At 36.3% G+C, this 72089-nt stretch overlaps 1 protein-coding gene across 6 annotated transcripts; it reads left to right on the top strand.

Moving 5' to 3' along the window:
- The first annotated feature begins 29118 nt into the window (after positions 1–29118).
- Positions 29119–67562, top strand: ZWINT (ZW10 interacting kinetochore protein). 6 transcript variants are annotated; one of them, XR_004960024.1, is made up of 10 exons: positions 29119–29186; positions 29997–30087; positions 30254–30377; positions 30529–30695; positions 30846–30902; positions 31298–31440; positions 31525–31702; positions 31793–31874; positions 32107–32154; positions 67523–67562. XR_004960024.1 is itself a non-coding variant. In XM_036265473.1 (9 exons), the coding sequence occupies exons 1-8, from the start codon at positions 29167–29169 to the stop codon at positions 31832–31834; spliced, it is 822 nt and encodes a 273-aa protein (XP_036121366.1). In that variant the 5' UTR covers positions 29119–29166; the 3' UTR covers positions 31835–31869; positions 32465–32531. The 6 variants fall into 6 exon arrangements, 5 of the variants coding, with proteins under 5 accessions (XP_036121366.1, XP_036121365.1, XP_036121364.1 ...); XM_036265473.1 differs by lacking the exons at positions 32107–32154; positions 67523–67562 and adding an exon at positions 32465–32531 and having other exon boundaries at positions 31793–31869; XM_036265472.1 differs by lacking the exon at positions 67523–67562 and having other exon boundaries at positions 31793–31869; positions 32107–32182.
- The last annotated feature ends 4527 nt before the right edge of the window (positions 67563–72089 follow it).

Raw genomic sequence — 72089 nt, 5'->3', positions numbered from 1 at the left:
TGTAGTCAGATAGGTTAGCTCTATTGGGAGCTTTGAGGAATAGTTATGTACTGAATGAACACTTATGAAAGTTGTATTAATCACATTATTTTAAGGTATGCATTTCATCCTTTCTCAAAGGGAATAAAGGTGGTAAATTTTCAACATATCTAAGGAACATGGTTAGTATGAAATTTCCCAGATGCACAGAATCCTTCCTTTTCCTGCATGAGATATTATTTCTTTTTGACAATGCTTATAATGATAGCATCTCTAGAGACAAGCCAACAGCTTAACATGTGAGAAAATAATAATTAAAGATAACTTTACAAATAAAATTCATTAATCCTTATTGTATATTTGTGATAGAGGTAACTATTGGTATAAATTGCATGTAGGGTGAAATTTTGAAAAAAAAAAAATAGAGGAGAAGTTAGGACTCAAATTTATTTTCCCCTTGTCTCTGATTTTTTTAATTTCCCTTTTCTCTGTTTTTCCTTTTAGGAAGAGTAGAAGAAAATAGGATGGAGAAGGGAAAAAAGATAACAAAATTATGTCCCGCATCAGTGTGTATATTTTTTAAAGTGTCCAAAGCATAGTTTACTAACTCACTATCCAAGTTCCTTTATGCTGATGACTTTATGTTTTACACAGTGACTGATAAATCCAGTCATTTAATTGAAGGGCCACTCACTGGTTTCGCCTTGATATAATGGGAATAATTTCTTTTGAACATAAATCATATAATTGCCTCTATAATTCCCCCTTACACAAAGGGGGAAATTAGAGGCCCTAAACATTTATTTGATGTTGCTTTGCTAGAGGACACACTTTTCAGCGGACAATTTTACACTGACTGGTTCCAGTTCTGTAGCAACTCCATTAGAGATTCAGAATGTATGTCTCATTACAATCGCTAGGTACTGCTGAAATTTTAAAGAGGAAACACTACTAGAATGGAAAACTCTAAGGTTCTTTAAAGGTCGTTTATCCTTTTATATTTGAAGGCCTTTCATCCTGTAGATGTGAAGCTCATTCAAAATCATGCAGCTGAGCAAAGGTGGATCCAAGACTAGGCACCAGTCTCCTTTTTTAATATTATTAAATGTATTGAGGTTACATTGGTTAATAAGGTCATATAGGTTTGAAGTGTATTTCGGTGATACATGATCTGTATATTGCATTGTATGCCCACTACCCAAACACAAATTGGTTTCTTAAATATGAATTTAGTTATCTTCCTATAGCATGATCCCCTTGTTAAGAAAAATAATTATTTAATTTAATAAAGCACTAAGAAGCCCGGCCGGTATGGCTCAGAGATTGAGCATCAACCCACGCACCAAGAGGTTGCTGGTTCGACTACTGGTCAGGACACATGCCCAAGTTGCCAGCTTGATGCCTGCCTGGTAGGGGACATGCAAGAGGCAGCTGATCAGTGTTTCTCTTGATGTTCCCATCTATCTGTCCCTCTCCTTTCCCTCTCCCTCACTCTCTAAAAATCGGTAAAAAAATAAAATAAAATAAAGCACTAAGCTCATAAAGGGCATCAGTAGAAGAGTTTCTACTACCATTTCCAATTCCTTACAAGCAAACTTTGATTTGTCCAGAGGTATATGACCCTGTCCTCCTTTGTTATTTAAATTCTAAAATATTTTGCCCTTTTTTTCTCCACTGTAATTATAGTTCCATTAACCCAGATATATACAATTATGGCATGTTAAAATGTGTTCTGCTCTTAAAAATATACAAGATATATGTATCAGGAATATAATTTCTTTAGAGGAAAGTGAACAATTTACACACTGAACTTCAGTTTGAAATTTTGTCAATGAGAAAAATAACCACATGCATTCCTCATTCTACTTCTTCCTTTATTGAAATAATTATGTTAAGGTTGCAAACCTAAAAATATTCTTCATGAGAAACATAGTAGAGTTTCATAAGTATTAAATGTGTCATCACATATATTTTAATTTTAAAATTAAAATATTTTCTGCTTTCTTTTTTTAATTTAAATAAATTCCACACATGTAAAAACACACATTCAATTGCCCTTCCTTCTTTTCTATTTAGTAATTGAGTATTTGTGTGTGTGTGTGTGTGTGTGTGTGTGTGTTTAATAAAAAGAATCAGAGATTAAGTAGAGGGATATTGTTCATTCAAATTAAAGCCTTCCATCTTAAAACACAAAATATTCTTTGTTTATATTATTGTTCACTTTGAACCTTCTTCCATGATCCACTTTTCCAGTCAGGGCAATGAGATAAAAGCATTCCACTTATTCAAAATAAAAAATGCAATTTCATTCCCCAAATAAATACAATGCAGGATACCAAAATATTATATGAAGAATAAAATTTATCTAATTGGACTTCCAGTCAAGATGGCAGAGTAGGTAAATGCTGTGCTCATCTCCTCCCACAACCACATCAAAATTACAACTAAATAACAGAACAAGCATTATTGAGAACCTCCTGAAGACTAGGTGAAAAAATTCCCATAACTAAGGATATAAAGAAGAAGCCCCATGGATACTGGTAGGAAGAGCAGAGATGCAAAACAAGGAGGCCCCAAACCCATGTGTGTTGGTTAAAAATGGTGGGGGATAGCTTGGCTGTGGAGGTTTCCCCCTGAAGAGCAAGAAGTCCAACGCCCATGCTGGACTCCCCGGCCTAGGATTCCAGTGTGGGGAAGAGTCCCCATAATTTCTGGCTGTAAAAAACAGCAGGGATTGTGGCTGAATAAGATGGAGGCTTCTGGAGTCCTAGGTGTTCTTGCTAAAGGACCCATGCGTAGATTTAATCATTGTTGGGCTCACTTGCTTTGAGCTCCAGTGCTGGGGCAACAGTTCAAAAACTGCCATGAACTACAGGGAGGAGTGGAATTGTCTGGCTTCAGGTGAAGGCTGGAAAGGCAGCCTTCTCCCATTGTCCCTTTATTGCATCTTTCTTCCACAAAACCAGTAGGCAGGTGACATTTTTTTCTTTATTTTTTTTTCTTTATTGATTTTTAGAGAAAGAGAGGAATGGAGAGGGAGAGAGATAGAAACATTGATGAGAGAGAACATCAATTAGCTGCCTCCCGCATGCCCCACACTGGGGATTTGGCCCACAACCTGGGTATGTGCTCCAACCGGGAATCAAACCTGTGACCTCTTGGTGCACGGCTCAACACTCAACCACTGAGCTGCACTGGCTGGGTGACATTTTTTTATTTGTTGAGCTCTCCCCCTATCCAGTCTTCAGGCACAGGCAGACACAAAGTCTGAGTCTCCATCAACCTAACTAACACAGTTCGCTCTGCCCTGGTGATTCCCTGAGACCATGCCCTAACCAACTTTGAGACCACCCAAGCCACTTCCAACAGCTTTTCCATACAAGTGGCCTATCTCAGCTCATACTGTAGACTATCCTAAAATCTCTCAAAGGTTCACAAACCACAAGCAAGCAGCATCTCACCTCAGCATAGCCCATACCTCTAGCTAAGAGGCTCTAATCTTAGCACTAGTGGCAGCTGGCCTTGGTTTGCAGTTTAGCCTCTCTCAGGCACCCCCAAGCCCAGCACTAGTGGTAACCATCTGCAGATTATTTTGTAATTTCTACCAGGTGGCCCCAGGCTAGGCACAGGCAGAGGCTGACCTTAGCCTGCACCTGAGGCCCACCCAGGAGGCACTAGATCAAACACACCCAGGGACCAGATTCAGACCACATCAGAGCACCACCCAATCACCTTTCAATGACTCACCCAATGGGAGTACTCAGTAGACATAAGAGCCTAAGAGCCCCACTAAAATAAATCCTGCTCTTTGAGGTCAGCCCCTAAACAACAGCTCTTCTGCTATATTCATGGCCATTTTACACAGCCAATCAACCTGAGAGTAAATTTCTCCCACTGAGGTGCTAACAGCAATTAAGGCTCAACTGCAATAGGAGAGCACATACAACCTACACAAGGGACACACCTGGAGCACCCAGCTCAGTTGACCAGAGAGACTATACCACTGGGCTCTCTATGACATATAACATAAGGGAACTCTACCAACATGTGGAGCATACCAGATCTATCTAATGCATAGAAACAAACATAGGAGTATCCAAAATGAGAAGACAAAGAAACATGTCCCAAATGAAATAACACAAAAAACTCAGAAAAAGAACTAAAAAAAAAAGGGGGGGGGGGGCAGACAAGCAATCTACCAGATGCAGAGTTCAAAATTTTGGTTATATGGATACTCAAGGAACTTAGAGTAAGACTAGATTAACTCAGTGAGAACTTAAACAAAGAGACAGAAAACATAAAAATTGAGATATAAATCATAAAAAATAACCAACCATTCAGGAATGAAGGATACAATAATTGAAATGAAAAATACATTAGAGGAAATCAACATAGATTAGATGAAGCAGAGGATCAAATCAGTGATTTAGAAGACAGGGTAGCAGAAAACACCAAGTCAAAAAAGCAAGAAGAAAAAATAATTTTTAAAAAGTAGGTAATTTATGGGGACTCTGGGACAATATAAAGCATACCAACTTTTATAACATAGAGGCAGTAGAAGGAGACCAAAGAGAACAAGGTATTGAAAACCTATTTGAAGATATAATGACTGAAAACCTTTTTAACCAGATGAAGAAAATAGACATACAATTCTGGGAACTTCAGAGAATCCCAAACAAGATGAACCTAAAGAGGTCCGCATCAAGACACATCACAGTTAAAATGCCAAAGGTGAAAGACAAAGAGAGACTCTTAACAGAAGCAAGAGAAAAGCAGTTAGTTACCTATAAGGGAGCTCCCATAAGAATTTCATCTGATTTCTCAACAGAAACTTTGCAGACCAGAGAAGATTGGCACAAAATATTCAAAATGATGAAAAGCAAGGACCTACAACCAAGATTACTCTATCCAACAGGTTATCATTTAGAATTGAAGAACTGATAAAGAACTTCCCAGACAGGGAAATATTAACATCACCACCAAATCAGTATTACAAGAGATATGAAAGGATCTTCTTTGAGAAGATGAAAAGAAGAAAAATTTTAAAAATATGAGTAATAAAATGGCAATAAATACATATCTATCAATAATTACTTTAAATACAAATAGATTCAATGTTCCACTCAAAAGATATATGGTGGCTAAAAGGAGAAGAAATCAAGACTTATACATATGCTGCCTATAAGAGACCCGCTTCAGATCAAAAGACACACACAGAGCCTGGCCAATGTGGCTCAGTGGTTGAGCATCGACTTATGCACCAAGAGGTCACTGGTTTGATTCCCAGTCAGGGCACATGCCCAGGTTGTGGGCCAAATCCCCAGTGGGGGGTATGCAGGAAGCAGATAATAGATGTTCTCTCTCATCCATGTTTCTATCTCTCTCCTTCTCCGTTCCTCCATCTCTAAAAATCAATAAAGAAAAAAAATTTTTTTAAAGACACACAGAGACTGAAAATGAAAGTATGAAAAAAATATATTTTATGAAAATGGAAACAAAACCAAAAATCTGGGTTAGCAATACTTATATTAGACAAAGCAGACTCTAAAACAAAGCCTATAACAAGAGATAAAGAAAGACTCAGCAATTCCACGTCTGAGTATTCATCTGAAAAAAAAAAAAAACCAAACACACTAGCTCAAAAAAATATATTCACAGCTATTTCTATTGCAGCATTATGTACAATAGCCAAGATATGGAAGCAGCCTAAATGTCCATCAATAGATGAATGGATAAATAAAATATAGTACACATATAAGATGGGATGTTATTTAATCATTAAACAAAGTGAAATCTTGCCATTCGCAAAAACATCAATGAACATAGATGGTATTATGCTAAGTGGAAAAAGTCAGAGAAAGACAAATACCATATGATTTCACTTATCTGTGGAATCTTAAAAACAATTTAAATGAACACACAACAGAAACAAACTCGTAGATACAGAGAACAAACTGACGTTAGCCAAATGGAAAGGTAGGTTGGGAGGATGGGTGAAAAAGGAGAAGGGATTAAGATGTGAAAATTGACAGTTATGAAAACAATCATGACGATGTATAGGACAGCATAGGGAATATTGTAATAACTATGTATGGTATAAAATGGGTACTAGACTTATTGGGGCAATCATTTTGTAAGTTACATAAATGTCTAATTGTTTTGTTGTACACCTAAAACTAACATAACATTGTATGTAAACTGTAATAAAAATTTTAAAAATTATTTAAAAAATTAGATAAAAGTATTCTAAAATAAAAAAAAAATTTAAAAATAAAACTGATCTTATCAATTATAAACTAATTATATGTGATTTTTAGGGCTTCTGTTAGATTCTTGTAGATATTTCAAAGCCATGGAATCACCTGTTTCAAATTGATAAAATGGCCTATTGGTCGATTTAGCCTGTCATAAAAAATACCACAGACTCAGACTTGGGTGAGTTAAACAGCAGACTTTTATTTTCTCATAGTTCTGGAGCCTGGAAATCCCAGACCAAAGTACCAGCACAGTTGCTTTTTGTGAGACCTCTCTCCTTGGCTTGCACATAGCCACCTTCTTGCTGTGTCTTCACATGGCCTTTTCTCTGTATATGACACTCCTGGTATCTCTTCTTATAAGAATAGCAGTCTTAATTTACTCTCAATTACCTCTGTAGAGGCCCTATTTCGAAATATAGTCATATTAGGGGTTAATTCTTCAATTTATAAATTTTGGACAGAAACAATTCTTTTTTTTTTATCCTCAACCGAGGACATTTTTTCCATTTTTTGTTCAGATAGAGCGGGAGGGAGAGAGAGGAAGAGAGAGAGAGAGTAACATCGACGTGAAGGGACACATCGAGTGGCTGCCACCCGCACGACCAACCAGGGCCGGGGACAAACTGCAACCGAGGTACGTGCCCTTAGCGGGAACCGAACCCAGGTCTCTCTGTACCGCAGGCCGACGCTCTAACCGCTGAGCCAAACCAGCCAGGGCAGAAACAATTCTGTCCATAACAGTAAGGACTTTAAAAAATCAGTATATACAAAATGACCGTAATCAAAACAGCCTGGTACTGGCACAAGAACAGGCATATAGACCAGTGTAACAGAACTGAAAACCCAGAAATGGACCCAAGGCAATATCCTCAATTAATATTTGACAAAGGTGGCAAGAGCATACAGTGGAGTAAAGACAGCCTCTTTAATAAATGGTATTGGGCCCTGGCCGGTTTGGCTCAGCGGTTAGAGCGTCGGCCTGTGGTCCTGAGAGACCCGGGTTCGGTTCCCGCTAAGGGCGCGTACCTCGGTTGCAGTTTGTCCCCGGCCCTGGTTGGTCGTGCGGGTGGCAGCCACTTGATGTGTTCCTTTCACATCGATGTTTCTCTCTTGCTCTCTGTTCCTCTCTCTCCCTCCCACTCTACCTGAACAACAAAAAAAAAGAAATGCTCAACGTCACTAAGTATCAGAGAGATGCAAATTAAAAGAACTATGAGGTATCACCTCACACCTGTCAGAATGGCCGCCATCAACAAATCATCAAACAACAAGTGTTGGCAAGGGTGTGGAGAAAAAGGGACTCTAATACACTGCTGGTGGGAATGCAGACTGGTGCAACCACTATGAAAAACAATATGGTGTTACCTCAAAAAATTAAAAATGGAACTTCCATTTGACCCAGTGATCCCACTTCTAGGAATATACCCTAAGAAGCCTTAAACACCAATCAGGAAGAATATATGTACCCCCATGGTAATAGCAGCACTATTTACAATAGCTAACATCTGGAAACAGCCCTAGTCTCCATCAGTAGACGAATGAATAAAAAAACAGTGGTACATATACACAATGGAGTACTATGCAGCGGTAAGAAAGAAAGATCTCTTGTCCTTTGAGACGACATGGAGGGACCTGGAAAGTATTATCCTAAGCGAAATAAGCCAAGCAGAAAAAGACAAATACCACATGATCTCACTTATATACGGAATATAATGAACACAACAGTCTAAGGAATACGGTAGACCCAGAAACATGGAAGTAGGGCACAGACTGACATCCCTCAGAAGAGGGGGTAGGGAGGTGGGAGGAGCTAAACCACAGAACTTATATGCATGTATGCATGACCAATGGACATGGACAACAAAGCTGGGGACGGGGTAGGGATGGGGTGGGGACGGGGTAGGGATGGGGTGGGGAGGGGGATGCCAATGGGGTAAAAAAGGAGAAACATCTGTAACAAAAAAATAAATAAAATTTTTTTTAAAAAAATCAGTACAAAGCATTGTATACTCTGGATCAATAGCCATGATTACAATTAGCACTTGGAACCAGTACTCTTGGACAATCCAGATGCATGTTATTGTTATTGTTCATCCTCTCACCTATTTTAATGGATATATTTCTGTCCAGATTTGCCCTAGCATTCTGAGGATATGAACAGTATAATGTGAAGTAATCTGAACTGTTCTTATTGTGTAATTGACATGCAGATAATATCACTAGTATCTAATATTAAAAATTCACTATGTGCCAGGCACACTGCTAATTTATTTAAATTTATTATCTTATTTAATCCTCCTAACAAGTCTATGAATTCTGTGAAGTAGAATTATTTTTAGTAATGTACATAAGAAGAACTAATGCTTAGAGAAGTTAAATCCCTTGCCCAAAAGAAAGTACCATCTCTGCCTCTTTATGCCCTGTGCACCAGTTAGTATTTTCCCAGCCCCTAGAACTTTGCTGAGGCACTTGACCCCTATATAATTAAGACCCAATATGTACAGCTCAGTTTCTACAGGATGAGCCATCACTTGTCAAAGAATTCATAAGCCAAAGTATTGCAGTTAAATTCTCTTGCTCAGACCCAGCAGCTAAATGTCAAATACACATAGTGGAACATATCCCCTTTACAAGCATTCCCAGTTCCCTGCTCACCCACTAAGATCCAGGACCCAGGCATCAAGTCCTAGACAACTGACTCCTCAAGAAATACATGTATTCTGGATCTGCAAATGTGGTTTTTATTTCTTAAAACTACAGACCTCCCTATTTTGCTGGAGTAGAGCCTGGAACCATAAACCAGATGTCATGGAGGACACTCCATGAGCAAATTTATTCTTAATGGGAGTAATTGGGAGGAAGGGAAAAGGCCAAATTTCCTGGTTTTCTTTCTTTCTTTCTTTCTTTCTTTCTTTCTTTCTTTCTTTCTTTCTTTCTTTCTTCCTTCCTTCCTTCCTTCCTTCCTTCCTTCCTTCCTTCCTTCCTTCCAAATGCACCAAATCGATGTACCCCTATCTCCTCTAGAGTGAAATATGTGAGGAGGCAGGAGGAAACCAGTAGTGCTCATAAGAAAGGGAACATCAGGGGTAGATAATAGGCATTTTCTCCTCAAACTCCTATCTTAGTAATGAGCACAATTTATACAGATTATTTATATATACACTGAAATTCAATGTAACCAAAATTATGATATAATTACATTAGAACAATGAGAAAAGGGAAATGCATGTGTGTGTGGCATATGTCTGTGTGTATGTGCTGGTCACTTTTCATCTGCCATACTGTACGTAGGACAATAATTATCATTAAAAATCAAATTTAAGCACATTTTATATATATGAGAAGCAACAGCTGCAAGAATTTAAAGCAGTTGCTCCAAAGGTGCACAACTGAGAAGTGGGGCAAAGTAGTTGCTAGGAAGGTAACTCATTTATTTTTTAAGCTTTGAGGTATTATTTTATCTAAATAAGTTATTGCTTTGATATAAATTTTTAAATAATATAAAATAACAACAGAAATATAAAATCTTTGCCAGTTTTTCTGGTGGTTATATATAGCCTGGAAAAAAGAAAGAAAGAAAGAAAGAAAAAAGGAGAAGGGAGAAAACAGAACGAACACTTGGGTCTGGTACAGGTAGAAAGTTATGGTAAAAACAAAAAAAAAGACAATGACATTTCATCTTTGTAGGTTCTCTTTTATAAGGGAAAAAGAAAGAATGTCATAGCATAAGCATTTTTAAATTACATTTTTAGAAACTCATGGCAAGTTTTCAAGACCTCTAGAGTTGAGTATGATAACAGCCACATGTGGCTATTTAATATTAAATTTTAATAGGTGCTCCTCTACTTACAATAAAGTTCACCTCAATAAACCCATCATAAGTTGAATATATTCTAAATCAAAAAACACATTTAGCCGTGGCTGGTTTGGCTCAGCAGTTAGAGCATTGGCCTGCAGTCCAGAGAGACCCGGGTTTGGTTCCTGCTAAGGGCATGTACCTCGGTTGCAGTTTGCCCCTGGTCCTGATTGGGTCATGTGGGTAGCAGCCACTCAATGTGTCCCTTTCACGTCGATGTTTCTCTCTCTCTCTCTCCCCCCGCTCTCACCCTCCCACTCTATCTGAACAAAAAATCGAAAAATGTCCTCAGATGAGGATAAAAAATATATATATACATTTAGTGCATCTAAACTACTTAACATCTGCCTTAAAGCAGTCATGTACTTGGGCAGAATCATGTCTCAGAAGAAATACAGAGTATCAGTTGTTTACCCTCGTGATCAGGTGGTGGACTAGTTTCCGTGGCTCACTGATGCTGCACAGCCCCAGGAGAGAGCATTGTACTGCATTTCACCAGCCTGAGAAAATACCAAATTTCAAATTTTGAAATATGATTCCTATTGAATGCATCATCACTTTTGCACCATTGTAATGTTTAAACATCGTAAGTGGAATCATTGTAAGTTGGGGACCTTCCATAATTAAATGTAAATAAAAATTTTAATTCCATCAATCACATTAGCCATGGCTTCTGGCCATATAGCAGAAATGAATGTGCCAATGATTGTAGAAATTTCTATTGGAAAGCACTGCTCTAGGTTTTGTTGTTTGTGCATTAATTTGCACTGAAACTGTGCCCTGAAATCCACTATTTTGAAGCGAAATAAAACCACGTGCCAAGGTATAGTCAGCGTCTTCATAAGTATTTTTATATCGTTTAGAAACAAGGTTGCTATTCTGAGCCTAAATTGAGACTACTTCATTCAGATTTGGCAGATACCTGTTGAGCACCAACTGTGTGCCTGGAAGTGTTCTGGATATTAAGAAAACAATGTTGTTAAAGATGCTCAAAATTCAATGGAGTAATGTCAGCTACATGATGAAATGGGAAACCCACACCCTGGTCCAATGCAGAGACATCAACTTAATGACAATATACAGCCCAAAAAGCCTTTAGAAGAAATCGGGAAGAGGGCGCACCCCAGGCAAGCTCAAATCCAAGAACAGCCACAATGAAAGAAGTAGAAAAAGCTGTTTCATTTCAATCACGTCAGCTGCTGCCCCAACTGCAACTGGGAAGAAAAGCCTAATTTGTGAATTCTTTTTTGGAGAGAAAAAAGAATGGGTTGTACATTCAATGTTCTATATTTTTCTCAGAAGGGGCGGGGGGCGCTGCTGAGGTACCGCTTTCTGTCTCATTGAACTCAGAGCCCTGACAGGGAACTGGCGGCATAACTTGGGGGCCTGGGGGCCGCAAGCAACAGAAGTGCGCTCAGCAGATTGTGGCAGCACTAGAAAACTTGTACCAGGACAGAGAGCAACCACCCCCGTTCGGGAGCCTCATTCATGTCTTCCCCCTGGTGAGAGAAGGACTGGAGCATGAGTCCAATGCTCTGGCCTCTGCCGATGCTGCTGGAGGGACTGGCTTCTGTCTCGTCTCACGTGGAGCACACAGAACGGAGAGCTGGACCCCTGGGAGATGCAGAAAGCTTAGCGGCTTGAGGCAGAGCCAGCAAAAGACAGTAGACCTCTCTAAATAGAAAATGACATGCACCTGACCAGAGAAGATGCATCCGCAGAAAAGATTTGAAAGGTCCCCTGTCTCCAGCTGGGCTGATTAGTACGAGGCACTCCCCGGAACTGGGAGAGGCGCTGTGGCTTTGAAAGGGGTGCACTCCAATACAAAGTTACAGGCACGTGAGGAAACTGGGAAGCAGAGCTCAATCACAGGAACCAAAGAAATCTCCAGAACCTGACCCTCAAGGAGGTAGTACAGTACAGTAACGTTAACTGTATGCACATAATTGTTAAGACAGATCTCTAGAACTTATTAACCTCTCTTAACTAAAACTTTATAACCATTGAACAACTCCCAATTTCCTCCTCACTCCAGTCCCTGGCAAACACCATTTTATGTTTTGTTTCTAGGAGATCGACTATTTTAGATACCTCATATAAGGTACCTACAGGTAGGTTTTATGTTATATGTTTTTTACCATAATTTTTTTAAAAATGTTAAAAATTTATCTGGGCTTTGGAAATTTAAGACTGCACAGTATTGTTTTTAAAAATGTGATTGGAACTATTTACAAGACACTATAGATATGGGAGAATAGAGAATGAACACTTACCTAACATCCAGTGGGAGTCAACATCAACAGGAAAGGCTTTCCAGAACCGATATCAAAGCTAGTGATGAAATATTAGTGGTACTTTCCTCATAAACGTATAGGTTCAGAAGATGAAGTAATATTTTAATCAAAAGGAAGAACATGTGAGAAAAATTAAGTGGAAAGAAAGCATGTTTTACTTTGCAGTGGGGAGGTATGGGGCGAGGAAAATGAGCAAGTGAGAAGGAGAGAATAAAGAGAACACATTTGTAAAAGTTGTATCATATAGGGACTAGTAACATACTTAAAGTGTTTGGTTTCACAAGCAATCATTCACCTAATAGACAGTAACTTTTATATTTTTTTTTATTCTCACCCTGAATGATACTCTTCACATCATATACAGTGTATTACATACTTAATAAATATGCATTGGAAGTCTTAATAAAGTATAGGCATACCTTGGAGATATTGCAGGCTCAGATCCAGACAACCACAATAAAACAAAGATTGTAATATTTTTTTTTTGTTTACTAGTATATATAAAAGTTATGTTTACAGTATACTGTAGTCTATTAAGTTTGCAATAGCATTATATCTGTAAACACAACATACCTATCTTAAATGAAAACATTTTATTACTAATATGCTAACAAGTGAGTCATGATCTTTTTGCTGGTGGAGGGTCTTGCCTTGATGTTGATGGCTGCTGACTGATAAGGGTGATGGTTGCTGAAGATTGAGGTGGCTGTGGCAATTTCTTAAAATAAGATAACAATAAAGTTTGCCACACTGATTGACTCTTCCTTTCCAGAAGGATTTCTCTATAATATGCAATGCCATTTGATGGCATTTTTGCTAAAGTAGAACTTCTTTCAAAACTGGAATCAGTTATCTCAAACCCTGCTGCTGCATTATTAACTAAGTTTAAGTAATATTCTAAGTCCTTTGTTGTCATTTCAACAATCTTTACAGCTCCTACACCAGGAGTATATTTTATCCCAAGAAATCACTATTTTTGCTCATTCGTAAGAAATAAACTCCTCATTCCTGAAAGTTTTACCATAAGATTGCAAGCAATTCAATCATATCTTCAATCTCCACTTCTAATTTTACTTTCCTTGCTATTTCTACCAAACCTGCAGTAACTTCTCCTGCTGAATATTTGAACCCCTCAAGGTCACCTATTAGGGTTGGAATCAGTATCTTCCTAATACTGTTAATGTTGATATTTTGACATCTTTCCATGAATCACAAATGTTCTTACTGTCATATTAGAATGGTAAAACCTTTCCAGAATATTTTCAATATTAATTCCTCATATCATTCAGAGGACTCAATATCTATGGCAGCTATAACCTTATGAAATGTATTTCTTAAATAAGACTTGAAAGTCAAAATTACTCCTTGATGAATGAGCTGCGGAATGGGTGTTTTGTTAGCAGGGTGTTTTGTAATGTTGAAAACAACATTAATTTCACTGTATATCTCCAACAGAGTTCTTCGATAACCAGGTGCATTGTCAATAAACAGTAATATTTTGAAAGAAATTTTGTTTTTCTGAGCAGCAGGTGTCAATGGTGGGCTTAAACCATATTACAAATAGATATACTGTCATTCAGGCTTTGTTGTTCCAATTATAGAACATAGCCAGAGTAGATTTAGCATAATTTTTATGGGCCCTAGGATTTTTTAAATGATAAATGAGCACTGAATTCAACTTAAAGGCACCAGCTACATTAGCCCCTAACAAGAGAGTCAGCCTGTCTTTGGAAACTTTGAAGCCAGGCATTAACTTCTCTTCTCTGGCTATGATAAGTCTCAGATGGCATCTTCTTTCAATACAGGCTGTCTAGTCTATGTTGAAAATCCATTGTTTAGTGTAGACACCTTCATTAATTATCTTAGCTATATCTTCTGGATAACTTCCTGCAACTTCAACATCAGCACTTGCTGCTTCACTTTGTACTTTTCTGTTATGGAGACGGCTTCTCTCCACAACCTCATCAACCAGCCTCTGCTGGCTTTAAACTTTTCTTCTACAGCTTTTTCACCTCTCTCGGCCTTTATAGAATTGAAGAGACTTAAAGCCTTGCTCTGAATTAGGCTGTGGATTAAAGGAATGTTGTGACTGGTTTAAGCTTTTATACTTAAGGTTTAGGTTTTACACCTAAAACTTCCTGCATATTAGCAATAAGACTGTTCCACTTATCATTTCTGTGTTCACAGGAGTAGCATTTTTAATTTTATTCATGAATTCTTCCTTTGAAATGAACAGCTTAACATAAGAAGCCCATCTTTTGGCCTGTTTCAGCTTTCAACATGCCTTTAACACTAAGCTTAATCATTTCTAGCTTTTGAATTACACTGAGATATGGTACTCTTCCTTTCATTTGAACACTTAGGGACCATTAGATGGTTACTACTTGGCTTAATTTTAATATTGTTGTGTCTCGGGGAATAGGGAAGCCCAGGGAGGGAGAGATGGGAAAATGGCCAGTCAGTAGTATAGTCAAAACACACACATTTCTCAATTAAGTTTATTGTCTGATATGGGCAGGGTTCCTGGTGCCCTGAAACAATTGTAATAATAACATCAAACATCACCGATCACTGATCACCACAACAAATACAATCATAAATGAGTTTGAAATATTATGAGAATCACCACAATGTGACACAGAGATACAGTGTGATTAAATGCTTTTGTGTGTGTGTGTGTATATATATATATAATTTATTATTGTTGTTGTTGTTAATCCTCACCTGATGATATTTTTTCCATTGATTTTTAGAGAGAGTGGAAGGGAGGGATGGGGGAAGAGAGAGAGAGAGAGAGACACATCAATTGTTTGCCTTATGCATGTGCTTTGACTGGGACCAGGGATGGAACCTGAAACCCAGGTATGTGCCCTTGATTGGGAATTAAACCCAAGGCCCTTTGGCATGAAGGCTGAGGCACTAACCACTGAGACATACCGGCCAGGGCAGCATATGCTTTTAGAAAAATGTCCCCTACAGACTTGCTCAATGCACCTTTGCCATATATCTTGAATTTGTAAAATATGCAATATCTGTGAAGTGTAATAAAATGAGGCATTTAGTTTTAGAAAGTTCTACTTCTATTTGGGGAAAGCGATTATAAAAGATGATCATAACATTAACTCTGAACTGTCTGTATTTGCATCTGAAAAGAGCAATCAAAATGCCATTTTATTATGAAGCATACTACATACCTAGGTTAGTGTACATGTCTGTAACTATAGATAAATGTGTGCATGCATGTTTGTGATATAAACATATAATAAAAATATATAATATATATAAAATATATTTACGATATTACAATGACAGCAGTTTAATGATGCACTTTTATATTTCTCTGCTGTTGACATTTTTATTTTCACTTCCAAGATATGTATAACACTCTTTATATAAGACCATTAGTGAGTTGGGATTAAAAGAGTAACAATATGCATCTTCAGCCAGTGACTTGTTACATAAATTCTTAGGTGCTAATAGTATATCAATAAGGCAGAGTTATCAGTTAAGTGAAATATCCATTAGACCGGGAACACAATTCCAACAAAGGCACAGACTGCATTAACAGTTGGATAAGCATTAGTCATGACACGTTTGTTTGTCCTTGATGTTCAAAGATAATAGCCAGTGGGTGGTTTCTCTCAATATGTGAACATATTTGGAAAAATCAAAGTGTTTGACCAGGTGAGAGCTCTACTGAGCCTTTCATTTTTGGCAGTTCAACCTCTTTGACTCATGCTCTGCATATGCTATTGATTGGGAAAATGTACAGAATCCCGTATTATTTTACACCAAGTCGATTGACTTGCTGCTGCTTCCCACTGCTGTACAGCTGTGTCAAAGGGTTTCCATGCTGCCTCAAGGGTCACAACTATAAGCTTAACAGCAGACCACTTTTAAATAGAGCATCAATTGTAACTTTCAGAACTGTTTGAGAACCACAGTGTACATGACTGGAAGGGATAACAAGTTTTAAGCAAAGCCTTTTATTTTATAAATGAGAAAACATAAGTTACAGAATTTAAATTGATAGCCAATAATTCTACATTGGCTAGTAACACATGTGAGGTGGTGTTATTTCCAATATATAATGTTATTATTAGAATAGTCCACTGACAATAGTATCTTTCTTTCCCTTGTTTTTCTTCTGTTATTATTTCTTTCCTTCTAACCCTTCCCCTTAGCTTTTATTTGGGCAACCATTAATTTGTTGATTCATTTACTCACAATTTTTTTTGCCATGCACCTAGCATGTCCTAGGACCACTAGTAGTTGCTAAGCATATCAAAATGTAAATTATAACAACAGCTATAAAAATAATAGCTGAGGCTTCAGGAAAAAGATGGTGTAGACCCACTTTTTCCTTTTCCGTCTCTCTAAGTATAAATATAGTCCCTGGAAATTACTTAACAGACTCTAAAAGCTAAAAAGAAGAATGTGAACAGGATTTGAGGAATAACATGGTGAGTACCCTGGTTGTTTTGTTTGTTTGTTTGTCTGTCTTTTATCTTCCACATACCCTGGACAGGATGGATAAATAGAGAAGACTGCCACAAGTAATGGCCAATAGGTATAGAAATAAAAAGTAAAGGAGAATACAAAAAGGAGAAACCTACTCTGTCTGACCAAAGGACTGGAAAAGTAGAAGCCCAACAGAGACCTGGTGGGGAACCCCAAGCACTTCTCCACAAGTAAGGCCTCTGGCGATGATCCAGTTCACCAGTGACAGCGGCAGCAGCAGAGCTCGGCCATCCCGCCCCTGCTCCATAACCCAGGACAGGTGAGTGTATGATCTCCCAGCAGCTGCAGAAGCAATCTTAGCTATCCTCTCCCCTAATCCAGAACCAGTGGGCCCATCCTCTCACAGACAGCACAGCAACAGAGCCCTATGACTTCCAGGCTTCTACACAGTGGCATAAAGGGACTAAGTCCAGTGGCTTCTTACCTCATCCCATGAGATTGCCATTGATCCCATACATGGCACCACTAGGACTTGAGCAGGAGTCTTAGCAGTACCAGAAAACAAAGTGGACATAAATACCATTGCAAGGGCTCAGAAACTAACCTTTCATGAAAATTAAACCTCAGAAAAGCAGACTATAACGTACATAATAAACTTAAACAGGGCAACTGCCTGCTAAAATAGGTTACTTTGTCCCCTAACAAAATAAACAAAATGTTCACGATACAATAAAAAAAATCATTCGTTATACGAAGAAATATGAGAACCACATTTTAATGAGAAAAAAGCAATCAACAAATGCCAATATGGAATTATTTGCTAATATTGGAATTATTTGATAAGATTTTAAAAGCAACTTTCTGAAAAATGCTTTGGAAATCAATGACAAAATCTCTTAAAACACATGAAAACAGAAAATCTCAGCAAATAAATAGAAGTTGTAGAAAAGAACTAACAGGAAATCATAGCATTGAAAACTATAATAAATAAAATTGAAAAAAAAATTTCACTGGATGTATTCAATAAAGTATTGATGAAAAGGACTGAATCACTAGACTTGGGGACAGATTTATAGAATTTATTCATTCTGACCAACATAGAGAAAAGATTAACAGAGCCTCAAGTTTCTGTGAAAAATTTTAAAACAGAACAAAAGTTCATATTATCAGAATACAGGATAGCCAGGTCATTTTTATAAAAGGAGAAAAGGTTTTAAGACATACACACCCCAATTTCTATATGTACTATAAAGGTCCAATAATCAAAACAAGTGGTGCTCTGTAAGAATAAGAATACTGATCAATGAAACAGAATTGAGAATTCAGGAAGCACAGTACATTTATGGCCTACTGATTTTTGACAAAAGGTGCCAAGACAATTAATTGTGGGAAAAATAGTTTGTTTGCTTCTTTTTTTTTTTTTTTTGGCAAGAAGTGCTCTAACAATTGGATGTTATATGAAGATGATGAATTCAGACTCTTATCTCCTACACTATGCACAAAAAATTAACTCAAAATAAATAATATATGTAGATGTGAGAATTAAAACTAAAACAAATCTTTGAGAAGAACATATAGAAAAAAAACACTCCATAACTTAAACTAGGCAAAGTGTTCTTATTTAAAAGACATGTTAAGAAAATAAAAGACAAGTCAAAGGCTGGAAAAAAAATATTTTCAAATCATGCATCTGATAAGAAATAAATAGTTCTATACAGAACAAAATTATTTCTCTTACAACTCAATATAAAAAAAACCCCGCAAATAACAGATTTTGAAAATGAGCAGAATATTTGAATAGATATTTCACCCAAGAAGATATACAGACAGATAACAAACATGAAAAGAGGCCATTAAAACCACAATGATATACCACTTTATGCCCACAAGAATAATTATAATTAAAACTACTGAGCATACTCTGTGAAGACATGGAGAAATTGAAACAGTCATATATTGCAGATAAGAATGTGAAATGGTAGCACAACTTCAGAAAATACCTTGTTACTTCCTTAAAAAGTTAAACATACTTAACATGTGCCTCAGCAATTCCATTACTTTGGGTCTACTTAAGAGAAATGTTAACATATGTTCACACAAAATCTTCTAAGGGGATGTTCACAGAAGCGTTATTCATAAAAATCAATAACTAGAGACATTCCAGTTTCCATTAATGGCTGAATAGATAAACTGTAATTGGTAATATACATACAATGGAATATATTCATCAAAAAAAGGAACAAATTACTAATACATGCTACAGCAGGGATACTCCTCAAAATACTGTGTAAAGGCAAAGAAGCAGATGCAAAATAAAAATAAAAACCTTACATATTACATGTTTCTGAAATGCCCAGAAAAGGCTAATCTATTATAGATTGGTCTGGGTCTAGGGGTAGGAACAGGGATTCACTTGCAAACTGGTTAAATGGAGCTCTTAGGGATGATGGAAATGTCTTAAAACTGATTTACAACTCTATAAATATCACAAAGTCATTGAATTTTACATTTAAAACTGATAATTGTAACTCATATATAGTTCATACTTCAATAAAGCTATTTTAAAAAGTAAGAAAACAATAAAAATTTCCTATTCCCAGAGGAACACTGAAAACACACACACACACACAATTAAAATAAAATAATACATTAATTGATTGATAACTGCAAAAATATTTTCCTTTAGAGTTTGAGTCCTTACGAGAACTTTTTGATTAACTCTTTGCATTGTCTGTCATATGATTAGCTTACTACATAGATGTTCCAATCAGACATACAATTTGCCTTAAGTCATTAAAACACCTACACCAAAGTAATAATTATTTATCAACTATTAAAATAAAATTTTCATGATATATTTTGTGATGCTATTGAAAAATAACCTAAAATGTTTATCTAAAATCAATCAATAAAAAACTTTTATAAAAATTCAGCAGGGCCCAGCTGTTGTGGCTCAGTGGTTGAGCATCGACCCATGCACCAAGAGGTTGCCAGTTCGATTCCCGGTCAGGGCACAGGTTGTGTGCCAAATCCACAGTGGGAAGCATGCAGGAGGCGGCCAATCAATGTTCTCTCTCATTGATGTTTCTATCTCTCTCTCTCCCTAAAATCAATAAAGATAAAAACAATTTTTAAAAATTCAGTAGGCTAAATTATGTAAATTCTAAGGTCTTGCCTGGAGAATATTTTAAATATAGAAAAAATATCCATCAATTAATGGTCTAAAGTGATATAAACATAGAAGCATTCCTATGTTTAGGAAGGTAGAAAAGAGATATTTTTGACAATTGTGTTTTTAAGCATCCTTTGAAAATGTCCTGGCATATGTATTTTATTTACTTGAATCACGATTACTTTAGCCTCCAAATTTATAAGTATCACAATAGAATTACATTTTAATAATCTGTGAATGAATGTGTTATTGAAAGCAAAAAAAAAAAAAATCAGTGATTCTAGGCCCTGGCCAGGTCACTCAGTTGGTTAGAGCATTATCCCCAAACCAAAGCCACAGATTCAATCCCCGGTCAGAGAACATACAAGAGTCAATCAATGAATATATAAATAAGTGGAACAACAAATCAATGTTTCTCTCTCTCTCTCTTTCTCTCTCTTCCTTCCTTTCTCTCTCAAATCAATCAATAAATTTTTTTAAATCAGTGATTTTATAGAGAAAAAAGGCTGGTTTGTTAACATTCTAGGAGAAAATTAAATAAATTTTTAAATTATTACTTTTTAACTAATGTTTATGGTGTAAGATATATAAATATTTATGAAAATATATAGAGATAAATGCAAGATGTGTGTGTGTGTATATATATATACATGTACATATATATATGTGTGTGTATATATATGAATATGCATACTTGTTGATATATAATTATTTTTGCTTTGGTTTCAGTACATAAGCCAATCCATATGTGGCTAAATATATTTTTTATTAAAACATAGTTAATATACAATATTATGTTAGTTTCAGGTTTACAACATATTAGTGATTCATCATTAATATACCTAATAAAGTGAGGTATAAATTTCCAATTATAAAATAGATGTCATGGGAATTAATGTACAGCATAGGGAATATAGTCAATAATACCATAATAACCTTGTATGATGATAGATGGTTACTAGACTTAACATGGTGATCACTTACTTAGGCACATATAATGTTTTATTTATTGGATTTTCTAAGAGTCATTTACATGACCTTCCCACTGGGCAGAAAAGATTTGGATATACAATCTAAATCCTAACACAATGCTGAGAGAGCTGGACATACAAAACAAATTTTTATGCAAATGGAAATCAGTTCTCAACACATGATATGTTGTTTTTAATGTTTTATAAAGTACTGGAGACAGTTTTTTGTTTTGTTTTTTCTATAAACAATTGTGAAAATGTCTTTATCTCATTACTTATATTTACTTACTGCTCTATGAATCTCAGATGAACCTGCACCCATGAGCACTTCTTGCATCCCAATAAAACAGTTGATGTTCCATTTGAGTGCTAATGTAAGTACTATTTTTAGAACAATTTCACATGCACTGCACAATAAAGGCTTCAAAATGAGTGGGGGAAATTGTCTATTTCCAGAAACATATGCTTAATTTTTTTTTAACTTGTTCAATGACTGAACAGATGTTCCCATCTTAATAATGAAAATATAATCCCCATATCAATTATATGCTTAAAGAAATTTGCCTTACTTCCTAGCTGGTTGTGCTATTATTTTCTGCAACAAAAGATGATTGAGCAACTACAATACTTCTATAGACAATTTATGGAGGGCATTAGAATTTGATGAGCAGCAAACAAGCACTCTTTACATCTACAAACACATACAATTTATACATTTGTGAATTCTTTAAGGAAAATATGACTTTTTTTAAACTGGAGTTTTTTTACCCTATTGGTTATGTTAAAATTAATGTAAATGTAAACTTTTGGTAAATAAAGTACAGGATTTACCTAAATACCTAAAAATTTACTTGAATCATGTCTGTCCAACTAAACTTTCTATCCATGGAAAAGTTCTAAGATTTGCATTGTCCAATATGGTAGTCATTAGCAATATATTTCTACTAAGATTTAAAATGTGGCTAATGTAACTTAAAAACTAAATTTTTAATTTTGCTTAACTGCAATAATTTAACTTATCACATGCCCCTGGTGACTACTGCGGTGGACAACACAGAAATAGGGAAAACTTAGAATCATACTTTTTATGTTGACCTATAATAATTAGGTCAGATCTCTGTGAATCTATGCCAGGTAGAGGGTTAAACAAAGTTGGCAAATTTATGTGGTGTGATGTTTAAAGTCCCAGCATTCAAGTTCAATGTGTAGCATGTCATTTTGATTTACAGTTTATTGGATGATCCTTTAATGATCTGGTTTACCCTTATAATATTTACATTTAGATCTAAAGTAAGGAGCCTGGCCCATGTGGCTCAGTGGATTTAGTTGTTTCAGTTCAATTCCTGGTCAGGGCAAGTGCCTGGGTTGTGGGCTCGATGCCCAGTAGGGGGTGTGCAGGAGGCAGCCAATTGATGTATCTCTCTCACATTGATGTTTCTATCACTCCGTTCCTCTCTCTGGAAAAAATCAATAAAAACATATTTTTAAAAAAAAGATGTAAAGTGAGGTAATTTAGTACATTTAGAAATAATTTATTCAAAAGGCAATATTTCCATGTAAATTTGTGATGAATAGATCAACGGGACCTAAATTCTCAAACATAAAGAGATTGATAAAGTCAATCCTTGTTACTTTAATCAAATGTGTCTATTAGAAAGCATTACTTATTTTCTCCATTGTATTATGTATGTAAATATTGAGAAAGTGTTAAAAATAAAGTCAATGGGAGAAGAAGAAATATTTGTAACACAAATTAATTAAGTAATTAAAATAAATGAAGAAAGAAAATAGATTCATCAAGCAGGAAGGATTGTTACTAGTCAAACAAGGAGATCATTTATGGAAAACATTTTTCATTACATTAGAAGTATGTACATAATACAAATGACAGTGAAGCTTATTAAAAGTTTAATTAGTGAAAAATTAATGATTTGAGAATTAGTATGAGTGTATTCTAGTGAATCCTGCCAAAATTCTCCTAAGAACTTTCTGTATTACACATGTTCATTTATTTGCTTTATGCTTCTATATAGTCTGCATTAGATTTGCTCTTCATATTCTGCTTTCTATGTTCTAAAAATTTTAACAAACATCTCTCAAAGTGGACACTAATAATCACCATGTTGCTGAATCCACTCATTTCCATCCCATCTTACTTGACATCTCACTATGATTTAGTGTGTGTGTCTCTCTCTCTCTCTTTCTGGACTTCTTGTCCTTTGTCTACAGCATACCACACCTGATTGCTTTTTCTCTTATCATTGTAGACTTTCTCTCTTATTAAAAGTCCATCCTTTCTTCATAAATACATAAGATGCCGAGTTACTCAACTCTATTCGTTCCACCAATCTTTCTTTTACACTCTATGTTATCAACCTAGGAAATGGCATCCATCTCCAAGCTTTCAATTGCCTAAATGTTTATACCATTCAAATGTATATATCCAGTTCTTACCTTCTTCCAAGCTCTGAACCCCATTGTTCTTGTATTTTTTTTAAATATTTTTTATTTATTGGTATCAGAGAGAGAGGAAGGGAGAGGGAGAGAGAGAGAGAGAAACATCGATGAGAGAGAACATCAATCAGCCACCTCCTGCATGACCCACACTGGGAATCGGGCCTACAACCTGGGCATGTGCCCTAACTGGGAATCAAACCAGCGACCTCCTGGTGCATGGGTTGATGCTCAACCACTGAGCCACACTGGCCAGGCCATGTATCTTTTTTAAATGTCCATTTGGATACCCGAAACATCTCTAACTAGTAGATCAACAGAAATAAGTTATTTCCTGTCATTCCCAAATAAGATTTTTTCCCCCAGGAATCACTATTTGAATTTACTGAAGCACAATGCATCCAAGTTGCACAGTCAGAAACCTAACTATCATATTTGATACACAGTTTAGCAGCCCTACCATATCCAGATTCACTCACTCATATAGATTCCTTCACCTCAATACATTGAGTTATCTCTATCTCTGTTGCCACTTCACCAAAGTCATGTATTCAAAAAATGTCTCATCCTTCACTAAAACTACTGAAATAATATCATTTCCCAGTGTTTTTTTTTCACCCAGAATTCACATTTAATTTTACTGTACTTAACTCTGACTTGCATTTATTTACTGAGAAATTTTCAATAACTTTCTATTACCTTTATGATAAAACCAGCATCCTTCAAAATGGTCTTCTAAGACCTTGCGTAAACTATCACTCATATAGTATGCACATAACAAATTATTAGTATTTGCTTACTATTAGTTATGAGCAAATTATATCCAAATCCTGCCCTCAATATGCTTGCTAATTAGAAAGGAGAAATGCAATCAATCAAATAATTCTACAATCAATTGTAAAAATGTAACTATGACCAGTATTAAAAAGGCAATAGAGCTTTGTTAACCTGTCATAAAGGAATTTGATCTAGGCATAGAAGTGAATGAAGGCTTGATTAACGTAAAATGTTTGAGCAGAATCTAAAGAAAGATTAAGAAATAACTTGAGTAAAAAAATTTTAAAGATTACTCAGAGTATATCATCATGTTCAAAGCATATAAAAAAGATTATTTAGATCCTTTACAGACAGAAAACATACTTTGTATGGTTCTATTCATTTATATATGTTAACAATCATTTTGTTTGGTGTGCACTGAAAAGGTGAATATTCTGCTGTTAGGTGCACTGCAAAAAATATTGTAAACGGCTTAGTGAAATCGCAACTATAACTGTGGATTTTTTAATTTCTCAATGTGGCCACTTTTTGGTTCATGTATTTAGGTGGTCTTTTAGTAGGTATACATACATTTTTTTTTTATTATGAAATTCACATGATGAATTGAACTCTATCATTATGAAATTTCCTTCTAATATTTTTCCTCTGAATATAAGTACACCTCTTTTTATTGTGTTTTGCAGATACTGTGTTTTCATCAACCTAAAGACTATATCCTCTATACCAGCAAAAAGGCTATGAGTTGTTGAAGAATCAGATGATGGTTGGCATTTTTTAACAATAAACTATTTCTAAATTTTAAAAAAATTCTTTTTAATCCTCACTTGAGGATATTTTTTCATTGATTTTTAGAGACAGTGGACAGCATGGAGGGACAGAGAGAAATAGAGAAATAGAGAAACATCAATGTGAGAGAGACACATTAATTGGTTGCCTTCTGCACAGTCAGGGTTGGGGATCAAACCTGCAACTCAGGTTTTCGCCCTTGACTGGAATCAAACCTGTGACCCTTTGGTCCTTGGACTGATGCTTCAATCACTGAGTCAAACCAGCCAGAGTCAATAAACTATTTTTAAATTAAGGTATATACACTGCTTTTTTTTTTTAATCTTAGACAGAATGCTATAGCACACTTACTAGACTACAGTATAGTATAAGCATAACTTTTATATGCACTGGGAAACCAAAAAATGCACATGTCTCCGTGTATTGTGATATTCATTTTAAGGTAGTGGTCTGGAACTGAACCCACAATATCTCTGAGGTTTGCCTGTATGTACATATGTACTAAATTAGCCCCTCCAGAATTCTTTTAATTAACATTGGCATGAGATTTTTTCTATCCTTTTACTTTCAACTCTTTGTGTCTTTATATTTAGTGCATTTCTTAATATAATTGCTTTTCTTTTGTATCCAATCTGACAATCTCTACCTTTTGTGCATCTAAAGCATTTTCATTTAATGTAGTTATCCATATAATTAGGCTTAAAGTCTATTGTTTTGTATTCCTCTCATCACTTCTTTTCCCTTTCTTCCCTTTTTCTTTCTTTTTTTGAATTAGTTGAGTTTTATTTAGATTCTATTTTATCTCTTTGATTGTCTTATTAGCTATAACTCTTTACTTTGTTATTTTAGAAGTTGCTTGTATTATGACCACAATTTAGCATCTTAAAACAACACACATTTGTTATCCCCCAGTTTCCATGGATCAGAGTTTCAGGCAGTTTCCATGGGACAGGATTTTGTATTCTTCACATAAGGTTGCGATCAATGATATTAACTGGATAGTGTTCGTTTTGGAGCCTCAGTTAGGGAGATTCTGTCTGCAAGCTTATTCAGGTTGTTAGAATTCATCCTCTTCTGGCTGAAGAGGGCCCCTGAGGGTCCCACCTTCTTACTAGTTGTCAGCTATTTGCTTCTTTAAGGCCAACGGGAGGATCTCTCTCACATTTGCTATGGAGTATTATATAACAAAATGGTATTATGAGAATAACTTGTCATCACCTTTGCCTAATAAGTAGCCTAATCAACAGAATGATATCTCACTATTACAACATCCGCTCATTTAGAAACAAGTGACAGCGAGTGGCAAGCTCCACCTGCACTCAAAAGATTATGTAAGAGGGTGACTCACTGGTGGCCACCACAGGGTATATGGACACCATTGCTTAAAAGATTGTAGTACACAGCTTTTAACTGCTTCCACATGATATACAACTTCACATAAACTATAAAGATAAATAATTTACTTTCATTTCTTCTCTCCCCCACTTTGTGCTACATTTTACTTTTGCATGTTATAAATCCCACATTACATTATTGCTTTTTCTTTGTTGATACAATTCAGTTATTTTTCTAAAGAAATAGGCATTAAGAAAAGCATATATATTTACTCATAGTTATAATTTCTGGTACTTTTCATTCCTTTGTATACAGTCAGATTTCAATCAAATGCTTTGTTCTTTCTGATAGACTTTCACATTTCTTGTCTTGCAGATGTGCTCATAAATTGCTCCAGGTTTTGTATGCCTGTCTTTAGTTAACCTTCATTTTTGGAAGGGATATGTCCTGTATATAAAAATCAAGGGTGGCTTTTATCATGATTCTAGTAGTACTTTAAACATGTTGTTCCACTGTCCTGTTCCTTGTATTGTTTCCCACAGGAAATTAATTGTAATCCTTGCCTTATTTTTGTTTCTCTACATGTAACATGTCGATAGTTTTGAGACACATATGCTTTGATACAGTTTTCTTCCTGTTTCTTGTGTTTGGGGTTAGTACCATTTCTTAATATGTGAAAGTATAGTTTTTATACATTTCAGTATTTTTGGTAATTATTACCTTTTTTTTTGTCCTCTTCCCTTGCCTCTCCTTCAGGGACTCCACTTGCAAGTACATTAGGCTGTTAGAAATTGCCCCAAAGCTCACTGTTACTTTGTTCATTTTATTTTAAACTTTCTGTGATTCGTGTTAGTTTGCAAGGCTATGTCTTTATTTATCTTCTATTAAACAATGTTTAATATACTATTAATCTAATTACATCTATTACATTGTGATTTTAACCTCTACAGTTTAAGTATTATATGTTTTATATCTCTGATTAACATTTTTAAGAGCTTTATTGAGACCTATTTAAAGTGTAAACTGTATGGCTTTTTGTATAGAATTGTGTAACCTTCCCATAATCTTAGAACATTTTTATTCCCACCTCAAATGAAACCCCACTTCTACTTGCAGCCCCCTTCCCAGTCTCCCCCCAACCCTATCAACCACCAGCTTTGGGCAACCACTAAACTACTTTGTTTCTCTATACTTGCTTAATCCAGACATTCCATATAAATGGGGTCATGCAATATGTGCTCTTTTGTGATTCATTTGTTTTACTTAGCATAATGTTTTCAAGGTTCATCCATGTTGTAGCATGTATCAGTAACTCATTCTCTTTTATTGCTGAAAAATACTCTAGTGAATGGATATAGATTTTGTTTTACCATTCACCAAGCTGATGGGTATTTGGGCTGTTTCTACTTGTGGCCCTTTGAAAAAAATGCTGCCATGGACATGTGTGTACAAGTTTTTGTGCGCACATATTCATTTGCCTAGGAGTAGAATTGTGGTTCATATGGCTACTCCACATTTAACATTTTTAGAAATTATTAAACTGTTTCCCAAAACAGATGTACCATATTACATGCCTACCAGTATCATGAGCATCCCACTTTCTCCACATCCTTTATTCTTTTTATTATAGCTCTGCTTATCTGTTTGAACATATGAAATAAGTATAAAAGTATTTTAATGTCCTTGTCTATTCATTCTAATATCTATTTCCGTTCTAATGTCTAGCAGATTTTTCTCCTCACTTTGGGTTTTCTTTTCTTCCTTTTTTTTTTCCAGCTTGATAATTTTTAATTGGATACCGAGCATTGTTAACTGTACTTTATTGTTTACTGGATATTTTTGCACTTCTACAAATATTGAATTTTGATTTATCATACAGTTAAGTGATTGGTTAACAGTTTGATCTACTTGGCTTTTGCTTTTAAGATTTATTAGGTGGCTCTGGGGCAGTGACCAGCTTAGGGCTGATTATTTCATACTACTAAGGCACCACCTGTTTGTGTACTCTACACAATGCCCCATGGTTACGTTTTCCAACCTGACTGGTGGATACAGTCACTACTTCTGACCCTACATGATCTCTAGAAATATTTAAAACCCTTCTCGAGTAGTGTCCTCAGACACAGGATGCTCAGTTCTGAGCTGAACACTTGGGAAAACTCTGCAGAACTGAGTTCTCGTTCTGGGTAACTCTGTCCTTTCTCCTAAATGTTGCTGAGAACATCTGCTTTGGTCTCCCCAGAATGTCGGATCAATCTTGTCAACGCAGGTAATCCGCTGGGTTCTGCTTGGGTTCTCTCCGCGCACCACATCCTGGAAAATCTTTAAAGGCAGGACGTTTTTGAGCTGGTATCATTGGTTGCCTGTGTCTCCAGGAGCACTGTTCTTTGTAACTGATGCCAGGTGTCTTGGAAAACACACCCAGTCTTCTCTTTCTACCGCATAATTTTTTAAAAATAAAATAAATGCTGAGAGTTTCCCCTAAAACCCAAACAGTGCGACAATTTTCCCTCCCTTACCGTCTAAGTACCCAGCCAGACGCCGCCGCAGTGTTAACTAACCACTTAGTCTCAGCACCGCCTACAGGCTAGCGCGCAAGCGCAGAACTTCTGCGCTCCCGCCTAGATAAGCTTTAACTGCGCCTGCGCCACACAGCGCCGCGCCAACGCGCGAATCCGCACTTGCCAATCAGAGTGCACGATGGTCCTTGATTCCTGCCCACTAACCGGACAACCAATCGCCTGCCCCGGCGCGCAGTCAGCAGTGAATCCAAAAAGGAAAAGGGATTTGCGGGGAACAGAGCGGAAACGCCGCGCGGGGAAGGATGGAGGCTGCAGCCTCAGAGTAAGTGTCTGCCGCTAGGTGCCAGCGGGGGCGGACTCGGGTGGCTCTTGCGGGTCCCCGAGTACAGCTGGCAGTTCCGTGGACCCCAGACTTAGGTTCTTGCGATGCCGTGCCTCTCTCGAGGTGCGGCCTGTCGGGGGCCCCGGTCGCTCCCAGCTTGGACACCCCCCGGGGGTGTGTCCTGGAAGGGGAGGGTCTCACCCGTCTGCCTCCCATCTCTTCGCGGACTGCACCGTCTTAACAGGAGCCGCTCCGCCCCCAGGAGACGTCCTGGAAGGGCCATCTCATTTCTGTCTCACCTGACCCAACAAACTCTCCCACTGGGTTATTTTATCTTGGTCCCGGCCTCCCAGCGGGCAGCTCCAGCCCCTAACGGGAGAACTCGGAGAACCTAGACCTAGGCTTCTAGCCCGCTCCCAGCCCCTCCCCAAGTATTCTGAGGTGCTACCCAAGGTGAGTAGTGCTCTCTGCCTGGAGGGCACCCCACTGCCCATCAGTTTTGGCCTTCCTTTTTCTGTACATTTCCCTTGACTCAGATGTTTTCTCTTCAGTGAGATACTCCCCACTCCACACTCCACACTCTTTATTCCCCTTGCCCTGCGTATTTTTCTTCATGGTATTTATTAGCTATATATGTTCTCCATACACATCCCATTCCTGGTCCCAGGTGGTCCTTTAGGCCTGTGTGTAGGTACTAGTCAGGGCAAGACTCAGCATTGACACATATATCTGTGTATGTGCCTGCGTACAAAGGTTCTCTGGTAAGCACCCTAGGAGTCTGCAGTTACCCTTGTTTCCTCACCCCTTCAGGGCCCTGGCCAAGCTGGTAGACATCCTGGAGCCTAGAGGCCTGCAAGAGGAGGCAGAACTGCCCGGACAGATCCTGGCTGAGTTTGTGATGGTATGTTCAAGATGGCAGCCTGTTTTTCATAAGCCAGGGACTACTTCTGGGCCCTTCTCTTGAGATACTGGGCAGCACTGATGGTGAGCACATTAGAAGGCAGCCTTGTTGGCCTGTAGTACAAGGAGGTAAGGATGTTCCCTGCCTCTCCCTTCCCTCTGAACAGGATTCCCGAAAGAAAGACAAACTTCTCTGCAGCCAGCTTCAAGTAGTAGACTTCCTGCAGAACTTTTTGGCTCAGGAGGACATTCTCCAGGGTCTGGACCCCTTGGCTTCTGAAGACACAAGCCGTGAGTAGACAGGGGGTTGGAATAAGGACTGCCCCAGCTGGGGAAGGAAGGGAAATGTCAGTCAGGTCAGCTGGTGGATAGACTGAGGCCCCAGAATTTCAGGCTAGCAGGCCACCTCCACTCAAGTCCCCATTCTGGTGGCTCATCTCAGGACAGAAGGCAATTGCAGCCAAGGAGCAATGGAAAGAGCTGAAGGCTACCTACCAAGAACATGTGGAGTCCATCGCAAAGGCCCTAACCCAGGCCCTACCCAAGATGGAGGAGGCCCAGAGGAAGCAGGCACAGCTCCAGGAGGCCCTTGACCAGCTCCAGGCCAAGGTACACCGAGGGTGAGGGGAGGGAAGGACATTCAGAGAGGAGGAGGGCAAGGGTGAGCATGCCAGGTTGGACCCACTGACCACATCCCAAAATTCAACCAGAAAAATACATTCCTTCTTGCCTTTTTCCCCCTCCTTTGCTTACCTGCAGAAGCAAGTGGCCATGGAGAAACTCAAAACAGCCCAGAAGCAGTGGCAGCTGCAACAGGTGTGTCCCTTCCCCTGGGAAAATACCCCTTTCTACCACCATGCTATTGCATGGAGTAAGTCCTTTGCCAGGAAAACCTTCATCTTTCTGTGAGGCGTTGCAGTATGTATACGTACCAACAAGGACTTGATTCTTAGCATCATTATTTACAACCTTTGGCAGTCACCTAACTTTCTGTGTTTCTGTTTCTTCATGTGTGAAATGGTGGCAATATTAGCACCTGTCCTGAAAAGTTTGTTAACATGATTAAGCAGTTAATACAGCAAGTGCTTAAAATGTGTCCGGCAAATAGTAAACTAAGTAAGTGTTATTGTCTTTGTGCCGTGGAGGCTGAAGGGGTAGGGGAAAGGCTGTTCAGCATCTGATGAGCCATGTCGCATTCTCACTCCTGTTAGGAGAAGCGTCTACAGCACTTGGCAGAAGTTTCCGCAGAGATGAGGCAGCGTCAGACAGGAAGTCAGCAGGAGCTTGAGCGGCGATATCAGGAACTTGGAGCCCTGAAGCAGCAGGCAGGGCAGGAGTGGGACAAGCTGAAGAGGTGAGACTGGGCTCATGGGCTACATTGCAGGCCCAGAGTGGTCCAGCTAAGGTTCCTCCCTTCACACCCACCTCTTTTTCCCAGGCACCAGACCTTCCTCCAACTGCTGTACACCTTGCAGGGTAAGCTGCAATTCCCTGAGACAGAGGCAGAGCTACCACAAGATTCGGATCTTCCTAAGGATAAACCCCAGCAGCTGACCCAGCCCCAGGAGCAGACCAGTGGGGATACCAAGGGACGAGATGGAGGTGTGTCCTCCAAGGTGTGTGAAAGATGGGACAGAGGGGTAGGGAAATAGAGAGAGAATCTGAGAGATGGACCTTAGCCATTGCTCATACCATTTCTCCCCAAGGCTGACGAAGTACCACCTGCTAGCACTGCAAACTTGCCATGACTCCTGGGGGACAGCAACGTGGGAAAGGATCCTAGGTTAGGTAAAACTCCAACCCAGGGTCTTGTGTTTCTGGACTGCAGGAATGGGAGAAGGGAGGGTCTCTGGTTTACCTGTCTATATGAGCTCAGCTGTTCATGGTTCTTTGGAAAGTGGGGAGGAACAAGGGGTGTATCTTATGGTTGAAGCTTAGCACCTCACCCCCATGCCCGACCTACCCTGTTCTGACCCCTCTCTTACTCTTTCCCAAACCCATTGCCCTGCCCTCATTGCAGGTGCATTGTGAACTTCTGAGCACAGCTTGATTTCTGACCAAGACCCAGGTGGGGCCAGGCTCTGGATTCTGTTGATTAAAAGCCCTGGAGCTTTCTCAGTTGCACGTTTGTCTGTTTACCTTCATATGTTGGTGGGAAGAGCCACATTCAGAGGCCAACAACATGCAAGTGCTGGGACTGGTGAATTTGGAGAGTGTAGATGGGTAGAGGGCCCTGGCCTTGGGGCCTCAGGAGGTGCTTACCCAAACCAGTATGGTGCAAAAAGGCTGAACTTAATTTGGGGAGGAGAAGAATGCTTTATGGAGGTCATTAGATACGGGAAGATAATTTTAATCACTTATCTGAATGTTTATGGCAGCTCTGCTGTGTGCCCGCCCTCTCACTGTGAACTGGAGCTACCAGTCCCTTGCCCTGTGGAACATAATGAGTGTGAACAAGTAAACTGATCTATAAGATGACTTCAGAGAGTGGTAGCAAACTAAAACAGTAATATGATAAGGAGCGGTACTGAGAGAATATAGAGAAGACTGTAGCTCTGTACAGGCCCGTGTCTGTGAGTTAGCATTGCCATTGTGTGTGTGCTCCTGTATCTGTGGTTTATTGTTGCTGCTGTTTTTCAATTATAGTTTACATTCATTATTATTCTGTATTAGTTTCAGATGTACAACTTAGTGCTTAGATAATCATGTATTTTTCAGAGTGGTACCCGCTGTTAGTTCAAGTACCCATCTGGCCCCCTACATAGTTATTGCTATATTATTGTGTTTGTTGCTTTCAGTCTCCATTCCTCTTTGTATCTGTTGCTGGGTGTGTGGACATTGGGGGCTCTACTGTGTGTGATTGTGTGTGTGGGAACTACTATCTAAGAGAGAAATATAGTGGAAAACTTATTCTCCATTTGTGTGAGAAAAACTTAACATGCTTTTGAGGAAGAGACGTGGGACCCTTTATTTTTGGTGTGAGGGAGTTTCAAGAAATGTTGGTCCCTCTCCTATCTCAGACTGGGATGCCTTCTCTCAGGTGGTGACTGAGATCCCTGTGCATGCTGATGTTTTGCTCTGCTTTTCTGAGGTGTCCCTAGTTTTCCCGCTACTATTTTCATTGTACTGGCTCTCTTTTTTATGTACAAAATAGGATGGATATCAGAGGTCTTTGAGGGCCTGCATCATGACTAGCCAAGGGAGTCAATGAGGATTGAGGATACTCCTTTAGGGAACACACAAATACCCAGAAAGCCTTCCTTAGTCTACCCATCCCTCCCCCTCCCACACGGTCTCTACTGCAGCTCTCTTGCACCCCAAATACTCAGTCCCATCTTTCCCTCTCTTTCTCCTGGGTAGGCTACCCTACCCCTACAGTCTGGCTTCTTTTTCTAGTCTCATATACTCTAAAATTTTTGCTATACAAATGAGAGAGCAAGAATATATCCACCCTGGGAAAGGTGTGTCTACCAAAGGACACTGGTTTGGAGTCTCCCATTCTTACATATGTTGTGGCTGACAGAAAGTTAACAGGGACCAGAGGACTCCCATGGAGCTCACCAGCAGGGTGGAATTATATCCTGAGATACTCTAAGCCAGGGAACAGGGGAAAGAGATTAGACAAATGTACATGAATCAAACTTAGAGTTCTGTAAAATTGCCGGGAACCAAATTTCTCTAAAGGAATATGGAATGAGTCCATTCACAGTGAGACCAAAGAGTAGAGGAGGCTTGGCTGTCTGCTTTGTTCAAATTCCCTTAATTTGCTTGTAGCTGGAATCTTGATTTGGGCAGAATTGTCTTGACTGACAAGCTCAGCAATTAGGATTCATTTTCAGATAGAAATCATATTTTAGCTTTTAGCTGTTCTCGGTACCCTCGTAGGTTCCCCTAAAGACTATTCTTTTCCCCATTCATTGACACTTGTGGAGACAGATGTGTTTTCTGTAAGAATTATATCTTCCTTTTTAAACATAGTGATTTTACTTTATTGTAGAACATTTTTTTGTTTATTCTGGTTTTAATGTCATATTTTCTAGGTATTGTCATTTTTCTAGGAATTATGTTTTTATAATTTTTTAAGTTTATTGATAGGAAATTGTTATAATTTTTTTCTTTTAATATCTGAAGCTTGTTTTAGGATGGCCTAATGTTACATTCCTGATTTTTTGTGTGTGTCTTATCTAATCTTCGTTGATCTATCTTTCAAATGTTTATTCATTTTTAAATATTCAGAGATTGTCTTTTGTGATTTGCTATTATATGTTTATTCTCGTTCATTTATTTGTAGTAATATCCTGATAATTTTCAACCCTCATACATGCACACTCCACACACAGTCCTGGAAAACAGACAGAATTAGGTAAGATAACCATATAATCTTCTTTTGTTTGCACAGAAAAATAAACCTTAGGACATAAAAATCCTTATTTATGAAGAGATAAATTATCTAAATTACTGGTTGTGCACCAGACTCATACACTTTAGCTGCATTTCCTACCCTCCTTTGGCATTAGATGAGGCCATTGTGACTGTACTGTAGCCGAGTAGATGGGGACAGAACTGATGTATACTACTTCCAAGCCTGGCTTATGAAACCCTCCCACATACCACCTACCTGTTTTTCTCTGACTTGTGGCTAAATTGAAAGGACACTGAAGATCACGAGGAAGGTAGACACACAAAATTGAGGGAGCCTGGGTCTGGGTCATTGTCACTTTGAAGAAAATAATGCAATTGAAGACAACTGTGTCGAGCCATTCTGTGAGTAAGGGGAAAAGTTTTGTACTATATGAAGCCACTGCAACATTGAGGTTGTTATATCGATATCTTAAACCTTCTAGGTCCAATTCTGGTTTCTCCAGGGAAATATTTCAGAAATACCTTCTTTAACTTTTTGTGATAATAACTAAACCTTTTTTGAACTGGAAAAAGCCACTTCTCAAAGGATCATCTCAAGTTAAAAAAAAAAAAAATTGTGCACTACAAATAGAATTTTGATCAAAGGTAGTTTCATTAAGTTCTTCATTTCTCACACCAAAGATGCAATAATATTACCACAATGAAAATATATCGTACTTGAAGAAACAATTGTTGAGATGTGAAATTTCGGGAGTACAAACATTAATCTATAGGAGAAGTGTTTCTTCCTCTTCAGTATCTTGGAAGAATTTGAGGGTTGGCTTAATTCTTCTTTAAATGTTTGGTAGAATTCAATAGTAATACCATCTGGTGCTGGGCTTTTATTTGCTGAGAGATTTGTATTACTGATTAAATCAACCTACTAGTTACAGATTCATTGAGATTTTCTGTTTTTTCATGATTCAGTATTGATTGTGTGTGTGTGAGAATATTTAAGTAAGGGAATTAGGTCTTAGAGCTTTTTAGTCCACTATCTTGCTGACATCATTCTGTTGCATTATTTTTACATTTGTGTTAGTAACACAACTGTTGCTTCTCCCTATTGTCTAATTAATTTTCTTCAGTCAAGATCCTTTTCCTCAGGATCCTCTGATTACATCCTGCCACAGTGTCTAGCCATGATTACTGAGTTAGAAGTGTTCCTCAAGACCCAGTACTCTTCCTAGGTGTATCACAAGAAGAATGCTGTCCATCTGAGAAAACATTCATCAGCAAGTAAGGATGCAGTGGGGAGTTATGTTCAAATTCTAGCAGCTTCTTTAAGTAAACTATTTTTTAATTTTATTCAAAGAAATTCAGGGACTATAAACATATCTAAACTTTTGTTTTAGTACATACATTTTTTGGGTGTTTTAAATCTTTGTACAAGGTGCTTTCCTATGCAATCAAAGGAGTACAAAGGCATTTCATACATTTCTGCCTACACATGACATGACCTGTCCAAAGCCATGAACACTTTTATGTGTACCAGTTGAAAAATAGTATTTGAAGGCTAACATCGAGTGTATTCTTGGTTTATTACATCTTAACCAGTTTCTTCCACTGCCACAGCTAGGACCAAAGACCATATACACACTGAAACACACTCCAAAAATACTCTCAGTAAAGGCTTTTATTTACTACTATAATTTACTTTTGTCAAAATCTAAAGTTTACATATTTTTTTCCTACAATCAAGGTCTTCTAGGGTGCATTAGAAATTTCAAATACAGATGCCTTGAGAGCTATCATAAACCACTGGCAGTAGTACAAAGTAGTTCATGAAATAAGAACTTGCTTTTCTTGTTTTTCAGCCAAGAGTTTTCTCTCATTCTTGCACCATTGTGTGTGTATGATTTCATCACTATAATCAATGATTAATACATAAATGACTTATCTTGCCATGAATAAAGTCTGTACTTTACACTGAAGGCAATATGTTGTATTCCAGGGAGTAGTGACCTGGCTTTTGAAAAACATGGATTTATGTTCCATGTTCATGATAACCAACACTGGTATTTTGGGGACTTGATTGGATCATAAATAAAATGAGAATGTTGGAGTAAATTATTTTTTAAAGGTTTTTATACATCTAATCCTCTGTGATTCTCAAATGAAGATAGTAATTTAAATTTTGAATCTGGGTACTATAATATAAATGATAACAAGAATATTTTCATGTGTATCTACCTCAGGAACTTGCCTACCTGAAGCATTTTGGATTAAGTCAGCAGGAATCCCCTACTGAATTAGTGAAATAGGCACCGGGATAAATTATTAAAACCTAAAAAAACAGAATTAAATTCTTAACCAAACGTGCTACAACAGACTTTCAGAGAGTGTTATAGGTTGTCTGAACTTTGCCTTGAGGGTAAAATAGATCACATTGCAGCACATTTTCCTAGAGGGAATGTTCATCACTGGCAAAGAGGATCTTTGGAGAATAACACTATCTGACATACTGCAAATATTCCTTGATTCACTCCTAAGTGAATATGGTACAAATTTATTTAATCAAATTAGGTATTAGAAACTGAAAGCTGACAGAGAAAGTCCCCCCCCCCCCCTTGCTGGAATGTAAGAAAATATTGAAGGAACACAGCCAGTGTGGCTCAGTGGTGGAGCATCAACCCATGCACTAAGAGGTCGCCGTTTCTATTCCTGGTCAAGGCATGTGCCCAGGTTGTAGGCCCAAATCCTAGTTGGGGGTATGCAGGAGGCGATCAATTAATGTTTTCTCTCATCGATGTTTCTATCTCTTTCTTCCTCTCTCTCTAAAATCAATAAAGAAAAAAAAATTTAAACATTGAAGGAAAAATAAGTGACAAACCACTTCAGTGTCAATAGAAAAGGAAACTGGGTTTACAAAGGTGGAAAAAACTATATAATATATATTTATATGCAAGATCCATGTGTAAAAGTTTTTCACAAACCAACCACATATGAGAGAAAATAAGACTGCTTAATATTGTTTATTGCCTAAAAAATGATTATTAATTATTTTTGGTCTTGAGGCCTGTTTAACACTGCCATGAAGAAAATCTGTATACTCAGAAGAGATTCTTCTTTATTTTCAGAAAGCAGAACACAAAGTATACCTGAAGGAACTTCTAGAACCAAACAAAATACTATAAACATGCAGTTTACTTTACATACTAAAAGATAGCATTCTTCAGTAATTGTCTCAAGTATTTCTTTTGGTTAAGATACTTATTTACAATTAATACATAACTGAAGACTTTATAAATGTCTAATGTGCATTGCTCTTTATATGATATTTCTATATGCTATTAAAATATGCCATCCCATTATCTTTCATTATTTTTAGGTATTTATTTCACATTTTCACACATATGGAACTGTTAATTTATGTCACTTATTTCTGCTCATGAATGTCAATACTAATAGAGAAAAGAGAACTGAAGAATAATGAAAATACTGAAGAGAGCATCTAGGTATGAATAAAGTAAGTCAAAATAAGTGATAGTTTGTGAGCTTTGCAACAGTGTTTCATAAAAGTGAAGTTTACTTATGTGAATTAAAAACTAGCCGAGATTCTGAGTCCTTACATTTGTGTAACAGATTCAGGCAAAATATAAAAGACCAACTATGAAAGAATGTGGCATTATCATTCTGTCTCTATCTGTTTACTAGCCAGGAGTAAGTCAAACTCCTATGGAAAGTAACTGATAAAAAGTCCTCAGAGAGGAGTCTGGGAAGATGGCAGAGTAGGAAGCACCAGGAATTTGTCTACCCACCTAGACAACAATTGCAATGATGGAATCTGACTAATGTAACTCTTGGAAATTTAGAGGCTATTGGAACCTTGCAAATTCTGGGAAACGCTTGGATTAAATTGTGATTAGTTTTAATCAGTTTAAACTCGAAATTCAGCAATGGCTATCTATCACCCTAGTCCCAAGGCAAGTAGCCAGGCACATGTTCCTGGAGCAGCTTGCAGAAGCCAAGGTAGGCAATAGGATCCTGCTTCCAAATATCAGTAATCTGTGTTCTTACTATGGATTTCAGTTTATGATTATGGAGGTACACACATATAGGTGGACAGCCATTGTCACACTATCACCCCATTGTTGCAAATCCCAGCTCCTGCAGCTAAAACCACTTATAGGAGTTTTAAAGGGTTGGTGCCTTTTTGTAAAACCCCCTTCATTTCTCTTAACTCCCCTTTGGGGAGGCAAACATAAAAGACTAAGACATTCAAGAGCAACTGCATATACAAAAAACATTTTTTTTTAAGTTTCTATGAATGCCCAAGGAAAGATACAGGCTCAAGAAAGAACCTTCAAAGACAACTTTACACTTCAGGCTGATTTTAGCATGAAGATGGCCTAAAACAATAAAAACAAAACAAAATAAAACCATAAAGCTACAAATCTTGGTGGGAGGGGAGAATCTGAATACAAGGTTACCACATTATATTAGATTCAAATGTCCAGTTTTCAGCCAAGAAAGCTATGAACCATGAAAAATGGAGAAGTGTGGTCCAACCAAAGAAAAAATAAATAAACCAACAGAAATTGTCCCCGATAGTGATCTGATGGGCCTGCTAAGCAAAGGCTTTGAAACAATTTTCTTAAAGATGCTTAAAGAACTAACTAAGGACATGGAGAAAGTCAAGAAAATGATGTATTAACAAAATAGAAATTTTAATGAAGATACAGAAAACCAAAAAAGAACTCCAAAATCTTATAAATGATATGTACACTAATTGAAATAAAAAATTAGAGGTATTCAAAGACTAATTTGAGCAAGCAGAAAAACAAAAAAAACAAAACAAAAAAAAAAACCTCATGAAATGGAAGACTATTGACATTGAGTCAGGAACAGAAAGAGAAATGATTGAAGAAAAGAACAGAATCTATGTAAATTGTAATTGCATCATCAGTCAGACTAACGTGCACATTGTGGAAGTCTTGTAAAAAGATCAAGAAAGCTGTGAAGAGATTATTAAAAGAAATAATGGCTGAAAACTTTCCAAGTTTGAAACCAAGTAGGATGAACTCCAGTAAACCCACATTGAGACATATAATCAAACTATTGTAGCCCTGCCTGGCTGGTTTGGCTCAGTAGTTAGAGCATCAGCACACTGAATGGCCGTGGGTCTGGTTCCCAGTCAAGGGCATGTACCTGGGTTGCAGGTTTGATTCCCTGGCCCCGGTTGAGGTCATGCAGGAGGCAGCCAATCAATGTGTTTCACATGCATGTTTCTCTCTCCCCTCCTCCCACTGTCTCAAAATCAATGGGAGAATATTCTCAAGTGAGGATTAGCAATAGCAAAAAAGCTATTGTAAGACAAAGAGAATATATACTTTTAAATTCTTTTAAATGTTTTTATTGATTTTAGAGAGAGAGAGAGGGAGAGAAACATTGGTGTGAGAGAGAAACATTGATCAGCTGCCTCCTGCAAGCCCCCTACTGGGGATTGAGACCAACTCAGTCATGTGCCCTCACTGGTAATTAAACCTGTGACCTTTGGTGCATGGACGGCACTCAACCAACTGAGCCACACTGGCCAGGGTGACAGAGAGTCTTGAACAAAGCGAGGGAGAAGCAACTCATTATATGTGAGGGGTCTCTAATGTTATCAACAAAATTATCATCGGAAACGAGAAGCTCAGAAAGCAGTGGGCTGATATTAAAAAATAAAACAACACAAAAGTCAGTCAAGATTCTAATTCCAGCAAAACTGTCCCTCAAAAGTAAGGCAGAAATTGAGATATTTCCAGATAAACAAAACTGAAGGAGCCATTACCAGTAGACTTTTCCTGCAAGAAATGCTGAAGGGAGTCCTGAAGGTTGAAATGGAAAGACACCAGACAATAACTCAGAGCTGTTTGAAGAAATTAATATCCTCTAAAAGGAAAGTACATGGACAATTGTAAAGCATTATGTTAACAGTGGTTTGTAATGTCACTCTTTTTCACATGATTTAAGAGATTAATGTCTTAAAAATATACATTTATTAGTCTAAAAGCTAGTATTGTAACTATTTTGTAACTCCATCTTTTTCTTCCTACACAATCTAAAATAATTTATTTAAACAACAATTATTCATGTTTTGGGGCAGGCAAAGGATAAAGATGTAATTATATGATAGTAAGACTGAAAGAGGTAAGGACAGAGCTATAAAGGAGCTGAGTCTTGGTAGTTTATTGAAGTTAAGGTGATATGAATTCAAACTAGAGTATTATACCTTTAGGATGTTGAATATAATCTCCATGGTAAGCACAAGAAAATAGCCATATAATAAAGACCAGGAAATGATAAATTAAAATATTTTACTACAAAACGTTTAAACTCAAAAGTATAAGGAAGGGAATGAGTGAAAAACCTGTAAGGCAAATAGAAAACAAAGAGAAATAAGTCTCATATCAGTAATTACTTTAAATATAAATGGTTTAAAATTTTCAATCAAAATACAGAAATTGGCAGTATGGATTTAAAAACATGATCAAATTATTTACATGCTGTCTGTAAGAATTCTATGCTAGCCCAGCCATTGTGGCTCAGTTAGTTGACTGTCTTCCAATGCACCAGGAGGTTGCCAATTAAATTCTCAATCAGGGCACATGCCTGGGTTGCAGGCTCAACCCCCAGTAAGGGGCGTGCAAGAGGCAGCCGATCAATGTTTCTCCTCAATGTTTCTATCTCTCCTCTCTGAAATCAATAAAAACATTTAAAAAAAGAAATCTACTTTACATCCAAAGACTTAACAGAAAGTGAAAATATGAAAGAAGATATCTCATGCAAATAATAATTATAGAGAGTAGGGGAAGCTATGCTAATATCAGATAAAAATATTTTTAAAAGTTAAAAGAAACAGGACTATATATTAATAAGGTGTTCAATATAGCTAGACATAATTATAAATACATAATGAACTACTGAAATATACAAATTGGCAGAATTGAAGGAAAAAGTAAATCTACAATCATATTGGAGACTTCAGTAACTCACTTTCAGTGATGGATAGAACAAACAGAAGATAAATAAGGACATAGAGAAGTGAACCAAACCATAAGCCAACTACATCTAACAGACGTACAGAATCCTCAACAACAGAATGCATGTTCTTAAGTGCACATGAGATGTTTTCCAGGATTGGTCATATGTTAGGCAAAAAATTGTTAGTAGATTTAAAAAGATAGGTATCATACAAAGTATTCCTTTGTATTTGTAACCACAATGGAATGAAGTTAGAAATCAATAACAAATGGAAAAGTGGAAAAATTGCGAATTCGGAAATTTCACAATTCACTCATAAGCAATCAATGAATGAATCAAAGAAGAAATAGCAAGATAATTTAAAAAATATTTAGAGACAAATGAAAATGAAAGTACAATGTACCAAACTTATAAGACACAGCAAAGCAGAGTTAATGGGGAAATTTAGATCTCTAAATGCTTACATTAAAAACAGGAAAGACCCCAAGTTGATAAACTAATGTTGTAATTTATGAAACTAGAAAACGTAGCATAAAATTAACCTATAGCTAGAAGAAGGAAGAGAATAATAAAGATTAGGGATAAATGAAATAGAGACAGAAAAAGTGATAGAGAAAATAAAAAATTAAAGTTGGTTTTTTGCAAAGATTAACAAAGTTGACAGATTGTTAGATTGACTAAGAAAGTGAGAAGATGCAAATTAAACTTAGATGAAAGTGGGGAAATTACTACCAATTCTAGAGAAATAAACTTGCAAAGGAAGAATGAAACTGGAAAAATCACACTGATTTGAAGACTTGCTCCAAGGCCACGATATTCAAAACTGGTCCTGCCATGCAGAGGCACATTTGGACCAATTGAACAGAATATAGAGTTCATAAATAACCCCCCACTTATATGGTCAAATGATTTTTGAAAAGGGATCCTGGTAGGCATAGTTGAAGCCTATACTGCAAGTTGGCCTCATCTTGCTTCTTGAAGGTCTATTAATAATTGCCTTAAATTCAGTTCAAGATAAATTGAATACATTTTGTTCCAGCTTCTGTTAATTACACTATTCAGAATGGCATACTTATGTCCATATTGAAGTTCAGCTAACAATATGTAGGGCAGTTACTGGGTGAGGCAATTGAACAGAATATAGAGTTCATAAATAACCCCCCTTATATGGTCAAATGATTTTTGAAAAGGGTGTCAAGATCTTTCTATAATTTATTAGCAATAATATCAAAGATCAGTAAATCAGTCTAAAATTCACTTGTGTTGGTTGTAATGGCCTTAGACTATATCCTGAATGTTTGAAATAAGATATACTATACCCCTTAGAACTTATTCACAGGTCACTAATTCTGCCATAGGCCCTGCCCCCCTGAACACTTTTGCTGGGCTAGCCAAGAACACAAGGCTCTGACCACTCGTTGACTAGCTATTTCTCAGGATTGTGTGTGCAGCAAGCAACCTTGAAGAATTAAGTAGTATCTTTCTCTGAGAGAAAGAGCAGGGTTGCTTGCTGCCTTCCATAGAAAAGGTGGGTTCCCCATGGTCACTATTCCTCAGATGTGACACAAACCCACTAAACTTAGGGTAGTATCCGCAGGGCTCCTTCACACTGGCCCTGTGGTACTACTTGGGGAGCAAAGGGAACCAACACAAACATGATGCTTTTGCTACCTGCTGTGCTGTGAGTAATAAAGTTCTTTGTCTTTGAAAAAAAAAAAAACTAATAAAAGGCAGAAAATAAAAACAAATTAATAGTAAAGGACTGTAGAAAATGATAAGATAGAATTTAGTGCAGGTAATTGCTAAATATAGACTAAATTTACTTGATAAAATTCAGAGGTTTTGAGAAGGAATTTTTAGATGATCCATGTCATATACAAGAGATAAACTTATATTACATAAAAAGACAGAAATGAGGAAAGTCATGGAATAGTCAAATGTTATATCACAAATAATTAGAAATATTACTGCTATTAAATATTTAATATGTGCCAAATATGTTGCTATATTATTTAAAATTTGTATCTATCACCAATCTTGAAACAATTCATCTTGCTTGTTTGTTGAAATGCTGCCAGATGATGTTCATATTAATCTTTTTCTTAAAAAAAACATGTTTAGCCCTGGCCAGTTTGGCTTAGTGGTTGGAACATCGGCCTGCAGACCACAGAGTCTCAGGTTCAGTTCCTATTGGAGGCACGTACCTAAATAAATAAATAAATAAATAAATAAATAAATAAATAAATAAATAATCTGTTTATGTTGATTTTTTTTTAGAGAGAGAGGATGGGAGAGATAGAAATATCAATGTGAGAGAGAAACATTGATCAGCTGCCTCCATGCCCCCAAATGGACACTGAGCCTGCAACCCAGGCATGTACCCTGACTGGGAATCGAACTGGGACCTCTTAGTCCATGCGATGATGCTCAATCTGCTAAACCACACTGGCTGGGCCATATTAATCTTATTTAAGGTTTACAAAAATCTTGAAACCAGATATTTTTTAAAAGTAAAAAAATGAACCTGTGAAAACTCAAATAATTGCTCAAGAACTTAGGTAGAACACATAGCTTAACTAAAATTCAGTCCAGGTGTTTTGGTCCTCCCTTCTGTCCACCTGCCTACCTGCCTTCCTTCTCTCCCGTATCCCCTCCCTCCCTCTCGTCCTTCAATTCTTCTGTACTCTCTTATTCCTAACTCCAAAGCTGTTGCACTTGCAGATCTGTCATTGAGTCTCTTATTCATGCACCAGATATGAGAAACACGTAAACATGAGACCAGTTGGCAACTATCTAAGATATTATGATAAATAGAAAAGGCCGCATTGCATGATAGCTCTGGGGATATAACCAAATTATTTCAACCTATTCACCTACTTGGCATTTTACATCTCACATTTTTTAAAATGATGAAGTTATCTAATATAACTGCAAATCATTTGCTGTGGTCTTAGAAGATATGTTTTTATGTATGTGGAGTGGCACAGGCAGGTTTTGGGCTAGGAGGCTAAAAGGCATAAAGTATGTGCTAATACCCTTTAATTGTGAACTAGGGAGTTCTCTGCGTTTTGAGTCTTGTATAGATTGGGTAAGAATTCCCTTTCACAACCTTAGTATCTCCAGTTATTGGGAAGATCCAGGTTTCAACTGTCTAATTCTCTTTGCACACCTCACATGGAAAATAAGACAAGAATAAAATTACTGACCTTGTGAAGTATTGGATACATTATATTTATTCAATAAGTCCTGAATAAATAAAGGAATCAACAAAAACATGGCTAAATAAGTATTTGGAATTATAGATAGAAATGTGGTAAAGTACCATAACATTTTTCCTCTCTGCATTGTTTTCTGTTTGTTTCAGAACCTTATTCTCAGAACCATTCCTCTCCATGGTTCTTCTGTACCTCTGAGGCTCAAACTTAGTTGCCCAATTTACCAGTCTTACATCCCAGTCTCCTCAGGCTGCCACTCACACTGCAATAACCATTCGCCATAGCACAACTTTTATTATTTCTATTACAGGAGAACATACAGCTTGATACATCTCCAAACTCTAAATTGTGGAACATGCAAGTTAGATAACTCATTCATGCAATAGGACTTTTTACTCTCAAATGTTAATATGAAAAATAAATGTAAGAAAGAAAAAAATTAAGCCAGTCCTAACAAAGCATAGTTTGAACACCACCAGCATCCCCAAGGAGCTTCTTGGAAAATATGTTCTGGGTTACAACCTCAGATTTACTAAATCAGAATCTGAGTAAAGGCCATGAATCTATGTGTTAATAAATACTCCAGATGGTGCTCGTATGAAATAAAATATGTGAACTAGTGACTTATTTATTTTTTCTATAGCAAAATAACAGGGCTTTTCTGGATTCTATTAAGTGGTAGAGAAAAAATTCCCAGAAAGTTTAGTATTGGTTACTAGTATAGATAAGGAATTAATTTCGTAGTAGAACAGATTTTAAAGAGTTGTGAGGATTAAATAATGCATGTATGTCACTTGAACCTAACATTCTATCAATGTCAAGTATTATCATCATTACACTATTTCATTAATTCTAAGATACTCCTTTTTACTTTTTAATATATTTAAAATCAGTATGAGTATTATAACCGATGCAATTAGAAATATCACATCTTGATTGACAGTTATGCTCTTTCATGATTGTCTTAGACTAAATAACACTGTACCTTTGGCTAGATATGCTATTGTCATTTATTCCTTTATTTTCGTGTTTCTATCTCTGTTGTCTGTGAAACATAATAAAATACTGATTTTTTCAGCTGGGGCTTAGCTCTGTCATTAACTTACTATGCTACCTTAGGAAAGATACTGAAATGTGAACATCAGTTTCTTCATTAAAAACTAGGTAGTCAAAACTGCACTATCTTCATCATCAATATTAGAAAAATCAATTGTCTCTCCAACTCTAAAATTGTATGGCTTTAATGAAATGTTATTTGAAACAAGACCACTTCATGGTGATGGATGTAGAAATTTAAGGTTGGAGGACTGACTGGGGTAGAATCTCCTGGAGAAACAATTTCGGACAATGATAACTTTCTGGCTTAGACAGAAAGAATGAAAAAATAAGGGGAGAAAATACAATGACCCCAGCAAAAATGATTAAGGCCTATTCCCTCTAGCAACAGTGGAGATAATTTTAGAATCATGTTAGTTTCCAGGAGAGAGTTTGCCAAAGGGAAAATAATTACTTTGCAGCCTGTGGGTTTCCCAAAAGAGAAAACATAGAGATCAGTCTTGATAACCAACAAGTTAAGGGAGTGAATATAGAGGATTGCTTAGGCTACTTCCAGGTTTCAGAGTCTGTCAAAGAGTCCCAGCAAAACTTATGTACCTCCAAAACAGGACCTCTAATTTCATAGACTCATTTTATATGGATGGGAAGTATATTTATTGGTTCACTGAGAATGACAGTGAGATAGGCTTCCTTCTACCTCCATACTTTGATTCCTTAACCCATATGTTTTTGCCTCAGAGATACAGAACAGTTGATGCCAAACCCACAGGTCTTTGGCAAGCTGACATCCTTAAAAACTCTTGGAAAATAAATTTCTGGGTGATAAAATGTATGCTAGTATCAGTAGATGTTATTGCCATGAACAGTCTGGGGTTCTTTTTTTTTTTTTTTTAATCCTCATTCAAGGACATTTTTCCATTATTTATTCAGATAGAGTGGGAGGAAGAGAGAGAAACATCGATGTGAAAGGGACACATCAAGTGGTTGCCACCTGCACTACCAACCAGGGCAGGGGACAAACTGCAACCGAGTACATGCCCTTAGCGGGAACCGAACCCGGGTCTTCCTGGACCGCAGACCGACGCTCTAACCACTGAGCAAAACCGGCCAGGGCCCAGTCTTAGGGTTCTTAAAGGCATCCACTCAGTTGTCTTCTGCCAGGTAGCAAGATCTCAGTACTCCTATATTAGAGCCTTTACTACAGCATAAGTTACTGATTGGGGCTATGGGTTCTGCCTCAATGTATAACTCCTCATTCTAACAATAAAATCTTAATTCTGATTTTCAACATATTCTGCTCTTTGGCTTTAAAAATAGGATGTGAGGAGGCCTTTTTTTTTTTTTTTAAATCCTCACCCGAGGACATTTTCCATTTTTTGTACAGAAAGAGTGGGAGGGAAAGAGAGGAAGAGAGAGAAAGGGAAACATCGATGTGAAAGGGACACATTGAGTGGCTGCCACCCGCACGACCAACCAGAGCCGGGGACAAACTGCAACCGAAGTACATGCCCTTAGCGGGAACCGAACCTGGGTCTCTCCGGACCGCAGGCGGACGCTCCAACCGCTGAGCCAAACCGGCCAGGGCGAGGAGGCCTTTTAGTCTGAGTTAAAAGGCCAGCCTGAGTCTGTTAGTAATATTTTTTAATTTCAGGGCTTCTCTGGCTTATAGTTACTTTGATTTAAAATCTTGTAAACTCTGGAGATATTGTAAAAGCTAAGACAGCCCCTTTGCCCATACCTCATCCCAGTTCATTAGAGATGAGTCTTAAAACTGTATTCCTACGGTATATCATGATATAATACCATTTAACTTATAATTAGCAATGCTAACCTGTCAATATTTCGTTCAGAGATCCCATAGCCTCATTCTAAAAATCTGATATGTAAGACCACATGTGGTACCAACTTATTTTGTTTGGGTCTTACTAAAACAAAAAATACCCTGATATATAAATTTGAGTACAATTAGTTTATTTTGGAGACGATTCCAAGAAGCACTATGAGGAATTGGGTAGTTTAGATAAGGAAAAAAAGGAATCAAATAATACAGGTATGCTACTGAGCACGCTGCTCCCATGAGTGACTGAGTCTCAAACACTCTTGGGGCTACAGGGAAATGGTGTATACACTTTTCTTTGATGAATGAGGAATTTGTATCATCTTTGGTTGATAAAAGCTTTTATAGGTATTATTGTCTTGGCAACTTGGAACTACCTTGCATATTTGCCAAGAAAACTTTCATCAGAGAAAATCATCACTCAACCTAGAAAGAACTTTATGTTCTTTCAGTAAGAAAATAATTGATATGTATAGAAAAGATAGGAGTACATATAAGCATGAGATTATTAGTATCTATTACATTACTCTTTAAATAAATATAAAAACTTTACTGGATTAAAAGTTAGTTATTTTAAATATAACAAAGACAAGGGAGTTATGGTTTATTTTTATGCCTTTATACATTCAAGTGCATTACCCATCACTATACTTTTGAAGTGGGCTAACATTTCTAGCATCGCAAAAGAAAGCAATAGTCCTAGGATCATTGAAAGCAAGTAGCCAAAGCATAGATTTTCACCAACACTTGTCTGAACCCAGTAGCCAAACTGTCTCAGATGGGAGCCAGTTCACACTCTTTCCATTATGTGATATTAAATTATGCAGTTAATTAGTCTCTTTTTGAAAATCCTGACTACCATAAATAACTAAGGAGAATAATGGTTTTCTTTCCAGTGTCATAACAATCTGAATTTCAGATATTTAGCCTCAGCTCTGGTAGAAAAGATTCAATCTCTACAACTGAAAGTCTCGTTGGTTTATCCATTGAAGTCACAGATTTCCAAGGGGGAAAATCCTAAGGAAAATCAAGTGTCAGTGGATGTGTAAGTTTGTGTGTGTTTACAATGAGCTTCCTGAGAAAGAATTAAAAGTATCCCAAATATTCTCAAACAATTTTGCTTTACATGTTTTCTAAATTTGGGAGCAAAACATCTTCAGGGATTTTCTCTTTGTAAATCAAATCATTATCATCAATCATCAATCATCATCATAATCATCATCATCTCAGGAAAATGCTCCAGTGATGATAAGAAATGGTAAAGAGACATCTGCATATTTGCAACTGAATCTTTAGTTTAACAACCAGACTTTGAACTATTGCTGCCTAGATGTCTTGTATCTTTATTTCACATTTTCATACTTCATTGGGTATCTATTGATTAAGCCTCTGCTGGAGAAATGTATGTGTCTGTAGTTCGGGCCAATGATTCATTTCACTAAGTTCCTTTTGTTTTGATTTTCTTAAATACATTTAAATGCAACTATAAAGGTATTCATTGCTATAGCAAATTCAGTACTTAATAAGCATAATGCTTTACTGTCATCACTTGAAATACAGGGGTGAACCCAAGCAACATTTCTGGTTTTATTGACTTAATTTAGTGGAGGAGACCAAGCAAACAATAAAAAATAAACAGACATGGATTATAATCTTATATACTATGAGGGAAACAAATGAAACTGAAGTTAAAGGGATATAACTTAAAATGTTTATATTAAACATGTGGTCAACACTGATAAGGTGGCATTTAGAAAGAGACAAGAACAAAATGTGACAGAAATTCAAGACAGTGACTGAGGGAATTAGTGTCCTGAAAGGTAGGAAGAGTAAAACAAAGGCCGTGAAGCAAGAGTGTTTCATATCTTTGTGAAATAATTAGAAGACTGTGATGATTAAAGCAGAGAGTATAAGGAGGAGAGCAATATAGAATATCTGAAGAAAGCTCATGGCCAAATCATAGGGAGCTTTGTAGTCCGTGGTGAGTTTTTTTTTTTTATTTTTTTTTTTAATTTTGAATGATTTAGGGAGCTGGTAAGAATTTTGAGAAAGGGAATAGTTTAGTCTGACTTGTACTAAAAAAGCACATGTCTACTACATGGAGAATAAAATATAGGAGAGCAAGGGATGGATCTTAGATTGAGTAGGGCTATTAAGGGTAGGGATAAATTGTCATATTTTGAGATTATGGATATATTTTGAGACTACAGGTGGCAGGATGTTCTTGTTCTTGGTTCCTGGTGTGTACATAGCCATATTAACATTTTATAGTAAATAGAGGGCCTCCTATTTCCCAGCTTTATTTTATATAAATTTTTCTAGCCAGGGTTTTGATATCCTTTTAACTTGTATCATGACACCAGGTGGCATATCTACAGTAATAAATATGATGAGATGAAACAGTTGACAGGGAGATACAGAATAGAGTTTTTCAAAACTGAAAACCTCATGATTGGAGAGAAGAGGATAAAATTGTTCTAGCCTAGGGCAGCCTCAGACTGTGGCTGTCAAGCCTACTTTCCATCATTTTCAGTGATTTCCTTGTCTTGGTTGCTGTTTGTAGAATTTGATGAGTCTGTGATCAGGAGTATCTTAGTGTGATCTTGATGTTCAAGGCTTGATAAGGGATAGCTAGTGAGAAATGCCCAAGTTGCAGATAGAGAACCATTGGGACTGATTTTCATCTTGAACGCCAAGACATATAATTATTTATGTTGGTTTGTTTTTCTTCATTTTGACAAGAAATGTCCCATCAGTCTATTTTGAACATGAGTTTAAAAATGTATTCCCAAATTTTTCTCTTTGCATTATTTTATTTTATGTCTTAATGAGAGTTTTAGGATAATTATAAGAATAGTTAATAAGTCCAGACCAATATGGCGACTCAGGGAGCTCCTGAGTTTCTGTCCTCCTACCACACACTGAATATATAGGTGTATATGAAACAGCTTCTTATGAGAGAAATCAGAAACAGAATGACACAGGGGCACATAAATATATAATGCAAATATGAATATATCTGGAGGAACAAACAGCAATACCATAATATTAGGGTATTTCAATACCCCACATGCAAAAATAGATAGATCATCATGATAAAGAGTCAGTAAGGAAAAATTGGACAAAATCTACATCCTAATTTAAATGGACCTACGGACATATACAGACCATTCCATCAAAAGCCGAAAAAATTTACATTCTTCTCAAGCACAGATAGAGCATTCTTCAGGATAGATTATATGTTAGGCCAAAAGCCATCTTAATAACTTTAAGAAAATTCTACTTATATGAATATGTTTCCTGACCACAGTTGTTTGTAACTAGAAATCAAATAGCAAGAGAAAAATTGGAAAATTTACAAATATGTGGATGATACTAAATATAAATCAAAAGGGAAATCACAAAATATCTTGAGGCAAAGGAAATGTGGAAACATAAAATACCAAAATATATGGGATGTAGCAGAAGCAGTTCTAAGAGAGAAGTTCATAGCAATAAATGCCTACATTGACAAAAAGGAAAGATCTCAAATAACCAACCTAACTTTACACCTCAGTAAATTAGAAAAAAAAAGGGCAAACTAAGTCCAATGTTAGTAAAAGGAAGGACATAACAAAAACTAGAATGGAACTTAAATAGAGAATAGAAAGATAATAGAAAATATCAATGAAACTGAGAGCTGGCTTATTAAAACATAAAACTGACAAATCTTTAGTTAGACTATAAAAAAGAGCAAACACTCAAAATAAAAAATTAAATAGAAGACATTACAACTGATACCACATAATACTAAGTATTGTAAGAGACTTATGAATTGTATGCCAAAAAATAACCTAAAAGAGAGAAATACCTACATACCTCTTTCCAAGACAGAATCATGAAGAAATAAAAAACATACAAATCAATAATGTATAAGATTATAGTATAGCCCCTGGCCGGTTTGGCTCAGCGGTTAGAGCGTCGGCCTGCGGTCCGGAGAGACCCGGGTTCGGTTCCCGCTAAGGGCACGTACCTTGGTTGCAGTTTGTCCCCAGCCCTGGTTGGGTCATGTGGGTGGCAACCACTCGATGTGTCGCTTTCACATCGATGTTTCTCTCTCTCTCTCTCCCTCTCACTCTATCTGAACAAAATATCGAAAAATGTCCTCGGGTGAGGAAAAAAAAAAATTAAAAAAAAAAAAAAAAAAAAAGATTATAGTATAATAAAAAACCTCTTAACAACTGACTTAACAATATGTTTAAAGAATTAACACTTGTTCTTCTCAAACTCTTCCAAAATGTTGAAGAACGATTACCTCTCCCCTGCAAGGCCAGCAGTACCCTGATACTAAAGCCAGACAAGAATACTACAAAACAACAACAGCAAAAAAAAAACTACAAGTCAATATCCCTGATGAACATAGATGCAAAAATCCTCAACAAAATAGTAGCAAAATGAATGCAACAGTACATTAAAAGGATCAAGCATCATGATTAAGTGGGACTTATTCCTGGGATGCAAAGATGGTTTAACATCTGCAAATCAATGAATGTAATACACCACATTAACAAAATGAAGGATAAAACTCATGTCTATTAAAATAGATGCAGAAAAAGAATTTGACAAAATTTAACATTTTTACAACAAAAACACTCAAAAATTGAGTATAGGTGGAACATACTTCAACATAATATAGGCCATATATAAAAAACCCACAGCTAAAATCTTACTCAGTGGTGAAAAGCTGAAAACATTTTGTAAGATGGGGAACAGGCACCCAGTCTTATCACTTTTATACAACATAATAATGGGAGTTCTAGCCAGAGTAATTAAAAAGAAAAAGAAATAAAGAAATATCCAAACCAAAAAGCAATAAGTAAAATTGTCTGCAGATGACATGGTATTATATATAGAAAACCCTATGATATTTCACCAAAAACCTGTTAGTACTAATAAACAAATTCAGTAAATTTGTAGGATACAAAATCAATTTACAAAAAGTCAGCTGCATCCTGGCCGGTTTTGCTCAGCGGTTAGAGCTTTGGCTTGCAGACCAGAGAATCCCTGGTTCAGTTCCCACTGAGGGTACATACCTCGGTTGCACTTTGTCCCCAGCCCCAGTTGGGGTTATGTGGGTGGCAACCACTCGATGTGTCTCTATCACATCGATGTTTCTCTCTCTCACTTCCTCCTTCTCTTCCTCCCACTCTATCTGAAGATAAATGCAAAAAAAAAAAAAAAAAAGTGTCCTTGGGTGAGGATAAAAAAAAAAAAATCAGCTGCATTTCTGAACACTAACAAATATTGGAAATAGAAAAATTTTAAAAAGTATTATCAATAGCCTCAAAACAATATAATATTGAGGAATAAATTTAACCAAGGAGTAGAAACATCTATACACTAAAAACTATGAAACATTAATGAAAGAGATTGAAGAAGACACTAATTACTAGAAAAATATTCTGTGTTCATGAATTATAAAAATTAACATTGTAAAATATCAGTACTACCCAACCAATGTACAGATTTAATGCAATCCCTAACAAAATTCTAATAGCATTTTCTAAAGAAATGGAAAAATTAATTATAAAATTCTTCTGAAACCATAAAACACTGAAAACACCAAAGCAATCTTGAGAAACTAGAACAAAGCTGGAGACATCATACTTTCTGATTTCAAACTATATTACAAAGGTATAATGATCAAAATAGTATAGTATGGTACTGGCATAAAAATAGACACATAAGTTTATGGAATATTTATCCAGTCAATTAACTTTTGACAAAGGAATCCAAGAGTAAAACAATGGAGAAAAGATAATCTCTTTAATAAATGATCTTGGGAAAACTGAATATGCACATGCAAAAGATTGAAGTCAGAACCTATTTTACACCATACATAAAAACTCAATATGGATTAAAGACTTTAACACAAGAACTGAAAACATAAAATACTTAGGGAAAAACATAATGAAAAAATGCTTTGACATTCGTCTTGGCTATGATTTTTTGGATTTGACACCCAAAAAAGCAAAGGCAACAAAAGTGAAAATGAATAAATGGAACTACACCAAACTAAAAAGCTTCTGCACAACTAAGGATACCAACAAAATTAAAAAGCAACCTATGGACAGGGAGAAAATATTTGTAACCCACATATCTGATAATAGATCAATATTCAAATATAAAATGAACTCATATAAGTCAACAGCAAAATAATAATGACAATAATAACCCAATAAAAAATGAGCAATGGACTTGAATGAACATTTTCAAAAGAAGACCTAGAAAATGGTCAACAGGTACATGAAAAGGTGATCAGTATCATTAATCATAAGAGAAATAAAAATCAAAACCAAAATATATTGTATATAATATTGTATATACATATCAAATCATCACACATGTATATTTAAATATATTGAAATTACAATTGTCAGTTGTATGTCAGTAAAACTAAAACAAAAAAGAGAGAAAAGCAAAAAATGCACAATGTTCAAAAATTCTACTCTTCTAGAAAATCATACATAAAATTCCCAGAAATTTCATATTAAACATTTCCAAATCATTCTATTTTTGTGGAGCATTGGAATGTGAAGTGAATGTGGATACATTAGGAATCACTGGGTAAAACATTTCTGCAAGCCCATTTTTTCGCCTGTCAATTGTGAGAAATGAAAGAAATAATTACATCAGTACAGTTTGCTCAAACTCGACAAGAATACGTTACCGTCTAGGCCAGCATTACCGTCTACCAATACACATTCCTAGAAGATATTATTTTTCCAAGTATATTGTGAAGGAAATGTGACTTAGAGTTTCAGATTTATGTTCACTCTGGTTTGTCAGAACCATTGTGCACCTTGTTATAATGTCATATGCAACTCAAGTGGGCTTCCAATGATGAGTTTTTATTTGTTGCTTTAACTCATATTTGCAGCCACCAATAATGGCATTTGGTCTTGTTTTTGTGTGTTTGCACATGATTTATTTTATAAGTTGTAGTATTAGGTAAATTAATTGTAAAAATCACATTCTTACAAAAAAGATAAATAATCATCATTTATAGAATAGGGCTGAGAATGGAGTTGACAGGAAGAAAAGCTGTAGGGCATCAGCAACTCAGGCCATGGTGCGAGTGTAGAAATAAGTAAGTACCCCAAACTGCGTGCTTCCTGTGTGATCTCTCAGGCAATTTACTATCATATTTCTTCCTATTTGATTATCTTTTTTATTCTGCAAATAATGATCCATTAAAGGAAAAATCAGTCAAACATGCACTATTTTTGTCTTAATAACATTAAAAATTGGAAAGGAATGTCATTTCTAACATTCATTAACTCAATTAATTCATGCTAGTAGCTATTTCTTAGACACCTACTTTGATGAACCAAACACTGTGCTAAATACATCGCATTAATTTTATTTCTTAATAATTCAAATTTTAAATACTGTGCCTATATATTAAAGAAAGGTAAACTGAGGCTCAGAAATATTAAATAGTCTCTTCAAAATCCCTGGTTAAGTGATGAAGCAGAGATTCAAACTGAAGATCCTCTCTCCAGTGCTTAGTTTGTCCCCCCCCCCCCCAAGCTGTGGGTTCCAATAGAAAAAATGTTGCTCTTTGGAAATTCAGTAATAAGTCATATAATTTAATAGAATTATTAATAATTTTGTGAATATCTTCTGGGACTTATTTTTGTGAGATAAAATTTATTTTTCTTATTCTCTTAGGAGAAACAAGACTAGCCACTCTCACATTAACCTCCCATGAATTTCCTCCTAAAAATACAACCATTTAATTTTTCTTGCAAATTTCCAGCATGCACATGATAAAAGTATTTACCTTATTAAGACTGATAACATAGTAAGAAATCAGACACTTGATTGAACTCCCCCAAATCCTGAGAATCTGAGGTGTGGTATTTAAGGATGAGATATGCTATTTCCCGGGACTCTGGCCTCATGTGATCCACAACTTTTATATTAATGCTTAGGATTTTATCATCAGAATTTAAGTTTTTTCCTCAAAACTTTTATTTTTTTTTATCCTCACCCGAGGACATTTTTCCTTTTTTTTGTTGTTGTTGTTCAGGTAGAGTGGGAGGGAGAGAGAGAAATAGAGAGAGAGAGAAACATCAATGCGAAAAGGACACATCGAGTGGCTGCCACCCACAGGACCAACCAGGGCCTGGGACAAACTGCAACTGAAGTACATGCCCTTAGCAGGAACCGAACCCGGGTCTCTCTGGACTGCAGGCCGACGCTCTAACCGCTGAGCCACACCGGCCAGGGCATTTTCCTCAAAACTTTTAAGAAGAAAAACACTAACTTTGGTAGCATTTCCCCTTTTATACCTCATATATATGAACAGTCTAGAAGCGGGGTGCCAAGTAGAGATGAAGGCATATAAAGCACACTGAGGTACTTTTAAAAACCGAAGATAAATTTACCTACTCTGCAATGTCCTTTCTAGCTACTCAGAGAGCCACTGTCCTGCTGGGGAGAATCTGGCTTATTATCATAAGCAAAAGCCAGGTGTGGAGGAATGTGAGGTCTCCCCGTCAAGTGATGGACCAGCTTTTGCAACACAAATGGGGGCCTCTGCAGTCTAGCATGACTGTTGGCACATCTGATACACATCATCTCTGCTTTATATTTGATGTGGCTCATTTGTATAGTATCTGGGGATATACATGCCTGCCAATCACATGCACAATAGCAAACAGTTTTCCCAGTAGTAATTTATAAAAATAATTCAGATGGGAGACTGCCCTCAGAATTGTTAATGAGTTATATACAGAAAATGTCAGCTTTTCTTTTCCCCAAACGCCCCTTCTTTTTACAATGCCATAAAACTTTTTTCAAAATTTCTTGTGCCTAAATAAATACTGTGAAATGGAGTTAATGGTATAAAATAAACTAAGTCTTAGCATACTGTGGCATTGCTTATTAGGCTCCATTTTCTTTTCCAATATTTTCTACATGATTTATAAGTTTACACAATGAGTTCCAGTCAACAAGTATTGAGCCAAAATACCATTGCAGAAATGTGATATATATATATTTTTATATTCTTCAGCCTTATTTTCTTTTCTATATCACTACTTAATTTAAGGAGCTCATTACACCAAACTCCCTAAGTGGTAGTTCCCTGTTCAGAATTTTTTACCTCCTTCTCTTGCATAATTCTGTGCTTACATTTTAGCACAGATATTTAGGCAAGCAGATAAATAAAATATAGTAACAAAAGTGTTACGAATAAAAATACTACAAGAAGGAGAAAGAGGGAGTGCCCATGGAAGAAGATTATTGTGAGATGGGGTGTTGATTAGAAAAAATATTTAAATCGGGGCTTTAACATTTTTGTTGTCCTGAGGAATGGAAACGATAGAATGACCTCAAACTGAGATGCAGAAGAATGGTGTGGAGTGGAGATCTGAGCTATTTATCAGGAGTTCAGTGTTGGATATATTAGGTTTGAGATTTCAATGAAAAATTCAATTGGAGTGGATGAGCAGGCAGTTGCATTCAGAACTTTGGGGATCAGGGATGAGGTCCAGACTGGAAATATGAATTCTGAATGTTTCTGTATGTAGGTCTTGTTATTAACCTTACAGTAGATATGATCAGCAAGGGGGTGACTATAGAAAGCAAGGAGTGAAAAAACCAGAAGGACCCAACATTGAAGATTGGAGCCTGAGGAAAACCTAATGACAAAGAATCTGAGGGTGCACTTGAGGAGATAGTAGGGGAGATGTTGTGGGTGCTGAGGGAGTGTCTCTTCTGAAGGTGTTTATTTGTTCAGTGAAAGTAATCTATCTTCTTACACAGTTATTTGTGTATGTTGTATTTTAAAAAGAAACATACTGTTCTCAGGGATAAATATTTTACCATCTGAGAATGATAATTGAAAGGATGTAATGAAGATTTGAGAAGAGAGAGAAAGGTCTGAAGATGAGGTCTTGGAGAGTCATATTGCCAAAAGTGTTGAGCAATGAAATAAAAAAGGGAAGGAAGGAAGATTTATTATATTTCTATGGCTTCAGTAACAAAGAATCACAGACTGCGTGGCTTATAACAGAACTTTATTGTCTCACAGTTCTGGAGGCTAGAAATGTGAACTCAAGGTGTTGGTATGGCCACACTCCCTCTGACACCTACAGGGAAGTGCCCTTCCTTGCCTCTTGCAGCTTCTGGCAGCCCAGGCATTCATTAGTTTGCTGGCAACATAATTCCCATTTCCGCCTTTGTTTTCACATGGTATTCTCCCTTTGTCTCTCATCATGTTCCCTCTATTTGGGTCCATATCTGTGTCCAACATTTTGCTTTCATAAGGACACCATCATATTGAATTAGGACCCTCTCCAATGACCTCATATTTAATTTGATTACCTCTATAAAGGTCCTATTTGCAAACAAAGTCACATTTTGAGGTACTGAGGGGGTTTGAATATCAATTATCTTTTTTTGCAAGATAATTCAATCCATAACAAAATGATACATATACAATAAGTTGTATGGATATTTTATTGAAAAAATTATATATATACCTAAACTCTAAGAATATATTCTTGAAAAGTTTCCATTGCTTAAAATGAAAATATCTAGAGATAATCTTGACAATGCACAGAGGACACTTTGTTTCTTAGTTAGGTGATACCAGCCATGTGACAGCTGTGTATAAATTTACAACTCAATTCACAAACTATAGAAGTGATCCCTGAAAGTATATTCATTTGGCCGCATTCCTTTGAAATTATATGACTAATGGTCGTGGAGGGAGTTAAGATTACAAAAATATAACAGTTTTCGTATTTGGTAAATTTTTCTTAATCGCCAATATCATGTTATATGAAATCAACATAATCTGATTGACATAAAATACAACTGCATTGAGCAGCTGGATCACTCTGAATGGATCTGTACAGCTTTATCGTAGGTGATACATACCGAGTCAAAATATTTTTAACTGTATCTTGACGTGATTTGATATATAAAAACAATAGCTTCGGTCTTCTGGTCACATTATAGTCATGCAACCACATAACGTTTCAGCCAACCACAGACTACATGTAGGACTGTGTCCCTTTCAGGGGAGGGGAACCTGTTTTCTGCTGAGAGCCATTTGGATATTTATAACATGACTTGTGGGCGGTACAAATTTATCAACTTAAAAATTAGCCTGTTATATTTGGTCAGGCTCATTTGGTGAGGCTGAGGGCTGGATGTTCCCCACTTCTGGGAGATGTGATTAGATTATAATGGAGCTGAATTTCCTGTAAGAAAAGGAAAGAAACATATATTTTCCTCTGATGGGAGCAGTATCTGTGGGGCTTGCCAGCAGATTTCTTCTCACCCAAGCTCCTCAATTTTGAATTCATAGATTATAGCCCAATGAGTCAGCCACCAGCCTGTTTCAGCACAGCAGAGCCTGTCTCAGTGGATTGCAGTTGTATTTTATGTCAATCAGATTATGTTGATTCATATAACATGATATTGGCTATTAAGAAAAATTTACCAAATACGAAAACTGTTATATTTTTGTAATCTTAACTCCCTCCATGACCATTAGTCATATAATTTTAAAGGAATGCGGCCAAATGAATATACTTTCAGGGATCACTTCTATAGTTTGTGAATTGAGTTGTAAATTTATACACAGCTGTCACATGGCTGGTATCACCTAAGAAACAAAGTGTCCTCTGTGCATTGTCAAGATTATCTCTAGATAATCTTAAACTACCTTAAGAAGTGGGTGCTGCAGCCCGCTCGGATCTTGCTTGGTGGTCATTAGAGTACATTGCTGTAAATTCTTTGTCGAGGACCTGAGGTCTTATACAAGGACACAGATTCACAAGAGCTACCTTAAGAAGTATTAATTGCCACTTTCACGTTAGTGGAAGTATTCTCTGCTAGAGTGGAGCCAACCTGTCCCTGTACTTGGGAAACATTTTCAGAATGTAATAATGTAAAACATAGATACATTTTATTTATTCTACCAGTTCAAGGCCCAAGAGAGCCCTCTGTGCCAGATAAGATCAATGGAACCAAAAGCAGATTTTCAATGTCAAAATACTGAGTCCTGGGTTCTACACCCTCTCCATGTTAAACACTCTTTTTTTTTTATGACTTCACAAAGTTTTTTTTTTTTTTTTTAATATGTTTTTATTGATTTAGAGATAGAGGAAGGAAGAGACAAATGGAAACATCAGTGTGAGAGAGAAACATGGATTGGTTACCTCCTGCACATCCCCTATTGGGGATCGAGCCCGCAACCTGGGCATTTTCCCTAACTGGAAATTGAACCAGGACCTCTCAGTCCATGGGATGACACTCAATCCACTGAGCCACATGGCTGGGCCAGAAAGTTTCTTAGTCTGACTGCTACTTCAACATACAAGGGCGGAAACCACATTGTCATTACAATCTCCTATGTTCCTTTATCTCTCCATCTTGATTTCCTATTCCTTTAGACCCTGTCAGAAAGAAAGGAGGAGGACTTATGAGGCAGTGTTTATAAAGTCTACAGTAGTGTACAGTAATGACCTAGGACTTTACATTTACACACAACTCACTCATAGACTCATCCAGAGTAACTCCCAGTCTAGCAAGCTTCATTCATGGTAAGACCTTTATATAGGTATAGCATTTTTATCTTTTATACTGTATTTTTACTGCACTTTTTCTATGTATGGATATATTTAGAGACACACATATTTACTACTGTGTCACAATTGCCCACAGTATTCAGTAGGTAACATAGGTGTGTAGTAGCTAATACCATCTAGCTTTGTGTAAGTGCATGCTCTAATATTCACACAATGACATAATCACCTTTTTTTCTCAGAACATATTGCTGTTTTAGTGAAGTATGACTATAATTTGGTACACTAAAGCATAATTTACTTAGCTATGAAAAGATCTAAAGATATACAACTAAACAATTGATTTCATCACTTTAAATACATTTGGATTTAAATTTTATCATTGTTTCTTTTCTATTTGTAATCCCATACTGGTAACCTAATTAGAGTGCCCAAAAATATAGTCATAAAAATATGCCCTTAGGAATGAATAGAATAACTCTATCCTGACATTTTATTTTAATTTCTTTTTTCCCAGTACAACATGAATTGGGGATATCATGTGATACCAGATTATCAATGCTCTTGATCAAGAATTCTGGCAAAAAGGAACATAAAAGGATTAAAGAACATACTCCTTTGCCTCCTTATTTTTCTGGCAAAGAGAAATATTAAAAGGATTAAAGAATACGCTCCTTTGCCTAAATAACACTCCTTTGTTTAGTGTGGAGAAACACTACGATAATTTAGATATTCCACCATAAGCCAAATCAGGGAACCATAGGGATGGATAAGTATTGTTTCTTTACATTGTCTCAGAATGACCCTTCTCTCAGAACCCAAGGGATTCAATTCAGTCAGCTACAAAAGAACAGAAAATTTAAGAACATTTGAAGGTAAATATATTAGAACTCCATGAGTGAAATATTCTGAGTCTTTTATATAATTTAAACTAAAAGAAGGTTGATTTGCAATGGAAGAACCAAGGTATCATTTAGAGTTAAATTATTTTTAACACATTCAAATTGGTCCAGGGTAGGACAAAGTCTCATTGTGCTGGGGAACATTATTATGTCTCTTTTGTACCATTAGAATTATACAACAGTCCTAGATTTGTGAGGTGCATTGCATTATTTAGATAAATTACAGTGTAAGATATTTGGCAGTTCTACAAATATGTAGAAGGAGAAAGGAGCAAAACCAAGTAGAATAAGGGCATATGGAAAATTACTGATATGTGGAATTTGCCTATATGATGGTAGCTAAGTCATATAAGGTTTGAGTTAAAAAGGGACGTGTGGGGCCTGAATCTGGTTTAAGAATATTGCAATATTCTTAGTATAGAGATGAGGAAAATAAAACTTCCATATATCAAATAACTTGCCGTAGCTGAGACATTTTAATTTAACATCATGGTAGAATTGTTTAGGCAGCAGAAGGCCATCAAATATATTCATGGTCTTAACGAAGAGTCTATATATACATAGCATGAAGCCATAAGATCGTAGGGCATATGGGAGCCAGATACCAGCTAACCAGAGAATTAGTCTGAAAAAGAGACATGAAGAAAATGAGGACTCCAACTGATTGTGGTGAGACTGTGAATAGGGGTTCTGTCCTACTGAGAGTTAAAGTAATAATGTAAACCATATATTGTGGAAGTGCTGCATGAGCAGAATTGTGTGATACACTTTGCATCCATCCTGTCTAATCTTCACAAACCACTCATTACTAGTCACACACATAGGGACTTGCAACTGGGATTCAGACTCAAGTCTACCTGACTTTTAAGAATGTTTAATTCTCATTATGCTTTATAGATTTACTTGTAAGGACTAATATAACAGTGAGACATACAGACAACCATAGCCCCAAAATGTTCAGGTAGTTAGATACCAGTTGAAAGTGACTTCAGCTGGTAAATCGAATTACCTTTTCGAAGATTAGGGCTATTATGTATCTCACAGGTTGAGGGAAAATGGTCTATTGAAGTAAACAATTTAAATAGAGAAGTGACCAGTCAGTTAGTCAGTCAGTAAATTAGTTAACTATCTAACTAACTAACTAACTAAATAAATTCTGATATAATCAGATAATTTTTCAAATATAAATTGTTAAATACAGAGTTTATAAAGATATATGGATATGTTACAGTTTTATTTCCCTAACTTTTTTGTTTATCACAGTCACACTGGAACTTTTCTTTTCTTTCTTTTTTTGCTAGCATCATAATCGTAGATTTTAGTGTATGGAAAAAGAACAGTAGACCTTAATTAGAATCCTGAATTTATTTTTTATATTTAGGTGGTTAAATTTGGTCAAAACTCAAACTCTCTGAGATACAGTTTTTTTGTTTTGTTTTTCCAGTTTTTTTAAATCCTCACCCAAAGATACCTTTTCATTGATTTTTTTTTTTTTTTTTCAGATAGAGTGGAAGAGAGAGAGAAAGAGAGAAACATGGACGTGAGAGAGAGACACATCCACTGGTTGCCTCCCACATGATCATGACTGGGGCAGGGGATCAAACCTGCAGCTGAGGTATATGCCCCTGACCAGGAATTGAACCCATGACTGTTTGGTCCCGAGGCTGACACTCTAACTGCTGAGCCAAACTAGCAAGGACTATATAGTTTTTTTTTGTTTGTTTTTTTAAATCAGTCAAATGGGAATAGTTGTGAATGCCTATGTAATAAATGTGTTGAAATAAGGCTATTAAAGTTTTGTATCATTATTTTCACCATCTTTCTTTTCATATACTTCTCTCTTTGGATGTGGGATAACTTACTCTCTCCCCTATAACATTTTAAGTTATACCAAACATGTTCAATCCATTTCAAATTTCAATGGCCCTTTCAGACTCCCCCCACCACCATTGTCAGATTCTTGAGAATTTATTGAGATAGCTGTTCATGAACCAAAGAAGGATTTCAGTGCTTTACATAACCCTTTTTTCATTGTATGGGTTTAATGAGAAACTCGAACTACTTTTCACTTAAACAAAAGATGAATCACTTTTAATTTATCACAATAGGAACTTGCATGTCAAATAGAAAGTAGTATCAGCTTAGATGGCCTTGAAAGAGCGTCAGGGCCTTACCTGGCATCCCCATCTTCTTTCAATATTCCATGCTCATTGAAAATATTGATAGTCATCGATGGTCTGCAGTAGCCTTTGGAGAGAAGCCAAGATAGAAAACAGAAGCTGATCCTAGAAATTCTTGTGTTTGTAGTTTTTTGGGGGAGGAGAATTTTCATGGATTCTGCACATCTTAATTTTTATTACTAAAAATGATACATGGTCTCTTACATTTTCATTATTCATACACATGATTATATTATACTTCTAATTGTTGGCAAATGAGGATAATTGGAAAGTCAATGTTGATCAAATTTCGTATGACAGGGATATTGGGGATCGATGTTTACTTTGTAGCGTTGATTAGTATCACTAGCTGTCATTGTAAGTAACGGAGAATTATGACTACAGCATTCTCTACAGAAGAGATTGTAGGGAAGTCATGTATCTCTGCTCTTTTTCCTTTATTGAGGTCTATCTTAATATGTCTTTGGTGTGAGAACTAAGACACTTACCAAATGACAAAGAGCAAATAATCAGAAAAAAAAAAAAAAAAAAAAAGGAGATTTTGGCAGTCATACAGAATGATAGATAGATAGCAAGTTTTCATTATTTTATTTACATATATTTTTCTATAGTAAGTTGTCTTGTATATAATTTTACCTCTTTGATTGGATGGCATGATTTTCAAGGTTGCAGTCCTTCCATACTACTATTTAATAATTTCCTCTGAAATTCCCATAATTTGGTACACACAGAAAATTTTGTAAGCAGATATCTGAGTGTTGAAGGTATTGCTAATGCACTAAGCACTCTTCTAAGCACATTCCAACCTACCTTTTGTTAGAAATACAACTATATTCCATTTTTTACATAAAGACACTAAGAATTAGAGAAGTTAATTAACATATTATGTTATACAGACAAGGAGTGTTAAAATCAGGATTTAAATTTATGTCTATTTGACTCTAAAAGCCATTTTATTAACCACTATGTTATTTATTTTATTATTTTATTTTTTAGAGAGAGAGGGAGAGAAAGATAGAAACATGATGTGAGAAACATCCATCAGCTGCCTCCTGCACGCCCCATACTGGGGATCGAGCCCACAAGCTGGGCATGTGTACTGACCAGGAAGGGAACTGGGACCTCTCAGTCCATGGGATGATGCTAAATCCACTGAGCCACATTGGCAAGTCATACCTACTATATTATTAAGCTTTGATCACTGTACTTAGATGATTTATTACCAAGCATATTATTAAACTTATTTTTGGCTCCTATGGATGACTAAAAAAATACTGTGAGATCATTATAATTTGAAACAGCGATTTTCAAGTGGTGTGCTGCAGGAATTTTAAAACATGCAATACTGACTATTTAGTCAGGGGCACTAACCTCTTTTTCTTTAGTTTTCAAATCTTAAAAATGACGACAGCTAACACAACAACACAGCCTTCTGGTGTGAATATACCTATTTTTTTGTCAGATAGGCAAAAACATATATTTGTTGGTGTGCCATAGAAATTTAGTAATTAGTTTGTGTGTGCCATGAAATGAAAAAGGGTGAAAGTTGCTGATTTAAATAAAACGTATGCCTTTCAGATGATCTTATACTGAATTTCTTTGAAGCAGGTTGTATTTTTTTTATCCTTACCCAAGGACATTTTTCCATTTTTTGTTCAGACAGAGTGGGATGGAGAGAGAGAGAGAGAGAGAGAAACATTGATGTGAAAGGGACACATTGAGTGGGTGCCTCCCGCATGACCCAACCAGGGCCGGGGACAAACCACAACCGAGGTACATGCCCTTAACGGGAACCGAACCCTGATCTCTCTGGACCTCAGGCCAATGCTCTAACCACTGAGAAAACTGGCCAGGGCAAAGCATGTTGTATTCTTTAGGGATATATTTAGAATACCGTAGTCCTTGGTCCTTCTTTTCCGCAAATGGCCCATTTGACAATTGATAGTCTGTAATATCTTTGGAGTAACAATAGTTTATTTATTCAAAGGTTATGTCCTAGTAACCTCAAACTTCTAGATCATGGTTTAAAAATAAGAAATGGTTGGACAACAAAGCTGGGGACAGGACAAGGAGGGAGGGGGAAGGGCTTATGGGGAGAAACATCTGTAACAAAAATAAATTAATTAATAAAAAAAGAAAAAAAAAATAAGAAATGGTAGAAAACAAACTAGAAACAGAAGAGAATTCTTTTAGTTTTAACATTTGTGGAATTCATTATTTAAGGGGGAGCTTGAACTTCAATACCATGTTAATTGTTTGGCAAGGGAATAAGCCTGGACACTGACCACTCCCACAACTCAGCATTGCTTTGTTATTCTTTAATTGTTATGTAAAGAAAAAATGATTTAGAGTACACCTAATAACATTAGCTATGTTATTTACCAAAGTGGTAACAAATTGTAGGATTTAGAATGGTATTAAGATCTATTCCCTAACAACATCAAGAATTTATTATAATGCATTTTCTACTGAAAAATTTAAATTGTTACAGTTAACATGAAAGATTTTACCTTATGTTATATAGAAAATTCACAATTGTGGATGAACTCATTATCTAAGAATGGACAAGTATCAATAAATATTCTATACTAGAGTCATTTAAATATAGCAATTCATCTCTTTTAAAAATTTTTAGTGGTTATATTCCAGAACCAAGGAAAAATTATGAATTAGGGGCCGAAGGAGTCATCTTAATCTAAAATTATAGCCACACATGTGTATATACTTATACAGACCTACAAAAAACTACACACATAAACATATACATCAATAAAATAAAACCATAATAAATATTCTCAAATTTACAACTAAAACTGAATTGGTTCTTCTCCTTTCTAAAAGTATATGATAAATTTCTGTAAAAATTACGAGAAATCTGGTGTCCAGATGCATGTTTCCTATTGTTAAATGTAAAATCTCCCCTTGACAGCTGGTGACTGCAAATGAGTTTAGGAAGCAGATGATGGCAATACGTTATCTTAGTACGGAAATCCTCATAACAGCCAGCTACTCTAACCACTTGTATTATACTCCATCACCCACTGGGCCTACAAATGTGACAGAAAGACTTCCTTCAAGAAATTACACTTTTACTGAATTGAAGCTAAATGCCATGCGAGCACTCAGTAATTCTCATAGGGATAGCATTATCGCCGCCAGTGTCTCTGTAGAAATTTAGGTCTGAAAGGAAACCTACACTCTTTCCCTCTTTCTTCAGGCTATTCTTTGACAATAGAACTTACTTATACCATACAGAGAATACTCAGATTTGTTATTCTTGAACTGTTTTCTGTGTTTTTTTTTTTTGAAGTGGATAAAGAATAGACTCTGTGTGTGTGTGTGTGTGTGTGTGTGTGTGTGTGTGTGTGTGTGTGTTTACCTGTGTGTTTTCATATTATATACTACAAATAAGGTTACCGGGGCATTGTTCAGCTGTGAGAAGTTCCCTGAATATGCTTTCTTCTGAATTCAGATTTATAAGGAAATATGATATGAGCACATATCTCACTTCTAGGCTGGAAGTCCAGCAGACTGCCCTTTATCCATGAAATTCATTCCCTGTTTTCTGAAACTACTCTCATTTATAGATGATAAAGTGTTATATCATCTATGGGACGAGGACCTGAAGGCACCTAGTTCAAAGAAGTAATGGTTCACCCCAAATTAAGTGTTCCATTTTAGTTCAAACAAGTAACAAGTAATGCGTCAAAGCAACTGTGGGCTCCTTGAGGGCAAAGACAACTTCATGTACTTTCCATAAAGTGCCTGAACACTGAGAAACATACTCTGCATGTCTTCTTGGGAGGTTCATTCCCACTTGGCCTCCTAATGTAGTGCTGGAGACATAATGAATACATAGGGAAACAAAAAGTCTACTATCAGTTTCTTTGCTGTATTACATCTCAAGAAACTAAACTGAACTCTCAATTATCCAGACTTTCATCACAAGAAAATATGAAAGATTAAAATTTTAAAGACAGAATAGTAGTCATTTGAAAATAATTTTAAGCTACAAGAGAGTACACATAACTACATATTTTGAAAGTCTATCTTACTCTAATTTCCCAGAAAAGCACTTTGCACAATAAAAGGTGCTCAGTAAGTTTTTACTGGCTTAACTAATTTTTTTAAGTAATTAGCTGATAATGGTAATTATGCAATCAAGCAAAATAATGAAACAAAACTTACCCTCTGGAAGATTACATAATAAACATGTGAAGAACTTTTGAATGTTTTAGATTTAGGCCGTCACTGAAAGTATCAAGTGAGCATATTTGATCTTGTCTTTGTAGACTTCTTTGTATCCCCTTGCTTCTATATCATCCTGTGGACAGCAACCAAGAGGACAGAAGATTTGAAAATTCAACAAGAATTATGTTAACTGTAAAATACCTGCTAACGTCCCTGCATAGCTTTGATGCCATATGTATAGTTCTAGCCTACTAACAGCTGGATACAGTGATGTACCAAATTTACGTGTAGCGTAAAAGAGTGCAACAATATAGGAACTATTTTCTACACAGCATGTAATTTGATACTTTAAATAGAAAACACCTGAAATGGTATAGTACAATCATAAAGACATAAAGTCTATGATATGAATTAAATATATGGTACAGTAAGGTAAATCTGAATAGAGGTATTTAGTAAGTTAGGTCTGACTCATCTGACTTGTGCCCTGAACAAAGATTTCTTTCTGAGCGCTGAATGTATTAAGGATTAAAAACAGAAAAAAATCTCATATACATTTGTTTAATTCTAAAGAGTGAGAATTAATCTTTATAATGATTACTCAGATGACTACAAGATTCCAAAGTGCCTTGAGAAATTTAAAAAGTAAACTAGATTTAGTTTAATTTCTGAGTTAATTGTATTTTGTTGAATACCAATATTTTGATAACTATAAAACCATGGAGACTGTTTAATGATGCAAACATTTATCATTGGCCACATTCTCTGCACGAGACAACGTGATTTGGGGAAAAATATAAATAAGATACATTTCTCTTCTAGGTTGCTTATCATTTATTAGTGAGGCTAAGTAGACATGCAACTATTTTTATACATTTGTGTGATAGTAATTATTTGAAATATTCTTACTTTTAAATATGATTAGAAGGTTGGATATTGATAAAGCATTTTTGAATCATGAACTTTATAAAATATTCTTAAAAAGAGATTTAATTAGGTTTCAGAGAAATCAAAAGTAATTGTTACTGTCTCCCTATTGCTTTTAGCATTAATTATAGATTTTCCCACTTATTTCTAAAAGCATTTTACATCATGACCCATGCTACTTCCCATTATATCCCAATACACCTATGTAAATGCACAATAAAATAGAATTTAGATTTCTATTTTCTCACACCAACCTGTGCTTTCCTGGCAACAGGCCTTTGCCTATGTTCTAATAACATTCACACTACTAAATTTATTTTCTCTCTTTCAAGGTGTAAGTCAATGTCCACCACCTTCTTGAATATTATTCTAATATATTGGTTTCCCTTTCAGAATTGCAATGATACTTTACTTGAATCCTTCTTTCAAGGTACCAATTATGCAAATTGAAAACAGTAGAATATAAAGCTCTATATAAAGACTGTTATTTTTTTCCTCTCCTCTTTTCTTTTCTTGACTCTACAAATATTTGATAAGTGACCACATGTATCAAATTGTTTGCTTGATGGTAGGTATCCTCAAGAGACTTAGGATCTAAAGACAGAGAAAAATAAGTAAATTAATGTTCCCAGGGTAGAAGAATAAGAACTATAATAGACAAGGCAAAAATTTTTAAAAATAGTTATGAAACACATAAAACCTTTTGAAAAATCATGAACTTAAGGTACAACTGGGCAAAAAAAAAATGTGTTTAAATGAATGATGGAAGACGAGTCTAAAGAGAATGAAAGGAGATTATGAACTGTCATGAGTGATAAATTAATATCTTTGAATCTTGTGAAAGCTATGGTCAATGTGGAAAGGTTATATACAGAGGATTAGATGTATTTTACAGAAAGAACATCATGACATCACCGTGAGTCAAATAAGCAGGACTAGATTGGAAAAAAGAGTCCATTTAGAGGGCCGTTGAAGAAAATTACTGTTTAAATTCTCACAAAGAGAATTAGGCAATATAGGCGGACCTGTTCAGAGAAGAGGCTTTGGAAGATAAAAATTCACGGTTATTCTTTTTTATTGGAGACTCTAGAATTATAGTTAAGAGAATAGTTTTAGCATAGTCCTTTGTGCAAATCCTTGACCTTTTTTAACTCAGAAAACAGTACAATTATTTAAACTCTTTGAGAGTTGTTCTGCTCATTTTAAAAATAGGAAAATTTATACATAAGAATAACTGAACCTTCTCTTACTGTTCTGTAGTGAGGAATACACACAAAATGTGTATCATGTTCTTACCAGCGACACTGTCCCATACAATAGCTCTAAAAAATGATAAATAGTATTACCACATGATTTTTTGCTCCTTCATTATCTTGATAATCTTTCATGTCTAGTTCTTATCCAATTAGGTCAGGGTGAGATAGGCTGAAAATGTGAGCAGCTGCACTGTGTCAGTTAGAACTTCTTGGTGTCTTCCAGCAAACGGTTTTGTTTTACATACTTTCCAGAATCTTGGTATACCCCAAATAAATTTCCATTATCACATCATGATATCCCCTATTTTCCTTTCATTCTCTAAGAAACTAGTCATAACATGTCAAATTTTAAAAACGTTTTGAAGAATTCCTTCTAATGTTCTTAGTTTTCTGCAGTACAGAGAGATTTTAGACTATAATAATGTTCTTATTTCATATATTTTGCAGGTGTCCTTTAAGTTATTTATACATTTTGTTATTTTCCAAGTAATTTGTTTAACAGGCCCATACTCATTTTTATATGTATGTCTACCTCACTTTATAACAAGTTATTGTGCATCTTCAATAATATATGTAGGTATTGCAGAATCACTAATGGTGAACACATAAATTGGAATTCATTAAAGCTCATGATACTACAACATACATGTTCAAAATTATGGACTGTCATAAATTTATGTTACTAAAAATGCAATTATCACATTTGGCTCATATTTAAGTAAGCACAGAAGTAACTTCTTATCACCATAGAGATGGTGATAAGATCAATAAGGGAAGAAACTGTCTCTGTTGTTGTTCATCATTGAATTCATAAACAGAGTTACAATTCCCAATAATTTTTAAAGAGAATAGATGAATGAATGAATGAATGAATGAATGAATGAATGAATGAAAGAAAGGACATATAAAAGATCTTGGAACTGCAAAAGTCAAGTTTTCAAAACTGGTGATGTCATCTGACTTTTTGACTTTCGCATATATGGAAGATATCTCAGATAATCAAATATATAAGATAGACATTATATTACAATAATTGAGACTCTATAGATACAACTCAATGAATTTGTTTTCTATAGCTGCATAGCAAATTATCAAAAATATAGTGGTTGAAAATAACACTCATTTATTAGTTCACAATTCTATAGGTCAAAAGTCTAGCCGAGTGTGGCTGGATTCTCTGTTCAGGTTTCAAAAAGCCTATATCAAGGTTTTGGCCAGGCTGGGCTCCATCCGCAGGCTCTGGGGAAGAAACCCCTGCCAAGCTCATTTAAATTGTTGGCAGAATTTAGCTCTGTGAAGTTCTAGGACTTTTCTTGCTAGATGTCATCCGGGGACCCCTGTCAGTTCCTAGATGCTGCTTTCAGGTCATTGTCCTGTGGTCTTCTCCATCTGAGCAACAAAGAATTTCCCTCATTTCAAATCTCTCTCATACTTCAAATCTCAGCTTCCTTAACTGCAACCAGCCAAAGCTCTGCTGTGAAAGGAATCATGTGATTGGGTTAGCCCCTCACAGATAATCTCTGTATTTTAAAATGAACTAATAAATGACCTTAGCTACATCTGGAAAATACTTTTTGTCATGTGATATCATATAACCAAGAAAGAAAACCAGGAGGTAGAAATCATGGGAGCCATGTTAGAATTATGTTGTTCACAATTAAGGTAGTCCATATGCCAAATGTTGTTGCCGACATAGTTTAATTTAGATGCAGAGATAATTAAAATTAACCAATCAATGATTTTCCAAGGATATTTTTGATTTAGAAATATATTTTCATAGTAATTATTACAGGTTGTTTCACTATTTGTAATGATCCACACTTAGGTATAGCAAATAGTGACCTAAGTGAGGAGGTAGAGGCAGGTCAGGCAGTGAGGGACGGGGCAATGGGAAGGGAAGGCTGAGACACGTGGGAAGTTTGAGATGACTGGGAGCTCAGCACAAGGCAGGCAACTCAGTACACAGTATATCTGGAGGTTTATTTGGACTCCAGATCTCAAAATAAAACTAAAATCAATATGGGAGATTGTGTCCCCAAGACCAGAAACTCCCAGCTCCCATTTATAGAAATGCAAATTAAAGCTCCCGGAAGGAGCACAGGTGAATTACATAATAAAAAAAAACCAGAAAAGCTGGTTTCAGGTAAGAGGGGAACAGAAATTGATTGTATGGTTCCTTTTTCTGGGTTTGCAAAGGAATTTTTTTTACCGTTAAAGAATATAATGCTGGAAGTTCCTACCTATTCCAATTCATATACCTACTGGTTTGTGGGAGCAAGGCAACAGGATTGCTAAATGAGTTCTGCTGCAAAACTATAGAGTGTGTTTCTATTGCAGCAAGCCAGGTTACCTTAGAAAGGATTATAGAAAACCAAGGTTGGATTTGGGGGAGAAACCAAAAGCAAGCATAGGGTTGCTCCAAAGGTGTTTCCCCTCCTCTTCACTAATAGTCTGGGGGAACTTGAAATTACCAAAAAAAGTGAAG

Source organism: Molossus molossus, unplaced genomic scaffold, assembly GCF_014108415.1.
Source record: "Molossus molossus isolate mMolMol1 unplaced genomic scaffold, mMolMol1.p scaffold_m16_p_17, whole genome shotgun sequence".
NCBI lineage: Eukaryota > Metazoa > Chordata > Mammalia > Chiroptera > Molossidae > Molossus > Molossus molossus.
This window is presented reverse-complemented; position numbering and strand designations above follow the sequence as displayed.

Bases quoted from the DNA above. Each gene is read 5' to 3' on its own strand.
- ZWINT (XM_036265473.1), top strand. From the start codon at position 29,167: ATGGAGGCTGCAGCCTCAGA. The intron at 30,378-30,528 runs GTGAGTAGACAG...GGCTCATCTCAG, and splicing joins GGCTTCTGAAGACACAAGCC to GACAGAAGGCAATTGCAGCC. The intron at 31,441-31,524 runs GTGAGACTGGGC...TCTTTTTCCCAG, and splicing joins GAGTGGGACAAGCTGAAGAG to GCACCAGACCTTCCTCCAAC.